This window comes from Benincasa hispida, chromosome 11 (genome assembly GCF_027475165.1).
Source record: "Benincasa hispida cultivar pf3 chromosome 11, pf3_genome.v1.1, whole genome shotgun sequence".
Classification (NCBI taxonomy): Eukaryota; Viridiplantae; Streptophyta; class Magnoliopsida; order Cucurbitales; family Cucurbitaceae; genus Benincasa; species Benincasa hispida.
In genome coordinates this window covers 39,891,863-39,963,951 of record NC_143488.1, presented here as the reverse complement: position 1 = coordinate 39,963,951, position 72,089 = coordinate 39,891,863, and the positions used below count along the sequence as shown (strand labels likewise).

At 33.4% G+C, this 72,089-nt stretch overlaps 2 protein-coding genes, 1 long non-coding RNA gene and 9 other non-coding genes across 30 annotated transcripts; 3 read left to right on the top strand and 9 right to left on the bottom strand.

Moving 5' to 3' along the window:
- Positions 1 to 11,886: 11,886 nt before the first annotated feature.
- Positions 11,887 to 14,819, top strand: LOC120089983 (adenylyl-sulfate kinase 3-like). The gene is made up of 7 exons (XM_039047438.2): positions 11,887 to 12,564; positions 13,029 to 13,169; positions 13,455 to 13,604; positions 13,679 to 13,797; positions 13,893 to 13,977; positions 14,202 to 14,248; positions 14,446 to 14,819. The coding sequence occupies exons 1-7, from the start codon at positions 12,306 to 12,308 to the stop codon at positions 14,533 to 14,535; spliced, it is 891 nt and encodes a 296-aa protein (XP_038903366.1). The 5' UTR covers positions 11,887 to 12,305; the 3' UTR covers positions 14,536 to 14,819.
- A 6,706-nt stretch (positions 14,820 to 21,525) lies between these two features.
- Positions 21,526 to 26,397, top strand: LOC120089911 (endo-1,4-beta-xylanase 5-like). The gene is made up of 7 exons (XM_039047352.2): positions 21,526 to 21,729; positions 21,878 to 21,933; positions 23,176 to 23,407; positions 24,143 to 24,312; positions 24,534 to 24,632; positions 25,126 to 25,917; positions 25,998 to 26,397. The coding sequence occupies exons 1-7, from the start codon at positions 21,672 to 21,674 to the stop codon at positions 26,346 to 26,348; spliced, it is 1,758 nt and encodes a 585-aa protein (XP_038903280.1). The 5' UTR covers positions 21,526 to 21,671; the 3' UTR covers positions 26,349 to 26,397.
- Positions 26,398 to 27,988: 1,591 nt separating this feature from the next.
- LOC120090477 (uncharacterized) lies at positions 27,989 to 37,859 on the top strand. Of its 19 annotated transcripts, none has more exons than XR_016524907.1 (10): positions 27,989 to 28,149; positions 30,845 to 30,927; positions 31,019 to 32,685; positions 33,433 to 33,495; positions 33,758 to 33,868; positions 34,159 to 34,284; positions 34,984 to 35,046; positions 35,720 to 35,845; positions 36,557 to 36,619; positions 37,289 to 37,859. It is a non-coding gene; the product is annotated as an uncharacterized LOC120090477 (long non-coding RNA). The 19 variants fall into 19 exon arrangements; XR_016524894.1 differs by lacking the exon at positions 33,758 to 33,868 and adding exons at positions 34,577 to 34,681; positions 35,309 to 35,419 and having other exon boundaries at positions 31,019 to 33,495; XR_016524901.1 differs by lacking the exon at positions 33,758 to 33,868 and having other exon boundaries at positions 31,019 to 31,089; positions 31,506 to 33,495.
- On the bottom strand, positions 32,907 to 32,978 carry TRNAP-UGG (transfer RNA proline (anticodon UGG)). The gene has a single exon. It is a non-coding gene; the product is annotated as a tRNA-Pro (tRNA).
- On the bottom strand, positions 33,618 to 33,689 carry TRNAP-UGG (transfer RNA proline (anticodon UGG)). Its single transcript has one exon. It is a non-coding gene; the product is annotated as a tRNA-Pro (tRNA).
- Positions 34,437 to 34,508, bottom strand: TRNAP-UGG (transfer RNA proline (anticodon UGG)). Its single transcript has one exon. It is a non-coding gene; the product is annotated as a tRNA-Pro (tRNA).
- On the bottom strand, positions 35,169 to 35,240 carry TRNAP-UGG (transfer RNA proline (anticodon UGG)). Its single transcript has one exon. It is a non-coding gene; the product is annotated as a tRNA-Pro (tRNA).
- On the bottom strand, positions 36,742 to 36,813 carry TRNAP-UGG (transfer RNA proline (anticodon UGG)). Its single transcript has one exon. It is a non-coding gene; the product is annotated as a tRNA-Pro (tRNA).
- A 445-nt stretch (positions 37,860 to 38,304) lies between the features above and the next one.
- TRNAP-UGG (transfer RNA proline (anticodon UGG)) lies at positions 38,305 to 38,376 on the bottom strand. The gene has a single exon. It is a non-coding gene; the product is annotated as a tRNA-Pro (tRNA).
- Positions 38,377 to 44,601: 6,225 nt separating this feature from the next.
- Positions 44,602 to 44,673, bottom strand: TRNAP-CGG (transfer RNA proline (anticodon CGG)). The gene has a single exon. It is a non-coding gene; the product is annotated as a tRNA-Pro (tRNA).
- Positions 44,674 to 45,176: 503 nt separating this feature from the next.
- On the bottom strand, positions 45,177 to 45,248 carry TRNAP-UGG (transfer RNA proline (anticodon UGG)). Its single transcript has one exon. It is a non-coding gene; the product is annotated as a tRNA-Pro (tRNA).
- A 1,571-nt stretch (positions 45,249 to 46,819) lies between these two features.
- TRNAP-AGG (transfer RNA proline (anticodon AGG)) lies at positions 46,820 to 46,891 on the bottom strand. Its single transcript has one exon. It is a non-coding gene; the product is annotated as a tRNA-Pro (tRNA).
- Between the last annotated feature and the right edge of the window lie 25,198 nt (positions 46,892 to 72,089).

Below are 72,089 nucleotides of genomic sequence, written 5' to 3'. Positions count from 1 at the left end.
AAGTCCTTCAGCCATCGGCATAACTTCCACCATGCACCTTGCATATCCACCAAGTCAATGCCCGTGTGCAAATTTGTGGAGTCACTAACATCACATCCTCTATCATGGTAAAGCGGATATACCACAAGGATGAAATCCATCTTCTTCAGAGGAAATCATCGTCTCCCCTAACGAGAAAGACACCGTCAGCACACGATCCAGAGTCCTTTGACGAACCTGCTCTGTTTTTCATGTACCCAGACTGTCTATACGCCCAACAGCCTATCTTCTATTTGAAGACTCTCCTTTTTAAACCTCTGTTGGAATCATTCCGGGAACTGTACTGGAACACCATCACTGCTTAACATGCACTTGTGTAATGAAATGATTGTAATTCCCCGCAACAGAAGCAATTCGACACATCAATCTCTAAATTTTGTTTTATAGAATACACAAAATTCAGAGTGACAGAAACCACGGAAAAATATAAACCTAAGCATGCTTTCTATAATTCAAATAGAGAGGAAGGGATTAAGAAATCACATACCCTTGAAGACCTAGAAATCACGTTCCTCTCCAATTCAAGTCGTCTTCTCCCGATCTCACGAACTCAGCATCCACTAACTCAACGAATAGGAATGGATAACCAAAGGGTCTTCCCCGTTATTCTCAGGGACGAGAACCGTGCAGAGGTGTGGGCTTGCACTCAATATTGGCGTGAGGGAAGGAGAAGATAACTAAGTTTTTTTTCATCTCTGTAAAATTCACAGAGAGAAGGAGAACCAGAGAGACACAGAGAAAGAACTTTCTCTCTCTTCCAATTTGTTATGTGTGTTAGGTAGAAATTAAGGGGTGAAGGAGTTATAACTTTTTCCCCTTTATTTTTAATAAATTCAAATATATATATATATATATATTCTCTCAAATAACCTAAGGTATTAATATGAATTAAATTGATATTAATTTTAACCTATAGTTTTAATATGAATCACATTCATATTAATTTTAACATATAGTTCTTATATGAATCATATTCATATAATTAATATTTGAATCATATTCAAACATTTATTCATCTCATAAAACTATATAAATTTAATATAAATAATATTCACATTAAATTTTAACATATAGTTTTTATATGAATCATATTCATATAATTAATATTTGAATCATATTCAAATATTTATTTCTCTCGTTGACACATCAATATACATTATTTAACTGTATCTTATACAATTAATTCTCTTTAATTAATTTGAACAATTCAAATCATACCAAAATTAATTTGATTCCCATTAATCTTCATTGAGCTAACGAGGGGACCTCATGAACCTATAGATTGAAGCTTCAATGATACGAGATTAATTGATTAAATTCTTTTAATTAAATTAATCAACATTCATTAACTATCAGTTACTCCACTAAAGACAAACAGTTGAACTCTTTGCACTATAGATATATTTATATGTCCATTGGATATAACCAATCAATAGTGCGTTGACCCTTCACAAATTGCTCATAAGTACAACTTGGTCAAATTACCGTTTTACCTCTATAGTTTCATCTAATTCCTTAAGTACCATTGTTCCCTCTAATGAACAACTAGTCATAGTCTAACTATGATTGAACCCTTCTGGGTGAGGTGCCTCAATGTTCAAGCCCCGGAATCAGCCCTTAAAAGAGCAATTTATCTTCTTACTCTAACTATAGGGTAGGAGTGAATTCCTTCTTGTGTAGTTTTGCTTTCAGCTCCCTGATAAAAAAAAATCCCTAAAATGTTAGGCTTATTGAGTCGATGAATCTTGTCACCCTCACCCATACAAATCAAAAGATCACTTTCATAGGCAGAAGTTCACAACTCACTCAGGATCAAGGTCAAGTCACCTATGGTCATCTTGGTGAAATGTAAGTCTCTTCTAGCAACGACGTTATAAAGAGAGACTTAATATTTCGTGGTCTGGTCTTTATATAAACTCTTTTGTATAAGATACCCCTGCTCACATGTCTCTACAAGAATGATCAATATCAGATTAGTTGTAGTACTTTACAACAATGGTAATAATTACAAAGTGGGTCGTATCAGTAGTGTTACCAAGATAAGGCACCAAACCTTATCCATATACTACAAACCACTTAGGTTATCACTTGAACATGATCCACTTATATATTTCCATATACATGTTTAAGTTACATCAAACAACCTTGGATCTTAAGTTAATGGATTATCGCACAAGTAATATAAAATCAATCATCCATTAATTCAACTAACATAAAACTACGAGGCTTTAGAGCATACACCTCAACAATCTCTCACTTGCACTAAATCCAGGGAAATATAAGCCGGTGAAACATGTATACTAGGGCAATCACTATACCCTACATGCTCTCCCACTTACCCTAGCACATTAGATGAAATGATCGAATCCCACAGTGGAAGTGTTCTCTCGTGTGAGATTGTCTTGCATCCCGCGATTCGATTTTTACAATAAATAAAATTGTTATACTAAATAGAATAGAAAAAACACATAAACTAGCATGCTATTGAGAAAAGGGTTAGAACGATTTTTACCTTTGTAGATTCCCCAAGTGCCATGAACAATCCTCTCCAAGGTTCCAACGAACGGATCTCCGAACAGTCTTGATCATGAACAACTCCTTGAGCGATCTCAAATACTACCACGAGAGTTACCTCGTTATTCTCTGGGATTCAAATAGAGGGATAGATGGTATCCAACTCATGAGAGAGGAAGAAGGGAATAAGATTTTGGAGAGTAGTGAGGATTTATGGCTTAGAGAAAATTTTGCACAATAACACTAAGGAATTATGTATTTTCAAAGTTTCTCTGCAATAAGAATTGTGTATTCAGTGTTGTGCATTCCCAAAAGGCAATGGGGAGGTCTTTATATAGAGAATGACCAAGGATCTTTCCTAATATATTTTTCTTTTCTATGATTAATTAAATAACATTTATTGAATTAATTAGCGCATTTAATTAAATAACATTTATTCAATTTTTTAGCCCAATTACATAACGCTTATTTAATTTGAAAAATTAAATAACACTTATTTAATTTTGATTTGCACAGTAATTAATTAAATAACTATTTATACATTAAACCAAATTTAATGTATACATTTAATTATCATATACATCCCATGTATATGGACAAAATCTCTCTATTAATTAATTCTTTGAGAGTCTAATTCACTTGAATTAATTAATTTGAATCTTATTCAAATGTTACTTTCCAATTTGATTATAGACCTATCCATAATTAATTATATATTAATCACATTAATATATAGTTTTCTTAAATTAATTTAAACAATTCAAATTATCCCTCTTAAGTATTCTTTAGTGAGTTAATGAGTGAACTTGGTAGACCTATAAATCAGAAGCTCCAACAATATGAGATTAATTTATTAAACTCATTAACTAAGTTAATCAATATTAATTAATTGTGGATACACTCCACTAAAGACTCACAACTGCACTCTTACTAGATATATTTCTATGTCCACGGATATAAACTAATACCAGCAAGTTAATCTTCACGAGTGTACGTAGCTCTTACTGGGTTAAATTACCGTTTTACCCTTGGGTTATCTCTGGCTTCTTAAGTACCAGTGCTTCTCTAATGAACGACCTGTTTATGGTCTAAGCAATAAACAGAAACCTCTCTCAGGTCAATGAAAGGGTAAGGCCTTTTGTTTAAGTCTCAAAGACACCATTTAAGGTAACACTCATCTACTTATCCTCAAGGAGGGAAAGAGTGAATTCCATCTTGTATTATTATGTTCATAGCTCCCCCCTTGGTCTTGTCCCCAAGATGGTAGGCTTATTGGGTCAGCGATATGGCCACCCTTATCCATGCAAATCAAAGGACAACCCCTCATAAATAAAAGTTCATAATATACTCAGGAGTGAGACTAAGTTGCCTAGATCATCCTATTAAAATAGGAATCAAACTAATCAATGATGTTACAGTGATTACTATTCTATGATCCAATCTTATGCAAACTCATTGCATAAAATACCTCGACTCGCGTGTCACCTACACGAACGCATGGATCATTACATTTATATCAAATAGATGATGATCTCAGATTCGTCCTCACGGAAGAATGTCCTCCTATTCCAGCTCTTATTACTCCTCGAAATATTCGAGAGGCATACGAACGATGGATAAAGGCGAATGAGAAGGCCCGAGTGTACATCTTGGCCAAACTTATTGAAGTTTTGGCCAAGAAGCATGAACCCATGGTCACTGTACGTGAGATCATGGAGTCCCCGAGGGGAATGTTCAGACAACCGTCCGCACAACTCAGGCACGACACTCTCACGTACATCTTCAACTCACGGATGCAAAAGGGGTCATCTGTTCAGGAACATGTTCTCAATATGATGATCCACTTCAACCGCTGAGATGAAGGGGTCTAGCATCGATGAGACCGGCCAAGTTAGCATAATTCTGGAATCCTTACCAGATAGCTTCCTTCACTTTCGTAACAATGCTGTTCTGAATAGAATTGAATGAGTTGCAGACTTTCCAATCCTTATTGAAAAGCAATGAGAAGAAGAGTGAAAAAAATGTTGCTACATCATTTAAAAAATTTCACAAAGGTTTGACCTCTGGAATTAAGTCTACACCTTCTTCTTCCGACACCAAAAAGTGGAAGAAGAAAAAGGGTGATAAGGGGAAAACTCCTGCCAACCCACAAGCTGTTGCTCCAAGGGGTAGACAACCAGTGAGGGTTGACAAGGGAAAATGTTTCCATTACAACCAAGACAGGCACTGAAAAAGGAACTGCCCCAGATATTTGGCAGAGAAGAAAAAGGCCAAACAAGGTAAATGTGATTTGCTTGTTTTGGAGACTTGTTTAATATAGAATGATGATTCTTCCTGGATTACTGACTCTAGGGTCACTATCCATATTTGTTCTTCATTTCAGGGAATCAGTTCCTGGCGGCAACTTGGTGCTAGTGAGATGACGATGCGAGTTAGAACTAGACATATCGTCTCAGTTGTAGTAATGGGAGGTCTCCGATTCACTTTACAAAACAAATTTCTCATTTTGAATGATGTATTTTTTATTCCTGATTTAAAAAGGAACTTAGTGTCTGTAAAGTGTTTTTTATAATGTAAATATAAACTTCATTTTTCTTATAATAAAGTGCTTATTACTAAGAATGGTGTTGATATATGTTCTGCTCAACTGGAAAATAATTTATATGTGCTAAGGCCGTTAGCAAAAAGTACTCTTTACAACATAGAGATGTTTAAAACTGCCGTAACTCAAAATAAGCGACTTAGAATTTCTTCTAAGTTAGTTTGATAACCAATAACGATAACAGTACCGTTGGATTTATCTTTTTATTTTAGTTTGATCGGTAATGGTAGTTGTTGTTTGAATAGTTTTATAACCCCCGTCCATTCCTACGCTTATTGATCTACTATTTACGATGGTTCGCCGATAACTACAACATTGAGAAGAACTTAATGATCTGAATACGGTCAAATTTTACAGTAAACTTGTACGTTGATTGGTACCTATTTTATAATTTTTACATATTCTAACTTTTCATATGCTTACCAATCTATCGTGTCTATCAGTTGATATCGACAACCTTGACAAAAAAACTTTTTGAGTCACTTTGTTCGTTGCATGCATGTGTTATTATCAGTTCTTTATATCTTCAGTCACTCTATTGTAGATTCTAAAGGCAACCCCATGAACCAAGCAAAAAAAGGACAGAAAAACAAAATAAACGAGAGAAGGAATTTAATTTCATAAAAAAGTTACAAAGATATAATATAAGTGGAACATAAAGAAAATGATGTGGGTTGGGGTTTCACATTCACCACACCAAACAAAAAAAAACAAACAAACAAACAAATCCTAGACACCCCGGTCCAACCAAAAAAAGAAGAACCCATCATATTCAAAATTACTAGATATGAGCATCAATGTATGTTTGTGGTTCTTCTTCTAAACCTTTGTGTCGCTTAGTCCTTCTCCAACACATCTCTTCTGTTGGGGTTGATGCTTTAAATCTTGTGGGTCTTGTAGTTTGTAATTGTTTTGTACAAACACTTTATTTATCGAATAAAATAAGAGGTATTTTATTTGACATTTTAGTTGCATTAACCCACAAGAAACCAATAAACTAAGATCCAGAGTTATCTTCTAAGACTTAAACATGTATGTATAGACATACAGGTGGATCATGTTTAAGTTGTTACTTAACCAGTTTGTAATAGATGGATAAGGCTGAGTACTTTTATCTTGGTGACACTATGAATACGATCAACTTTTTAGTTGTTACAATTATTGTAAAGTGCTACAAATAATCTGATCCTGATCATTCATGTGAAGATATTTGAGCAGGGTATTCTATACAAAGAGTTTGTATAAGATTGAACCACAAAATGAATAATCTTTTTATATAACACCGTTGTTAAAAGAGACTTACATTTCACCAAGATGACCATAAGTGACTTAACCTGAATCCTGAGTGAGTTGTGAACTCTTGCTTATGAAGGCAGTCCTTTGATTTGCAAAGGTGAGAGTGGCCAATTTTGTTGACTCAATATGCCTACCATTTTAGGACTTTGTCTGATTAGGTAGTTGGGTCAGTTACATAAGAAAGAATTTACTAATTCTCTATAGTTACAGAAAATAGAGAATTTTCTCCCTTAAGGGCTGGTTTCGAGGTTTGAATAATGTGGGCTACATTCTCTCTTGGCCCGAGAAGGGTTAGGTTATAGTTGGACTATAACTTATTATTTATTAGAGGGGTTAGTGGTACTTAAGGAGTTAGATATAACTATAGGGGAAAACGGTAATTTTGGCCTAGTTGTACTTACGAGCAATTTGTGAAGGGTGGATGCACTGTTGATTGGTTATATCCAATGGACATAAAAATATATCTATAATGCGAATAATGCAACTGTCAGTTTTTAGTGGAGTGACCAATAGTTAATGAAAGTTGATTAATTTAATCAAATAGTTTGATTAATTAATCAAGTACCATTGGAGCTTCAAATTATAGGTCTATAAGGTCCCCTCGTTAGCTCATTTGGGATATGTGAGAATCGAATTAATTTTGATTAATTTGAATTGTTCAAATTAACAAAAGAAAAATTATTATATTAGATATAATTATGAGATATAATATAATGTATATGATACATTATAATATAAAGACTTATTTGAGAGAAAAGTAATTATTTGAATACGATTCAAATATTAATATGAATTTGATCCATATTAAATATTGTTGATTAAATGAGAGAATGCGTTTTGTGTGTGAGTGTGTATATATATTAATAAAAGAAAAATTAGTTCTTTTGTTTAATTTAATGTTTTTTAATTAAAAATTTGGTTTTAAATAACTTTTTCTCTTCATATTCTTTCATTATTTGACATATGGAAAATGAATGAATTTGTTAATTTATGTATATTTATTAATTAAATAAAAATTAATTTTTTTGTTTAATTAAATATTTTTTTAATTAGAGATTTTGTTTTAAATAATATTTTCTCTTTATATTTTCTCAGTAATTGGCATATGGAAGATGAATTGATTTGTTCTTTCATTTTCCTCTTGTCCACTTATAAATACATCTAAAGTGTGTAGATTTTGGTGTGCCTATGATATTGTCTTGCTCTCTCAAATTATTTCCTTCAAATCCTTAAAACTAAAATTGAGTAGTCCTTTCTTTTATGACTTTACAAGAAAAAGACGTCTTCTTTTCAAAAATAGGTTTTAACTCTTTGTTAGAAAAATTTTAAAATTCTAAATGCTTATTTGTCTCATTTACTTCCTTGTTTGTTGAAAAGAGAGATGTGAATCAAATTTTTGTGTAAGCAAAATGAACATATAAACAATTTGAATGAGTTCTTTGAATATACAATGAATGTTCATATTTTGATTGATTGTATGCATATTTCTAGTTTTGACTTGCTCGAGACGACCAAGAGTTGAGTTGGGGGTGTTTTTGATAGGTCTTTAAGAAAGATATATTTTTTTACGTTAATTCCCTCAAAATTGTATTATTTGTTTGCTTTTAATACTCATTTTGTAGGTAAAATAGTCCTGAGAGCGATTAGGAGTCATTTCAAGAATTTGGGCAAAAAAGGATTGAGAATAATTAAGAAGTTAACAAAGTTGAAGAAAGTCAGAGTAAATACCAAAATTCCATCAGACCCAATGTTATGACCCTTCCAGAAGGGTCAAGCAACGTTTGAAGATAGAAAGCATCCATCTATTGTAAAACAGGACAGCGTTGCAACGCTCCGGAGTTTGACGGGATTATCCGTGCATGTGCGCGCCTTGCGCAACCCAACGTAAAGACCCTAGCCCAACGCTTCTTGGCCTTTTTACGATTTAGCATTGCAATGCTAGCCTCAAAGTCGCGACACTAAACCTGCAACTATAAAACGTTTTCTTTCATTTTCAGCAAAAAGTGAGGCAAAATTCTTCATGGAGTCCGAAGTTTCTCTTTTCACCAGTTCCACTCCTTAGTAACTTTGTCTCTAATTCGTTAGATTTTCATTTCTTTCTTTGATTGTAAACATTGTAATGGAATTCTTCATAGATTTATCTATTGATTTGTGAAGTAATTGTCAATCTTGTTTCTAAGGTTTCAAGAATTCTTGCAATCTTCTTGAGTTTTCTACTTTTCTTTATAAACTGCATTATGAAATTATGGATTCTTGAATCGGTTTTAAATTCCAAAAGCATGTTTAGTGATTTTTGTCTTTTAAGCATGTTAAGCCAAGACTCTTAGTTTTGCTATAATCTTGATTGGATGTGTTGCTAGGATGTAGTCTAGCTAAGGTCTACCAAGTGGCAATGGTTAATTTTGTATTTGATGGCTATTCCTAGAATATATAAATTGCTAGATTCAAGAACAAATTTGGTTAATCGAATATGACTATCTTGACAATTGATCGACACAAGTGAATTCTCAACTTAATGCATATGTTTTCTATTCTATATGGATGCTTTCGAACCCAATAGAACTAGAGGCATATAGGTTGATTAAGGTTAGACCTTTCCAACTTTAATCAATAGTTAAAACGCTCTCTTGATTGGATTTCGCTAGCTATCCACCTTTGTAGAGGTTAGACTAGTCAAGTCAAGCGAGTAGTTGTGTGCATAATTCGTTTGCATGACTAATTTGTAAAAAACGATGATTGGGATTACATTGAATGTCTAGCTTGAACTAGAAATAAGATTGAACCACTTTTGTTTACAATTATCTTTTAACCTTTGATTTCCAAGTTTGTTTCTTGTTTTATCAAAACCCCATTTTTATTGCTTTCATAGTTGAACTTAGCTTAAGAAAAGATTAAACAAGCTTTCCCTGTGGATCGACCCCGTGCTTGCCGCTTATGCTACTTGTTAGTATAAGATGTAGGTTTGGTGATTTATAAATATTTTTGTTTCAGTGAGATTCAAACTAACGACATCGATTCGAGCCCGAACACCACTTATAAATACACCTAAAGTGAGAGATTTTGGTGTGCCTGTGATATTGCCTTATTCTCTCAAACTATTTCCTTCAAATTCTTTCTCCAAATTAATCTTGAAGCCCACAACTCTCAATTATTCTCTACCCCGAGAATAACATGATTTTTGCGTGGTGGTGTTCGATCGATTGTTGCATTTTTAAGATCAAAATGTTCGTTTCGTTCGGGTTTCGAAGAGGAATTGAGAAGAGATTAGTCTTCAAGGGTATTTGACTTTTGAATCTCTTTTTCCTATTTAATTTCTATACAAATATATGCTTAATAGATCTTGTATATCTTGTTTTCATCATTTATATTTTCTGTATGTTATGTAAAATTAAAATTAGGACACGATCATTTCCGCAACTGGTACTCGCTTATCCTTTTAACTTCTTCCCATCTCTTTCACCTTTCTCTTCCCTTTTCGGTTTGGAGGGCAGTTGACCGACACCAATGATGCCTCACGAGGGGATGGTTGGTTCACGCTAGGTTTTGAACCAATAGAATTAACTCTCGTTGTTGGAACAGGAGTTGGTGCAGGATTTTGTGGAGATAGTTCTTATGTGGTGCTCGCCTTCCCTTCTACCAATGCTGGTTCGTCTGCTGATTCATCACCTTCATCAACCATTAGGGGCTTCAGTGTTGTCTCTCGGGTGTTAGTGCTCGATTGGTCAAAATTGTATGTCCATGCGTCTGATGGGTGTCAAAGAAGTTGGTCTTAGACGAATCGTCATCCTCTCTGGTTGACTCCTTCAACGTAGCCCTAATTGTAGATATTTGAATAGTTAATTGAAGTCAACTGCAATATAAAACGAAGTAAAAAGTGGACTTTAATGGCAGAAAATGTTCTACTTATGGATGGGTGATGGAATAAATTGCCCCAGGAACCCTAAAAAATGGAAGTCTAAAGTTGAAGATTGACGAAGTGAAGATAAGTGGTCTCAAACAATCAACAAGTTATTTGAAATGGTCCTCAATGGGTGTGTTATCGAACAGAAAACATTTTGTGAGGGTAGTTTAGTTTTTTTAATTTTACCTTTCAATTAATGATGTAAAATAAAGTGCCTCAATCACAATGACACTACTTTTGAAAAAAATTGATAAGTAAATACCAACAAATACAATAAAATCATACTATCTTTCTAGCTCATATTGATGGTCCAATTGGTATCAACCCAGATTACACCATTTTTCATTCACCCGACGTAAACGTGGCCTTAAATCAATTTGATAATTTCAAACTTGATTTTAATTTTTTTACCAAAAATAAATATTTTTGACCCTCTAACTCAAACATAGTCAATTCATCTTTAGCTTCTCGACCTATGTAACTTAATCAGTATACAACATCTCTAGAATGATACAATCAAGACTTGAAGACCCCAACAAGTGGTCCAAAATATAAAAAATGAATAAATTTTAAAGCTAAAACAATTACTTAAAAATTGTATACGTCACAACATAGCAAACTTAAAATCCAACAATCAAAATAGATTTTTTTTAAAAAAATTAAATTGCAAAGATGATCGATCAAATTTCATACTTCAAAAGAGAGAGTATATTCTATTACGGTTGTGTTAATCAACAGTGACATATCTAGAATTTTATGTAGGAGATCATGATTAATTCATATACTAATTGACATATAATTAGTGACATATCCAAAATTTCATGTTAGAGACATAACTTCATATAAGATTAAAATTTTAGCCCATTAAAGTCTATATTTATGTGATATATAGTTCTTGAACTTTAAAATATATAAATTAGATCAGTAACATCTCAATTGTATGTCTAATATGTAGTACTAAACATTTCTTTAAAAAAATAATTCCATAAGGCTCTAACTCCTATCACTAGTTTACAAAGTACCATCACCTTACCACTAAGCAACCTCCTTACTTGTGTCTTGTAGGTGCAGGCATCACAATTTATTCCATATTCAAATACATATTTTTTTTATATTTAATAAAAACGATATAGATGTAAAATGACACGATGTGAGGGAGGCACGTGCCCCTGACACTTTTCATACATCCGTGCCTACTAACCAAAATTGAATTTTGCCATAATATATATTTTCCTCAAACAATACCTAAAATATAAATTATATATATATTTTACAAAGGTATTGAATTAAATATGTAGAGTGGGGGAATTGAACCTCTAACTTCAAGATTGATGATACAAGTACTATGTCAATTGAGTTATGCTCATATTCGTCACATCAGAGATATTCTCCTAAGTCCTAAAATCCAAATTAAATATCAAGTCGGAATATTCCTAAATTATCATAATATATATGTATATATATATATAAATAGTGTTTTTTAGGTCAGTCAATTCAGTCATTATCTATAATATATTAGTTTTTTTTATTTAATAATTTTAAAATTTCACGTCGTGTCGGGACAACTCGCACACATTTATTGCGTTCTTTCGGCGGACTGTAAACGTCGTCGTTCTCTTTTTCGTCTTCTTCTCCGGACGGCTCGCTGTTCCGCAGGCTCCGGCTCCGCATTCTTCTTCTACGGTTCATAAATTTCAGGGAAGAAGAAGAATCTAAATCAAAGGTTCAAAACGAGGGGTCATCGCCAAAAGGGTTCGTGATTCTTGTTTTTTTTTTTTTTTTTTTTCTCCACCGGTCATTAATTATTATGGCGGACAAGAACAGGAGAGCCTCTCCGCCATTCGACCAATTATGGCATCCCATTTTCCCTTGATTTCATCACTCGATTTCTTTTTTAGTTTTTCTATTTATTTTTCTATCAATGGTGTTTCCCTTTTGAGATGTGTGTGAAATATGGTTGCGATTGGGGGAATTTCGTTGCCGGGTTTTCTGCCGCCATCGCTCCATCACCAATCCTTTTCGCCGTCGGCGATTGGGTTCGCGAGGTTTCCAGATAGGATTAGCTTCAGATCGTCGGTGGTTTGGCGGGATGGGGTTGAGAAGAAGGATTCGAGGGTGGTGATTGTTAATGGGAAGGTCGATGGTTTGGGTAAGAGTGAATGCGAGACTGAGTTTGATACTACCTTGGGCAATGGACATGCTGGGAACTCGGGTATTGCTTCAATTTTTATGTCTTTTGATATAATCTTGATTCAGGGACTTTGATTTTGGTTGAATCGGAATATCTGTTATTTTTTGCTTCTTGAGATTCTTAACGTAATGTAAGATGTGGGACCTTCCCTTTGAAACATCTCATTGAAATTGCCGGTGTTTTGGTTGTCTAGTTTGATTCATTAGATAGTGGAAATAAGATAATTGGAAGAGCAAGAACCTTTTTGTTTGTATTTATGCAGATATTAGTTATATTGTCATTGACATTTTCATAATTTGTCTACAAATTTACAATTTGACGTTGAAACTCTTTGATTTATTGGAATGCTGATTTAATTGCAGAATGTTTGAATTGTTTCTATGTTGGCATAGGCTTATATTGTGGTGTCTTATTTTTTTCTTCATGGTGTGAGTTTATCTTCTGTAGTTTAAGCTATATAGATTACTAAGATGCTTTTCAATCAGGAAAAAATCATGGAGTGTTATCCACAGTAGGAAATTCTACCAATATCAAGTGGCATGAATGTTCAGTTGGAAAGAATGAAAAACAGAGCCTTCTCAAACAGAAAGGTTGTGTCATATGGATCACAGGTCTCAGTGGCTCAGGTTTGTCATTTAACCTTTTCCTTTTGCTTTTACAGCTTAATGGTTATTAAATTTTTATGTAATAATCATGGTTTAGAGAATCTATAGTTTAGATTGTCTTCAAATGAACAGGTTTGGATAATAGACCAAACCCAACCATGAAATATTTGAATATGATTTTTCAGGTCATTTTTTAAATGATTTTGTGAAAAGGATAGCAAAAAATTTGGCCTGAAATATTTAAGTTGGGTTTGGGACATTTTGGACCCGGCCCAATTTTTCTAAATATGCTTAGCTAACTTGCAGGGAAGAGCACTGTGGCCTGTGCCTTGAGTCAAAGCTTATACAAAATGGGAAAGTTGGCGTATATTCTTGATGGGGACAATGTCAGGCATGGGTTGAATCGTGACCTCGGTTTTAAAGCAGAAGATCGTGCTGAGAATATAAGGAGGGTCGGTAAGTTCGGTTCATTTACAACACTTTGGATTGGGCTGTTCATGATTGCTAATTATACCTCTTCCATAAATTAGGTGAGGTTGCAAAACTGTTTGCAGATGCTGGAGTTATTTGCATTGCTAGTTTGATATCCCCATATCGAAGGGATCGAGACGCCTGTCGTGCCATTTTGCCTGATGGATACTTTATCGAGGTATCTCTTCATTTTATGCATACTATAGATTTTGAGCAGGGTTCTTACCTTGCATCTGAAATGTATATGACAAAAAATGTGCTAAAAATATATAGGTGTTCATGGATGTTCCTCTTGAAGTTTGTGAAGCTAGAGATGCAAAAGGACTGTATAAGCTTGCACGGGCAGGGAAGATCAAAGGTCACTGCAACTTGTTAACATCTTTCTTAGATTTACTTGGTGATCTTGTTAATTCTCACTTTTTTTTTGGTGTGATTGGAGCATTACTTTAATCTTATTTTAGCCCCTAACTTTGACAACCTAAATTTTGACTTGAAGATATTGTCGAATGGACTTAAGTTAACTGTACATGCTCAGAATCATCGTAATTCGTCTATCAACTGAACAAAGTCATATTCTTGCAGGCTTTACTGGTATCGATGATCCATATGAAGTACCATTGAATTGTGAGGTAATTCCAAATTCTGGAGGAAAATGAAAACATCTCTTTAAACATTCTTGCAAAGATCAATGCTTCTACTACATTGAAAGTAAATGTTTTTGCAGTATATGTTGATGGTTAGTTATGAATATAACTGGTTGTGTTATGAATGAGACATTGTTTTTGAATCTGATTGGGAGACCCTTTTGAACTTTTTGGGTTTTCAGATATTACTGAAACACAATGGAGGTTCCCCAAGTGAGATGGCAGGGAAAGTACTGAGTTACCTAGAGCAGAAGGGCTTCCTGCAGGCTTAACTCAAACTTTATGCGAAAAGGGGCTTTTAACAACTGAAGTTTTGGTTGAAATTTTTATTCTATTTTAGAGCAAATCCACTTAACTTGCTTTTGGCTTTGTTTATTTGTTTTGTGACATCTAATTTGCTTCTTCTTTGTCCACTTCTTTTCTGGATACAGATAGGAATGAAGGTTTGGTGTAGAATGTTGTCTGAAAAAGGTTGATCTGTATAATGTAATATAGAGTTGTTTGAAACAGGGTTCAATGTTTTATACAAAAAGTATATCAGATATTTTTGATGAAACCATAAGTTAATCTCAATCTCTCTCTTTTGTATGCATACAAAAAGAGGGCATCATATCTACTCACTTTCGTACTATTTTTTTTCGATGTCGAAGATTCAAATTTCCACAATTCTATTTGTTGTCTTGTGCATAAGAGTAGACTAGTGAGTGTGTGGAGAGACCAATTAGAGAGTGTAGAGATTAGTGGTAATTACTAAAATGTGCATATAAAAGAGACCTAAAAGGAACTGGTGGAGAGGAGTTAGTGGATGATATCTATGTGTAAAGAAAAAGATTAGTGAGAGAAAAGTGTGTGTAAAGAGTAATTTACAAAAGAAAATGATTTTTACAATTTTCTATTGTATGACCGGTATATATACATTGACAAGTACCGTAGAAAAAGTAATAAAAAAATTATTTAGGTTTTGTTTGATAATTATGAAATTTTTTATTTTGAAGTTTTTTCTTTTAAATTTGAAATTCACAAGCTCAATTTAAGAGTGTAAAGACAACAAATTCTCATAAATAACACCCACAATCTAACACGTGAAGTCAACAATCCAACATCTTCTAAATGGGAAGATTAAGAAAAAACCAAAAAAAATTACAAAGTTAGCAGCAAAACATGCTACATAGTGCAATTAACCCTAGTTGCCTTATCAACACACAAATCTCATCAATTGCATTCTTTAGGTAAAGTTTCGCGAACAATTGTTAATCGAATTGATCACCTCCTATATTAGATTCAATCGCAATAGAAGGGGGAGAGGTGGATCACCAGCAAAGAGAAAGTTTAACCCCTCGATAATAGTTTGAGCTTCTAATAACTTGATAGACCACTCCTGGATAAACTTCTTAGAACCAACACTAATCAGAGATCCAGAAGAATCATGAACCACCCACCCCAACTGCCATACTACTTTTCTCTATTCCAAGAAGCATCGATATTCGTCTTCCATATATTTGGACAAGGCGACACCATGAAACATGGCTTGATGAGCTTGCTATTACGACAGGTTGCGACCTGTAAGGGAGTCACCTTATTGACATACAAATCAATCTTCCTTTGCAATTGCTCCAATGACGTATAGATTCCATTCATCTTTATTGGGTGGTTTAGGTAGTCTAGGTTTAAACTGTGTTTGGAGGCCTGAGAATGATGTGCAGAATTATAAACCATAAGTTTGTAAATATTTTATTGTATTTAATAAGTGGTTAGATTTTAGATTAGTTTAAATTTTTTAGATTAGTTATTTTAATATAATTAAGTTTAAAATAACCTAAAATAACCTTAAATATTTATAAGAATATTTTTCTTTAAAAAATAATTGAAATAGACATGTGATTAAAATTATAATTTTATTTAATTTATTGTTTTAATAATTTGGTATTTTGATTTTACTAAGTATTGAAATAAAATTCTATAGTCTTTTGTCACGCTAACTAATTTGAAAATTATCAATTCTTTTTACAATAATATGCTAACTTCAAATTGAAATGAATTAGTATTTTAATCTTGAATTCAATTATTGAAAAATTATAATTTTTTTAATCAAATTACATGTGAGGAATAAAAAAAATTATAAAGTTTGAGTTTTAATTTTTATTTGGCCGCTAGGTTGTTTCCAATATTTTAATCCGGTTTAAAAAAACATTCCAATTCTTCTAACTAGTTAAATTGACTAAGGGAAAAAATGAAACTATTATAAAATTAAAGTAGGGTTTTCTACACATATAGCCTAATACCAAAATAAGCATGTATGCAAAATTTCTTTTGGTTATGAACTTTCTAAACCAATTTTACTTTAGAATCTATAGTAAGGAAAGTTTCTCTGAAAATCCAAAAATTGTTGTCCTTATAAATAAAACCAAGAATCGACAAAAAGTTTTAAATGAGAAAATGAGGTATATTTGATATATATAATACTATATATTTGAATTTTTTTAGAAATAAATCAGTGCATTAACTAATAAATTTATGAACAACACAATTTGTACAACATATCATGTTATATACCCAACAATATATTCGATGTATATTTATATTTTCTAGTATATTTGTAAACACACTAAAAATAAATCATGGTATATGCAAATTTATTTTTACATTTTCTACTATATTGCCCGTATATTCGACATATATGAGTGATCAATTTTAGCTAGAAAAAATAGAAAAAAAAAACGAAATCTTAAAAAATGAAGGAAATATTAATTTTAAATAAAGAAGGGGAGGGAGAGAATTTAAAAAAAAAAATCTAATAACAATTATTATTAAAAAAAAACCTCCCAAAGAAAAAAAAATAGAAGCAAGAGAAGTATACTTTTTAAAAAAGCATTGTAATTAAACTAAGGCCTCGAATTACTTATAAAAAAAATAGTTTTCAAAGATTCATTTTTATTTAAATTTTTTTTTGATAAAAAGTCTTTAAAATAAAAACATACGTGTTTAGTAATTCTTAAAAGTATTTTTATATATAAGTTTGTTTGGTTTGTTATACATTAAAAGTGTTTTTATTAATGTTTCTTAATGTTGATCAGCAAAAATTGGTGGTTGGAAATTTGTCGGTAGAGTCGTCGTAAATATCGGCTGGAGACAATTGTCGGAGTTGTTGGCCAAAAGTTTGCCGGGGGATCGTCGAGGTGGTATCCGAAAGTTGGCCTATAAATTTCTTAGATCAAATTAAAAAAAAAAAAAATCCATAAGCTTAAATAGTTTTTACTATTCAAACACGTGGAAAAATGGTGTAAAATGCCAAACTTTTTAGATCCTTACCCTAAATAAGGATTGGGCTAAGCATGCCTAAGCCTAATCAATTCAAGTCCAACCGAAGTATTTTGCCCATTTAAAAGCAATTTTGTCATGGTTAAGTCTTTCCAAATAGTTAAGCAATATTTTAAAAAATTAAAAAATTAGTCCTAATCATATCATAATTACAAAACATGTCAATTTGAAGTATTATGCATCATTATATACTCCATGACACGTTCAAAAGTTCAAATTCTCACCTTAAATCGAATATAACTCAATTAATTATTTATATATATATTAACTACATAGTTATGTGTCATTTTTCAAAATAAAGTATGATGTTGGGAACCATATGTCATGCCCATGTAATAAACATTACCCATCAAAATAAAATTTGTCTAGAAAGGAAAAAAAAAAAAATTAGTGAAGAGTTGGAATGATTCCTTCACCACTCACTTTCAATCTTTTGTACAACTTTTGCAACCAAAATAAGTTTGGTTTAAAGGTAAGAGGTTTGAGTTGGAAGTCACCAATTTTCCCCCACACATAAATGATAATGCATGTCATTCTCCCACATTTCCATTACAACCAATACCATCTTTAACTTTCACCATATTTCTTAGTTTTTGTCAAACACATATATTTGCACCTACCCCATCTTTAAATTATGTCACTAATAACATTGGTAATTGGTATGTATCTTCTTAAATTTTAGTGGCAAAAGTTATGTCACGTAAGAGTTATTTCATGGGTATAGATATTAAATATCTGAAATTTGAATGTCTAAATTTTAAATGCGATAATTAATGTTTGGAAGTTAAATATTTGCATTCAATTCAATAATTTATATATAAAAACTAAAAAGTAAATAATTACTTAATTATAAACTAAATAAGAGATCAATTAAATTTAATATTAGGTTAATTAATTATTTAAATAATAAAATAACTAATAATTAATTAATTAATTACTGAAAATAATAAAATTAGTTAATAATTAATTAGAATACTGATAATTGACCATAATAATTTATATTAAATAATTAAGATAACATAAAATATTAATGGTAAAGATATTAGTTGAAATTTATTAAGTATAAATAATATATTTATATTTAATAATTAATTAAATTAATAGTAATAAATATTTGATATTAATTTATTAATTAATTAAGCTATATTTTTACTATTCATCTTGACATAAAAATCCCACACTTTTGTAAAGTATTAAAAAAATTCATATCATATGAGTTTTAAAATTCCCTCGATAATAATATCATAAATTTTAAAAAATGAAATTTTATTAAACAAACAAGAATATTAAATATCGGTCCCAAAATCCCACGGAAAAACATGTTTAACAAACGGGGACTCCTTTTATATATACAATTGCGATAATCTTCAAACATAAAGAATTAAACAAAAACATCAGTAAAAAGTATTGGGAGGAAAATCATACTCATCAGTTATTGCCTTGATTTGTGCTTATTTTCTGTCTTAAATTGTAGATATTATTGCTCTAATTTTAACTATAAATCTGCAGTCCTTTATTGTGAGATAATCTTGAATAATTTCCCAGCTTTTTTTTTTTTTTTTTTTTTTGGCATAAAAGAATCTTGTTATATTCAATTTGCTAAAAGGATTACTTTATATTTTATAAATGATTAAAATAAAATAATATTTTCATCTATGTTTTTGAAAATTTGGAAATAGAAAATTTAGAAACTAATTATAAGTCTCATTTGGTAACTTTTTTTTTTGAAAATTAAACATTTTAAATTTTACTTCCACCTCTAAATTTCTATGTTATGTGTTGTCGATTTTTTTACCAATATTTTCAAAATCGAGTCAAATTCTGAAAAGTAAAACACAATTATTTTTATAAATTATATTTTGTTTTTGAAATTTAGAATAAGAGTTCACATTTCTTCAAGAAAGAAAATTAGAAAAGAACACAAGAAATTAAAATAAAAAATGGTTACCAAATATTGGGGCTTTTTTAATTATTTATTTGTTTTTTTTATAGTTCACATATATTTTGAATACATCTCTTAAAAATAAAAAATATAAATGAGAATTAAGGTACAAATATTTTTCCAGATAACATGAAGCAAAAATATATTCTTAAAATAGAAAAAAAAATGTGTTATCAAAATGAACATAGCCCTAATGTGTTAGTGACCAACTACCCAATTTTACTAATAAAAGATAGAAAAGCAAAATAATAATAATAATAATAATAATAATAATAATAATAATAATAATTAATTAATTAATTAAGTAAGTAAGTAAAAAAATGAGACATGATTAGTTGTAGAGTTATGGTTTTGTGTACAGTTAATTCATGCAATATATTATTCCTAAAAAAAAAAAGAAATAAAATCCATGCATATTAAGACCAAAGCCTTTCTTTTAATAATCGTCATTCTTATACATTGTTAAGTTGGATTATGATATCTTTCTGGATTAATCATTTAAAGAAAAAGCTTGCACGATAATTAAAAGCAACGAACAGATAAGATTTTAAATAAAAAAAAATATAAATATATATTTATCTTAAATATTACTTAAATAGAAATAACATGGGACGTCTTGTGTTTTATCAATTTTTATGTCATATAATTGAAATGTGAATTCTATCTCTTATGTCTGTGTCAAATTTATAGATATGTGAAAAAATATCTATAAGAATATGGATATGTCAAAGAGATAGAGTATAATAAAAGTCCGTTAGACCTAAAATAGAATGTGTTTAAGGGAAGAGTAGAATTCTATAGCATCAAAATTCATCTCAAGATATGCCAATCTTTGTGTCCAAACACGTTTCGAGCGATATTTTAAGATCTTTTATCTATGTCCTTATGTAATTCATCAAAATACTACTGCAACTTGGTTTAGTGGATAAAATACAAATTATCATTAAGTTAATTCTTCAATCTCCTATGACCCACACAATTGTTGAATTAAAAAAGAAATTTTACATTTTTTGCGTTCAACATGTAGTGGAGTTTCGAACCTTTGACATTTTTTTATGCACCCAATTCTCATACTTCCCCTTTTCTTACACACACAAAAAATATTTTTTTAATTATTTTTTTCTAAATGTAAAAGAAAATAAATGTGGCAATTTTTTATTAATTACAATAAAAATTGCATGATAGACAGGTATAGCCCGATTATATCTAAGTATTTTTCCACAATTTATGTTCATTGAGATTTGAGATTCCAAAATTTTAATTTCTTATCAACATTGATAATGAATAACTCCCTTATACGTTGAGAAATAATATTGAGAATTGAGACATATTGCAATAATTAGTAAATAAGTTGCCATATGACAATGGGATAAGGACAATTGTAAATATAACAATTAGACTAAAAGTATTAGTAGATGTAATAAAATATTAAAAAATTACAAATATGAAAAAATTTAGATAGTCTATCCGTGATAAACCATACTGTTGGTAGGAGTTTATCAATGATAGACCATATTACGGTAGGAGTCTATCAGTGATAGCCATACTGCTGGTAAAAGTCTATCAATGATAGAAGTTTAATAGGCTTTGCTATATTTGCAATTTTTAAAAAATGGTGTTATACACTTAGTTATTATTCTTAAAAATGCTATCGATTGCAATTATCCTAAACATATACTCTTTCCTTAAAATCTATTACACCAAAAATCATTTTCATAAAATACAAAACATTTTCACAAACAAGTAATGGAATATATATCAGAAATTACCATGATCAAACAATAATACATTTAACAAATGTAAATGGATAAAAGTACTATTTAAGAAATCCAAGAGGAGAAAAATAAAGATTAATCTTAAAATGGGAACCCTAAAAACAATTTAGAAAAAGCTGACCAAAGAAAAGACAATATAGTTAAAAAAGTCAACTACTTTCCATAAAAATGTTTATAAGATCCAAAAATTAATACAAGTTTTGTTGTATATATATAAACACATGAAGAATTGTTCATTACAGTGACCAAAAACAAACATTTGCTTCTCAAAGCCAACTTTGTTCTTCAGTTATTTTCTTCTCAAGATTTCTTTGGGTTATTTATTTATTTATTTATTTGTTCATCTCTTTGATTTCTGTGATTTCTGAAAGATATGAACATTTTCAAAGCTTTCAGACTCTTTTTGTTTCCTTTAATTTTGCTATTTTCAGGTTTTCCCCCCTCTCTTTCTCTATACTGTTATATAAAATGACATTAATTAATTAATTTTTTTTTATTAATGTAGCAAATTATCTTTATTATTATAGATGTCTGATAAATTTGAGTTAATTAACAAAATTTGTCTTGTAAATAATGCAGGGAAATCCATTATTACCATCCAAGGTTTCTCCTATGATTATTCTGCCACAACTGAGGCAAGTGTAGCTTAAAATTTTCAAAATTAATTAGTTTAGGATGGGTATAACCATTTTATATTTTTGTTATTTTTTTAATTAAGCTTATAAGCATTGTTTCACTGGTAGATTTTTTTAATCTACTTTTTACAAAAAATTTCAAGATAGATTTTTAAAAATTTTAAAAATAATTTTTAAAAGATGTATTTGTTTTTTGAATTTGGTTAAGAGTTCTAAATGAAAAAATGAAATCATTGGTGTGAGAAAATATGTATAATTTAAAAAAAAATAAAAACAAGAAATGATTATTGGATTTGTATTTATTTTACTAGCTTATTTCTCACAACATTAATTATTAAATTTTAAAAACCAAAAAATAAAAAGGAGAGAGAGAGCTTTAAAAGTTTTTTTTCCCTCTAAAAAAAAGAGACTGATGATTTGTAAAAGTTAATTAATCAGGGGGTATGTAAAAGGAAATGGTTAATTAATTAAACAAGCTTAAACTTTTAAAATAGAAAACCCAGAAACAAAGATGAGATTCAAAATGACTTCCGGTTCGTTGGATAACCATTTAGTTTTTTATTTTCTGTTTTTGAAAATTAAGCTTATAAACACTATTTCTACCTTCAAATTTATTCATTTGTTATCTACTTTTTATTTAAAAAACTAAGCCAAAATTTGAAAACTAAAAACTATATCTTTTAAAAACTTGTTTTTGTTTTTGAATTTTGGCTAAGAATTCAACTATTGTACTTAAGAAAAATGTAAATCATTGTAAGAAATTAGGAGAAAATCGGTTTAATTTTAAAAAACCAAAAACAAAATACGATATGGTTATCAAATGGAGCCTTCAAATTTGTGTGTGACATATTAACTAATACAATCTCAGAAAATAGATAAATTTATGTCAAAGAAAATGGGAAAACTCACGTTCCTAAACATGATTAGGTCTAGTTTGATAAATGATAATGATATCATTTCTCTTTTTCCATTTTGGAAAATTACTTTTCACCTCATTTAAATAAACATTTCAATTCTTAACTAAGTTTCAAAAACATAAACATAATTTTTAAAAACTATTTCTTTTAGTTTTCAAAAAATAAAAAGAATCCATGCATATGAGGAATTCTTTTTAGAACCGAATCGTTGTTAAACAGAGTCTTAATAGGTTAAATTTAAGTTGATAATTTTACTAGCTATTATCTTCAACTCATTGAATTAGTACAAGGATAGAAATGACTTGAAAAATATTGTATAAAACAGTGTTTGGCAAAGCCAAGGAGGGTTCATAATGGGGGAGGGATCATAGTGAATCCAAAGTTCAACAATGGAATTGAAGGGTGGAAAGTGTTTGGAGAAGGAGAAATAAAGCAAGGGTGGTTGAAACAAGGGAATTACATCAATACCTTCATTATAGCTCATAAGAGGACTCACCCAAGGGATAGTTTCCATCAATTGGTTCACCTCCAACATGGAAACCTCTATAGTTTCTCCGGTATCATCTCTCATTCTTGAAAATTTATCGATATTTTGTTTATCTTAACTTAACAACTTAAGTTTTTATATCTATGTATGCTTAGAGAATACATTTACATTTACCTTTAACTATACCTAAAAGTGGCTTTATAAACTTTTCTTCGATCAAATGTAACATGTTGGTTACTACTCGATAGAACTTCTCAAAAAGCTAAATTGTTTGGTAGATGATGTGAAAACATAAATTTGAAAACAAGATTTTGGATGAAAAGTTGCATTTTTATTAACATATTTGTATGCCAATTGAACCTCGGTTTGATAATTTCAATAATTGTTTTAAATGTGTTTTATACTATATTTATAGACTAGTTGTAGTTACACATTAAATATTAAATTGTCTATAAACTATTATTAATTAATTTACCACGTTTTAGGTTAAAAGAAAAGTAGTATTTTTATTAACATACTTGATAGGTATTTTTATCCAAGTAGTTCTGCTTCAATATTTCACTAATTGCTCTTTACCCAGGTTTTAACTCTCACTAAATCTCTCTCATTGATCTCTCTTCACATGCAGTTTCTCTTGCACGTCACTTTGCATATACCTTTTATATCATTGATCTCTCTACACACATTTTCTTTACAATTCATACTATTTTCCAATTAGTTCGGCCTTGTACTGACATTTGAATTCACAAGTGAGATTGAACGTACTAAAACCTGGATCTAATCCATCAAGCTTGAAAATCTCCAGCTTGGGTTCGATTAAGCGAGGGAAATGCACATGTGGCTGTTTTATTCAGAAATAGTAAAGGGGGTCAGATTCTTCATGGTGGTGAAACCATGGCCAAGCATGGGTGCTGGAGTTTGCTCAAAGGTGGCATTGTCTCTAATTTTACAGGCCAAGCTGAGCTTATTTTTGAGGTGAATAACTTTTGCTTTTACCAACTTAATTTCATCTAGTACACTGTATGGTTGATTCTAATTTTACTCGTTGATGCTAGTCCGAACATAACTAAGTAGACAAGCCACTGACTACTGTCGCAAATGTTTGTGCTTTGATCTTCTCCCTCACACTTGTTGAACTCGTTTTGAACTTATTTCTCACTGGTATCACTAACTTTGTTTTGCATTTGTTTCTATAGAGTACAAATACAGCAGTGGAAATCTGGGTTGATAATGTCTCACTACAGCCATTTACAAAGGAGCAATGGCGATCCCACCAAGAAAAAAGCATTAACAAGGTAATATAAAGCAATAGCAAACTAATGTGGGTCAGTACAACCTTATGTACGAAAGGAAACCTTAGGAGTAGGATACAATGGCCTTAGTTCCTTTATCTTGTTACAACAATATTTACTTTGGGCCTAAATCACATAGATTTACTTTTAGATTCGGCACAAAAAACTTGTATCAATAGATATTAACCTTATAAACTCATTATCTTAAGATCTTACCATAGTGAGCATACTTCAATTGGCATACAGTGTAGTCCCTCCACCAAAAGATCTAAGGTTGAAATCTCCACTCCATACTAAACGATATTAAAATCTTACTTATTGACCGGTGGTTACTTAATAATCCTCTTGTCAAAGAAAAGACCGTCGAACTTTCCTTTATATATTCACACTTCCATCCACTTAAAAATCCATGATCTTCCTCATCACTAACTAGTGGAGGGACTTTGGTACTACTACCGAATACATGTATATGGAATGATGGAACCAAGTTTTACAGGTGAGGAAAAGCAAGGTGAGGCTGCAAATAACTCAAGCAGACAACAGTAAACTAGCAGGTGCAAAAGTCTTCATTGACCAGAAAAAACCAAACTTCCCATTTGGGGCAGGAATGAACTACCACATTCTCCTCAGCAAAGAATACCAACAGTGGTTTGCATCAAGATTTTCCTATGCCACTTTCACCAATGAACTTAAGTGGTATAGCACTGAGAAAGTAGAAGGCCAAGAGAACTACACCATCCCCGATGCAATGCTTGAGTTTTCCCAACAACACGGTATTTCAGTAAGAGGACACAACATTTTCTGGGACAATCCCAAATTCCAGCCACAATGGGTCAAGTCACTCTCCCCTAAAGATTTGAAGGTAGCAGCCGACAGAAGAATCAACTCCGTGGTTAAGAGATATTCTGGAAAGTTTATCCATTGGGACGTCGTGAATGAAAACGTGCACTTCAGATTCTTTGAGGACAAACTCGGTGAAAATGCCTCTGCAGAGTACTTCAACATAGCACATAAACTTGACAATAACACACTTCTTTTCATGAATGAATACAATACCATGGAACACGATTACGAAAAGACATCAACCCCAGCTAACTTCAGAAAGAAACTCCTCGAAATCCTGTCGTATCCCGGGAACGAAAACATCCTAGCAGGAATCGGCTTGCAGGGCAACTTCGGCCCTGCTGCACCCAACCTGCCATACATGAGATCCGCTTTGGACCTTCTAGGATCAACAGGCTACCCCATATGGATCACAGAGGTGTTTGTTCACAAAACTCCAAATCAGGTACGAAATAATTCCTTACAGGCATTTCATCAAACACCTTACGGGCACAACTAACAAAACTTGAGACTTTCCCTTGTTAGGCACAATACTATGAGGAAGTTCTAAGAGAAGGATACTCACATCCTGCAGTGAAGGGGATAATCACATTTGCAGGCCCAGAATCAGCTGGTTTCACTACTCTGCCGCTTGTGGATATGAATTTCAAGAACACCCCAGCAGGAGATGTTGTCGATAAACTTTTGGCTGAATGGAAATCTCCCATCTTTGAAATTACAGCCGATGATGAAGGTTTTGTTGATGCTTCGTTGTTCCATGGAGATTACAATGTCACAGTGCAACACCCTCGAACCAATTCCTCCATTTCTGTTAGTATTAGAGTGACTGAAGAGGCCGCTCATCGGACCTTGAATGTCCAACTCCGGGATAATTGACCAAATCCCATTTATAATTAAATAATAAATAACACATTGATGTTTCTTTTGTTTTGCTTTATTCAATTTGATGGGAGCGCAAGCGCAGGGATCAAATTATGATATAGTTAAAACAACTTTAGTTGATTTCGCGAATCAGTTTGATAATCCTTTAACTATTTTGAAGATAGTTCTAATTTTATTCAGAGGACCGAATTGTGATGCATATAAAGTAAACTAAACTAAGAAAATAATAAAAGTGGTAAGGTAAGGAGATTTTCAACTAAGAGAGGAAGTAAGGCTCATCAATAGAATTACTAAACTCAATTATTACAACACTTAGATCTAGAAATATTTTATCTAGATTGTCCCTTCTAAAAATATTTTTTTCTTTCACCTAATTACTAATTATTAATAACTTGAAACTAGATAATTAATGCTTGCATTAAGACTATCAACAATCTCTACCGTTTTTCAACTACTATAATAAGTTCAAATTAGAGTCTAGCATGCATGATCTGATTTGAAACTTTCGTGTTAAAGGAGATTTTAAATCATGAAATCATTCGCAAATATTGATCAAACATTCAAAAACATTTTTAAGTTATTATTTATATTTTATGTTAGACAACAAATTTATCATTTTCAACTTTGTATAAAATAAGCTAATGTACGTTCACATTCGTATTTAACAAATTCTTAAACTTTCGAAAGTGTCTTATAAGTTCATAAAATTTTACTTTAGCATCTATCTAAATTTTTATTTTATTTTAGATTCTTGATTTATTATTTTTTAATTCACAAATTTATTGTACACAATATTAAAAGTTTAATGTTTATTAGACAAGGGAAATACATTTAAAAAATATATATATATTGAACATTTCAATATCCTATTGAGCACAAAGTTGAAATTCATGAATCTAATTCATATTTTTAAAGTTTAAAAACTTATTAGACGCAAAATTAAAAATCTATAAGCCTAGTATCATAGGCAAGTTCATGTTTGGGAGTGATGGTTGAAGTAGTGATTTTATAAAAAGAAATTTAGGTACAATTGATTTTGTGAAATTGAATCTCTTACAATCTCATTTGTGTTTGGTTCCAAATTCTTCAAAGTGATTTTCATATAGTTAAAAGTGATTCAATTATTATGTTTGGTTCTAAAGTGATATTAAAAAAATATTTAAATAAATAGTTACCATAAATATCTATGGTCAATACAGTTATTTTTCATTTCTTTATTGTTAAAATTTTATATGCTTCATTGATCTGTAAAGTAATAAATATCAAAAGAAAATTCAAAACATATATCTCAGTATTAAACACATTTTCTGGACAGACATCAATGTCGATCACCATTTGACCAATCACCTACCAGCTAATTCTTCCAAAATTATGTTTACTCAATATTAAACATCATTTTAAAGGAAATAAATTTGGATTAAAATCACATAACCTAAGATAGGTATTTGAGGACTAAATTTAAAAATTAACCCCTAATTTACCGTTTATTATTGGCTACATTTCCCACACCAACTCTAAGTTGGGCCCAATAAATGGGCCGAATGTGACATTTAGCTGGGCCATAAAATTGGGCCTGATATATTAAAAAAGCCCACGAACACTGCACCGGAATCAAGGTAGTGCTTTTTATTTTTTGCAAGCTTTATCCGTACACCACAATTTTCTCCTGGCTGTTTGGTTGTCGAGAAAATGCAGGAAAATGTTTACATTTCCGAATATAAGCTCAAAGAAAGTGAAACGCATTTAGTATCTTTTCAGATAAGGCATGCAAGCTTCAAACAGTGATATCTTTCAGGTGAAGTTGCTCAGCCTCTCTATGTTTGATTGCTTTCGCATGAATTTCCCTTGCCTTATTGATTAAATTCAGTGTCAGTCGTTTATATGGCTTTGCGTTTGTGATTGTAGAATTTTATCTTCTATTCGGGTTGGTTGTTGATCAGGTTATTTTGTTTCTTTAGAAGTTTTAGTTTGTGTTCTAATTGCGGTATCTGGTAGTTTCGTTTTGTGGCTCTAGGATGAATGAATTGTCGAGTAACGAATGTTTAAATGAAGTTCTGTATGTGAGTTTTTGTGGATTTAGAATGATGTTGCACTAGAAAAACAACTGATCGCTTACTGAACTTTAATTAGTACTGTATTTTCACCAAGAAATTTAAGTGAATTGTTTGTTGTTTCTTGAACTTAGTCATGTCTGACTTTCTGATTGTCAATGCTTTCAATATATTCTTTAGTATAGTACAGACCTAAAGTGGAATTTTTGTGGGATAGTTAATGTCTTTTGATAGTCATTAGACCACAAGGTTTGTAGGTTTGCAGCTTGCCTGTTGACCAGTAGTCCACTAGGTCTGTGCTGGTTAGAGTATTTGATTTTCGAATGCAAGTTACTATGGTTTTTGTACCACGGGACTCCTTTCCAAATGTACAAAATCAGAGTCTTGCATAAATATTGTGCACTGTGATTCGAATCTTTTAAAATGTAGAATAGTTACAAAATTGTTATAGAGGTGTACCAAGCATTTTACTCAGATTCTCTAACCCCTTGAGCAAGAGTTATATTATTATAAACCAAATCCTGTTTTTAGTTTGGAAAGTTAAATCATCCTCTCTAATTATAAAAAGTAGAACCAATAGTTGGTTGAAACTGAAGCTAGAAAAAGGGACATTTCAAGAATAGAATTTGGGATCTCTTGCACCCAAAGCAAACTCATACCGCTAGATCAAATGTCCAACCTGACTTCTAGAAATACAATTATTTTATAATCATAATCAGCTTCTTACAAAAGGGATATTCTATCCAGGTGGTGCATCTAATGCTCAGGGTACCAAAACGCATTGTGTTACCATGATAGGCGAATACATCAGCTCAAACTTTGATTTTACTATGTATTACTTGCTTCTTTGCAGCATTTAACTAAAGATTCACGAGAAATAAATTTATGCATGGTGGGTGAGCAATGTAGGATTCTAGCTGGTAGCTCCATCTTTCATGGCTGAACATCTTAGAGAAGTCAATAACACTTCCAACTCAAAGGCTTCTCAATTCAGGATCTCTTGCACCCAAAGCAAGAACTAAACTATTAGACCAAAGGAAAAGTGTGCTCATGAGTTGCTTTTGCATGGTAGATGGAATAAATAGAATTCTAGCTACCTAGTTTGATTTATTATTATTGAGTACTTGCCCTATGTGTGGTAGAGGTAAAATTATAGATGTGAGATGCATCCTAAAAAGGTGGTTTGAGTTCTTGCTACCTAGTTTGATTTATTATTATTGAGTGCCTGCCCTATGTGTGGTAGAGGTAGAATTATAGATGTGAGATACATCCTAAAAAGGCGGTTTGAGCTATAATCCAGAAAGAGTGTATAAATTCAAAACCTGGGATTTTTGCTCAATATAAGTATTTTTGTCTGAATGTTGATACATACCCAATGAAATTTATCAAAGTGAGCATAGTTTACCAGTAATTGACATGTACTCCTTCTTTTAAGGTCAAAGGCTTCAAGTATACCCTAAAAAAGTAATGATCAAGGATGAACAGGAGATGAATAGAATTATTTTCTCATTTCCCCTGGTAGAACACGTGCTAAACCAACCCTTATATAAATCCACACCCAGGAGTGTTTTTGTAATTGGAAATTAGTGTCCCAACGCTTTTAGAGAGCAAGAGGATCTTCCCTTAATGAAAAAGATTGCTGAAAAAGAAAGGAGATAAAGTAAAGTCATAAGCATAATCTGATATAAAGACTGACGGATTCATTGATGCTGCTGTGGTTTTTGGACCAACTGAATCTAATTTGCAACTGTTTTATAGCCTGATAATCTGCTGAATTTTGGGAGGGCAGTAGCAGAGCATAATCTCAGAAGCATCTGTAATTTATTTGCCAATTGAATTGCTGTAATTCATTTAGTCACTTTAAACTACAATTGAATTACCTGACATGAAGACCAAAGCTTAAAGCTATGTGGTTGTTTGTCATTTCTTTATAACTCTTTACCTGAAAAATGTATCTTTTGATACCTTCAGTAACATGTGTCCTTTGATTCACCTCCCAGAAGAAGTATGGAGCACTAACATACTAACAAAGTTAATCATGAATGCTTATGTGCATGATAGATGACCTTGCATGTGGAATGCTGCTTATTTGCACGTTTAACCATTACTATTGGTAGTATTGAGGTTCTACTCACATTTTTTCTTGAACTCTAAACAGAGTGAAATTAATTGAATGTTAAGAAATTGGAGAGGTTATTCAATGAGACTGTTAATAACCCTTGGATGTAGATTCGAAAATTTGCATGCCCCTTATATAATTACGTTATCACGGAATACAAATTCGATATACTTTTGTGGTTTCTGTAGTTTCTCTCTCATACCAAAAGTGAGAATCATATCATTAAACCATTTTTTTTGTAATATAACTTATATCATCTTGATGTTGGATCTTTGATGCATTTGGCTAATGTGTAGTAGATGGATCTGCATTTTCTGCAGTGGTTGGTCGATCTTTGGCTGAACTCACATCAATGACTTAATGTACATAGCAAAGTTTCTTCCGAGTGCTTGATGAAAATGAGGTTGGTTGCATGCTACCTTCCTTGATTCTTGATTTTATTGTGTTCATCATTATGAAACTCACTATCAAATTTTCTTATCCAAAATATGTAGTATACATGATAGATGAGCCTCCACTTGGAATTCTGGCCAGCTACATATTTACACTCGTCCTCCATAATTCGGTATTTATGCATTTACATCCTGGTCCGTCCTCCCCCCCCAAAAAACATTCTTCTCTTGGACTCAGTAGAAAACCCTACCATATTTGGTATCTATGTATATAGATAGAGTCCTGGTCTTTTATTTAGGCTGTCTATTTACATTTTTCTCTTAGACTTAATAAAAAGATCTTATGATTAATCAAAAGATATAAAAATCCTGTGAAAGTCCCTGCAGGGACATCTGATAAAGAACTTAAAAAGCTTGACTGGGATTTGGAAATGGTAACAAAAAGATTTTGGGGAATTCCGAGAATCGAACTCGGGACCTCTTGCACCCGAAGCAAGAATCATAGCACTAGACCAAATGCCCTGTTTAAGCACACAATTTTGTTTAATATTTTTTATTGTAATCCAAATAATGGCTGGATCTATGGCAGGATTGACAAAGTTGTAGTTTTAAAATGAAAATTATAAATAGAAAGTCAATGAGCACGTGCTGCATGAGGCATTCTAAGAATTGAACTCAGACCTCCCATCCCAAATTGAGAGTATGTCACTTGATCAAATGCACTTTTTTTTTTTTCTTTATGAGATACAAGATTTCAATTTCTAATTAAGACATATTAAATTTTAGATCTGATCTTGTGCTATCTACTCACCAATGATTTTTTTTTTTTAGAATTACCTATCCGTGACTTGTTTCATCAATCATTTTGATCTGAAATATTTTGATTTATGGATTATCTTGTGCTTGTCTAAATATTTTGATCTGAAATATGTAAGTATACATGATAGTTGAGCTTCTTTGTTACATTCCAGCTACTTAATTATTCAGGCATTCATCCTCCATCATGATAGATGAGCATCCTAGTGAAATTACAGCTGATTAATTATTCAGTTATTTATCCTCCATCATTTGTTCTCTCTATAAATAGACAATGTTTCAGGTTGCTCACTTCATTTTTATCTTGATCTAAATATAGTGATCTGATGAATAATTAATGAAATTTGGAAGTTTAAAATATGAGAATGTATACATGTGATTGATGAAATAGACAATGATTTTTTGTTCTCTCTATAAATAGACAATGTTTTTATTTTTTTTTTTGAGAATTGCATTTCTGTGACTTTTTGATCTGAAATATTTTGATTTATGGATTATCATGTGCTTGTCTAAATATTTTGATCTGAAATATGTAAGTGTACATGATAGATGAGCTTCTTAGTGACATTCCAGCTGCAATTATTTAGGCATTCATCCTCCATCATGATAGATGAGTATCCTAGTGAAATTACAGCTGATTATTCAGGTATTCATCCTCCATCATTTGTTCTCTCTATAAATAGACAATGTTTCAGGTTGCCCACTTCATTTATATCTTGATCTATAAAATGTAGGGATCTGATGAATAATTAATGAAATTTGGAAGTTTAAAATCAGAAAATGCATCTGTGATTGATGAAATAGACAATGATTTTTTGTTCTCTCTATAAATAGACAATGTTTTTTTTTTTTTTTTTTTTTGAGAATTGCATATCTGTGACTTGTTTCATCACTCATTTTGATCTGAAATATGCAAGTTATTCAGGCATTCATCCTCCATCGTAATTATTCAGGTATTCATCCACCAACATTTATTCTCTCTATAAATAGACAATGTTTCAGGTTGCTCACTTCATTTTTATATTGATCTATAAAATATAGCGATGTGATGAATAATGAATGAAATTTGGAAATTTAAAATCTGAAAATGGTAAAAAAATGGAAGTTTAAAATCTGAAAATGGTAAAAAAAAAAAATGGAAGTTTAAAATCTGAAAATGGTAAAAAAAGAGTGGGGGGCATTCCGAGAATTGAACTCGGGACCTTTTGCACCCAAAGCGAGAATCATACCACTAGACCAAATGCCCTGTTTGATAAAACGAATTTCGTTTAATATTCTTTATTGTAATCCAAATAATGGCTGGATCCATGGCAGGATTGACAAAGTTGTAGTTTTAAAATGAAAATTATAAATAGAAAGTCAATGAGCACGGAGGCATTCTAAGAATTGAACTTAGACCTCCCATCCCAAATTGAGAGTATGTCACTAGATCAAATGCCCCTTTTCTTTTTCTTTATGAGATACAAGATTTCAATTTCCAACTAACACGTATTAAATTTTAGATCTGATCTTGTGCTATCTACTCACCAATGATTGTTTTTTATTTTTATTTTTTGGAGAATTGCATATTTGTGACTTGTTTCATCAATCATTTTGATCTATGGATTATCTTGTGGTTGTCTAAATATTTTGATCTGAAATATGTAAGTGTACATGATAGATGAGCTTCTTAATGACATTCCAACTGCTTAATTATTCAGGCATTCATCCTCCATCATGATAGATGAGCATCCTAGTGAAATTACAGCTGATTAATTATTCAGGTATTCATCCTCCATCATTTGTTCTCACTTCATTTTTATCTTGATCTATAAAATATAGCAATCTGATGAATAATGAATGAAATTTGGAAGTTTAAAACTTGAAAATGGTAAAAAAAGAGTGGGGGGCATTCCGAGAATCGAACTCGAGACCTCTTGCACCCAAAGCAAGAATCATACCACTAGACCAAATGCCCTATTTGATCAAACAAATATTGTTTAATATTCTTTATTGTAATTCAAATAATGGCTGGATCCATGGCAGGATTGACAAAGTTGTAGTTTTAAAATGAAAATTATAAATAGAAAGTCAATGAGCACATGCCGCATGAGGCATTCTAAGAATTGAACTCAGGCCTCCCATCCCAAATTGAGAGTATGTCCGATCAAATGCCCTTTTTCTTTTTCTTTATGAGATACGACATTTCAATTTCTAACTAAGACGTATTAAATTTTAGATCTGATCTTGTGCTATCCACTCACCAATGATTTTTTTTTTTTTTTTTGGAGAATTGCATATTTGTGACTTGTTTCATCGATCATTTTGATCTGAAATATTTTGATTTATGGACTATCTTGTGGTTGTCTAAATATTTTGATCTGAAATATGTAAGTATACATGATAGATGAGCTTCTTGGTGACATTCCAACTGCTTAATTATTCAGGCATTCATCCTCCATCATGATAGATGAGCATCCTAGTGAAATTACAACTGATTAATTATTCAGGCATTCATCCTCCGTCATGATAGATGAGCATCCTAGTGAAATTACAGCTGATTAATTATTCAGGTATTCATCCTCCATAATTTGTTCTCTCTATAAATAGACAATGTTTCAGGTTGCTCACTTCATTTTTATCTTGATCTATAAAATATAGCGATGTGATGAATAATGAATGAAATTTGGAAGTTTAAAATTTGAAAATGGTAAAAAAAGAGTGAGGGGCATTCCGAGAATCAAACTCGGGACCTCTCACACCCAAAGCGAGAATCATACCACTAGACCAAATGCCCTATTTGATCAAACAAATTTCGTTTAATATTCTTTATTGTAATCCAAATAATGGCTGGATCCATGGCAGGATTGACAAAGTTGTAGTTTTAAAATGAAAATTATAAATAGAAAGTCAATGAGCACTATGAGGCATTCTAAGAATTGAACTCAGACCTCCCATCCCAAATTGAGAGTATGTCACTAGATCAAATGCCCCTTTTCTTTTTCTTTATGAGATACAAGATTTCAATTTCCAACTAAGACGTATTAAATTTTAGATCTGATCTTGTGCTATCTACTCACCAATGATTGATTTTTTTTTTTTTTTTTTTTTTGGAGAATTGCATATTTGTGACTTGTTTCATCAATCATTTTGATCTGAAATATTTTGATCTATGGATTATCTTGTGGTTGTCTAAATATTTTGATCTGAAATATGTAAGTGTACATGATAGATGAGCTTCTTAATGACATTCCATCTGCTTAATTATTCAGGCATTCATCCTCCATCATGATAGATGAGCATCCTAGTGAAATTACAGCTGATTAATTATTCAGGTATTCATCCTCCATCATTTGTTCTCACTTCATTTTTATCTTGATCTATAAAATATAGCAATCTGATGAATAATGAACGAAATTTGGAAGTTTAAAATTTGAAAATGGTATAAAAAGAGTGGGGGGCATTCCGAGAATCGAACTCGGGACCTCTTGCACCCAAAGCAAGAATCATACCACTAGACCAAATGCCCTATTTGATCAAACAAATATTGTTTAATATTCTTTATTGTAATTCAAATAATGGCTGGATCCATGGCAGGATTGACAAAGTTGTAGTTTTAAAATGAAAATTATAAATAGAAAGTCAATGAGCACATGCCGCATGAGGCATTCTAAGAATTGAACTCAGGCCTCCCATCCCAAATTGAGAGTATGTCCGATCAAATGCCCTTTTTCTTTTTCTTTATGAGATACAACATTTCAATTTCTAACTAAGACGTATTAAATTTTAGATCTGATCTTGTGCTATCCACTCACCAATGATTTTTTTTTTTTTTTTTTTTTTTTGTTGGAGAATTGCATATTTGTGACTTGTTTCATCGATCATTTTGATCTGAAATATTTTGATTTATGGATTATCTTGTGGTTGACTAAATATTTTGATCTGAAATATGTAAGTATACATGATAGATGAGCTTCTTGGTGACATTCCAACTGCTTAATTATTCAGGCATTCATCCTCCATCATGATAGATGAGCATCCTAGTGAAATTACAACTGATTAATTATTCAGGCATTCATCCTCCGTCATGATAGATGAGCATCCTAGTGAAATTACAGCTGATTAATTATTCAGGTATTCATCCTCCATAATTTGTTCTCTCTATAAATAGAGAATGTTTCAGGTTGCTCACTTCATTTTTATCTTGATCTATAAAATATAGCGATGTGATGAATAATGAATGAAATTTGGAAGTTTAAAATTTGAAAATGGTAAAAAAAGAGTGGGGTAAAAAAAGAGTGGGGGGCATTCCGAGAATCAAACTCGGGACCTCTTGCACCCAAAGCGAGAATCATACCACAAGACCAAATGCCCTATTTGATCAAACAAATTTCGTTTAATATTCTTTATTGTAATCCAAATAATGGCTGGATCCATGGCAGGATTGACAAAGTTGTAGTTTTAAAATGAAAATTATAAATAGAAAGTCAATGAGCACTATGAGGCATTCTAAGAATTGAACTCAGACCTCCCATCCCAAATTGAGAGTATGTCACTAGATCAAATGCCCCTTTTCTTTTTCTTTATGAGATACAAGATTTCAATTTCCAACTAAGACGTATTAAATTTTAGATCTGATCTTGTGCTATCTACTCACCAATGATTGTTTTTTATTTTTATTTTTTGGAGAATTGCATATTTGTGACTTGTTTCATCAATCATTTTGATCTGAAATATTTTGATCTATGGATTATCTTGTGGTTGTCTAAATATTTTGATCTGAAATATGTAAGTGTACATGATAGATGAGCTTCTTAATGACATTCCGACTGCTTAATTATTCAGGCATTCATCCTCCATCATGATAGATGAGCATCCTAGTGAAATTACAGCTGATTAATTATTCAGGTATTCATCCTCCATCATTTGTTTTCACTTCATTTTTATCTTGATCTATAAAATATAGCAATCTGATGAATAATGAATGAAATTTGGAAGTTTAAAATTTGAAAATGGTAAAAAAAGAGTGGGGGGCATTCCGAGAATCGAACTCGGGACCTCTTGCACCCAAAGCAAGAATCATACCACTAGACCAAATGCCCTATTTTATCAAACAAATATTGTTTAATATTTTTTATTGTAATCCAAATAATGGCTGGATCCATGGCAGGATTGACAAAGTTGTAGTTTTAAAATGAAAATTAGAAATAGAAAGTCAATGAGCATATGTGTGAGGCATTCTAAGAATTGTACTCAGACCTCCCATCCCAAATTGAGAGTATGTCACTAGATCAAATGCCCTTTTTCTTTTTCTTTATGAGATACAAAATTTCAATTTCTAACTAAGACGTATTAAATTTTAGATCTGATCTTGTGCTATCTACTCACCAATGATTTTTTTTTTTTTTTTTTTTTTTTGAGAATTGCATATTTGTGACTTGTTTCATCAATCATTTTGATCTCAAATATATTTATTTATGGATTATCTCGTGCTTGTCTAAATATTTTGATCTTAAATATGTAAGTATAAATGATAGATGAGCTTCTTAGTGACATTCCAATTGCTTAATTATTCAGGCACTGATATCACGATAGATGAGCATCCTAGTGAAATTACAGCTGATGGAGCTACTTTCCCAGTGGTGGTTGGAAAGCTTAGTGGTAGATTACCAAAAAAAATTGGTAGAAATGAAACTTATGAATAGAAAGTCAACGATCTCATGCTACAGACGCATATGGCATCCAAGGAAAATGAATGCAGAACTCACGTGCCAAAAGCAACTTGATTCATATTCTTATCCTGAACCATAAAAGTATCGAGATCTTATGAATTATTGAACGAAGTTTGGAAGTTTGAAAACGATTTAAATAAAATGGGACATTGCAAGAATCGAACTCGAGACCTCTTGCACCCAAAGCAAGAATCATACCACTAGACCATAGACCAAATGTCCTGTTTGAATTATATGAGTTCATAATTTATTATTTACTGTAATTACGATTATAGATGTTGGAATCATGGTACAATTGACTAATGTGTAGCTAGTGGAGCTACTTTCTCAATGGTGTTGGTAAGATTATTGGTAAATTACAAGAAGTTTTTGGTTGAAATGAAACTTAAAAATAGAAAGTGTGAGGATCTCCATCAGATCAACTGCCCATACATAGTTTCAGTTTTCATTACTATTATTTTGAGATTACAGGATTTCTATTTTTAATTAAGACATATGATGTAGATCTGATCCTCACATTGTATGCTTGTCAATGATTTGGTGTACTTGGCAAAGTTGCTGTGAATGTTGAATGGTCGATGAAGTTAGGATACTTGATTATCTCCCTTGATTTATGAATTATCTCATGCTTGTCTCTTTGAAACTAGTGACCGAAGTTCCTTATCATAATTCTAAATTATGCATGACTGAATATAGATGGACTTCCAGGTGGGATTCTGGCTGGCTGCAATCAAGCATTCACCCTTCATATCATCTGGTATTCATATTACACTCGTAGCCTTTTAGTTTGCCTGTTTTCCATTCTTCTCTTGGACAATAAAAATTTTAAATATCTTATGAATAATTAAATTTGGGAAAAAGGGGGCATTCCGAGAATCGAACTCGGGACCTCTCGCACCCAAAGCGAGAATCATACCACTAGACCAAATGCCCACTTTGACTATAACATGCATTTGTTAGATTTTAGTGTAATTTGTATTGTTGGATCCGTGGTACAATTGACTAATGTTTGCTTTTTTCATTGAAATGGAAGTTATGAAAAGAAAGTCGATGAGCATATGCCACAAGCATTTCCAATTTTTCCCCCTCTACCAAAAACTGTTTTTCACTTTTTAGTTCTGATCTTGAGCTCTATACACATCAATAACTTGGTGTACTCCGAATTATTTTAAGTGGTTGACAAAATGAGGTAGGATATTAAAAAGAGAAAAAAGTAATGGGAGTATTCCGAGAATAGAATTTGGGACCTCTCGCACCCTAAGCGAGAATCATACCACTAGACCAAATGCCCATTTTGAACATTTAATTAATTAATATTGTATTTATTGTGATTATGATAATGCATTGTTGATGGAGCTGTTTTTTTCCGATGTTGGTTTGTAAGTTTAGAGGTAAAATAATAGTTGGCCATAGCGTTTATTTCATGTCAAGTAGCCAGTCATTCTTGAGGCTTAGGAAATAAACATGAACAAATTTTGTATTTTACTTATCCCTAAAATATTTTGAAAATAGTGTGTAAAAAACAAAACAAAGCCAAAGAAATTTTCGGTTAACTGAAAATTATGAATAGAAAATCGTTAAGCACGTGACAGAGGCATCCAAGAATTGAACTCCGAAGCTCCCAGTCTCATACCAAATTGAGAACCTATCATCAGATCTAATGCCCAATTCGTACATCTACCAAGAACAATATTTCAATTTTAAATTAAGACATGTTAAGATGTATTACTAATCCTTGTGCTTTATACACACATCAATAACTTGATATGCAAAGTTACTTATCCTTTTATGCATTATTAATTTTACCCAAAGCTCTAGTGAGAATCATACCACTAGACCAAATGCCCTCTTTAAATCACATTTATTAATTTTTAAATTTAAATGATATATTCTTAATGTTGGATCTGTGATACAATTGATTAATGTTTGCTGAAAGTTATGAAAAGAAAGTTAATGAGCACATGCCACATAAACATTCCCAAATTTTTGTCCTCTATCAAATACACTTTTTCATCCCTTAATTAAGACTTACCAAAAGATTTAGATCTAATCTTTAGTTGTATACACATCAATAACTTGGTGTATTTTGCCAAGTTACTTTTAAGTGGTTGATGAAATGAGGTAGGATAATAGTTGTTACCTACCTTGATTTATGAATTACTTGTGCTTTTTTTTCAAAGCATAACTTATGCTTTTTTTTTTTTTTTTTTTTTTTTTTTTTTTTTTTTTTTTTTTTTTTAAATTTTAACACAAGAATAACTTGTGCCTGTCACTATAAAATGTTATTGGAATATTTTTATCAGAAATGTGTAAGCATACATGTGCTTCCAAGTGGGATCCTGGCATGGCTTGTCACACCCCGTTCCAGATGATCTTCCTAACCTGGATGGAATGGTGACTGCAGCAGCTACCAACCCTTTTGCTGGCACTTACTGTCTATCTTACTTGTTAAATATTGCTCAAACCCTGAATACATACAAATTAACTCAAAACTTACCACATTTACACTATAGGGTTTCGCAGCACTGTTCATACATGGACATTACAATCTAGTGAACCCCATCAAGAATACTAGTCACTAGACGTGACACATATGTACTAACAAACATAGGTCTTTAATTATGCTTCCTTCAACCTGTTTCTTTGAGTGGCAGAGTAGCAGCAGAATAGTCTTTTGGGAACTGACCGCTACTTGAAAGAAAACATTTGAAAACGTGAGCTAGAAGCCCAGTGAGTGACTTGATAAAACGTAAATCTCATGCTTAAACTGAAAGCTTAAAAACATAATACTGGGACTTAAAATATACCAAACAAACGTGTACATAAAACCACATAATACCGGGACTTAAAATATACCAAACAAACGTGTACATAAAACCTTTTAAACCATTGTATCTGAAACCTGAATCTTAGTTGAGAATGAACATTTACTGCTCCAATTCCCAACGTCAAGTCATGGCCAGATGAGACCTCTACCTCGACCTGTTCACATTAAACTATGGCTAGAAGAGATCCCTACGTCAATCTCTTTAAATATACTGATGGCATCTCAAGCAACATCCTTAAAATATAAACGTTGACAACAACTCTTAAACATCAATAATCATCATTATTCCCTAGTTGAGAACGAGCATACACTGCTCTAGCTCCCAACGTCTATTATCGGTCAAGAGACCCATACCTCGGCCTCTCATTCAGACCAACCTACATGCACATGGAGATTGTTATGTACCGTCAACACCTTAGGTACATTTATTCAGATACCTTCCCTACCTTCAGTATCCCTATTCATTATGTTTAGAAATACCAACGCATGTACTTTGGCAACCTTAGGTATTTAAAACATAGTACGTCAAGCTTCATTCAACCTTAGCTTTAACCTTAACACATGTTTCATACTTTGTGAAATAAGTTGGCTTAAAACATATTGAACTAGCATGTAAAACCACTAGCATGCGTTAGACATGGAAAACATATTTGGAAAACTCATACATTAGTAAACATCATGTGTTGATAAACATTCATAAGCATTAGAAATTTCAAACTATCCTTCTAGCCTAGAAGAATATACGACTGCCTTTATCCTTAGTTGAGAGTGAACTACTAGTTCTAACCCTCAATGTCAACCTTAGTCGGGGATAACCCCTTTTGCTCAGTCCCTCGACGTTGTATTACCTACGTTCATGTGGTTATAATTGAGTACCGTCGTACCTTATGTACCTGACTAGGATACCTTCTCATTGTCCTTCAGTATCCTCAGGTACTTGACTAGGATACCTTCTCATTGTCCTTCAGTATCCTTAGGTACTTCTGCTCAAATACCTTCTTAAACGTCCTTCAGTATCGAGCTGCTAAGATACCTTCTCAAATGTCCTTCGGTATCAAGTTGGTTCGGTACCTTCTCGAATGTCCTTCGGTACCAAGTTGGTCAGATACCTTCTCAAATGTCCTTTGGCATCTGGTTGGACGGATACCTTCTCAAATGTCCTTCGGTATCGCGTTTTAAGTAAAACTAGTCATAAACATTTAGTTAAATACTAAGGCTTAGTGCTCAAATTATCATACTAGTTCATCATAAAATGGATTTACTTAAACATGTTGAAAGAATTTGGACAAAATTACATATTTAAATCATATCAATTCCATGGAAACATGCTTTACTTAGCATGAGAAACAGTTTCACAAACACGTTGCTTGACACTTCATTTAAACACTTAGCATGAGAAATAACTTCAAAGATATCATAGTTTCTAACACTTAGCATGAGAAATAACTTCAAGGAAATCATGGTTTCTAAATCGTTAAAACATCAATTCATCACACAGTCACTCACAGTTCGTTGGCCTCTTAACGGGTTATACGCCTCTCCTAGCTCTTCTTGGCCTGAAAGAACATAATTCCCGGTTAAACTACTTAGAATTCTTAGCAAAATACCTCAAATAGTTCATTTACTAATGAAACTTTTATCAACAAAATCAGCATTACTAGTGAGATAATCATCATGAGTGAGATCACCCACATGAGCGAGACCACCCTTATGAGCGAGATTTACCATTTCCAACGAGATTTGGCACTCGTAATTAATGTTATATTTATTGTGATCTTGATAATGCATTGTTGCTGGAGATATTTTTTTGATGTTGATTTGTAAGCTTAAGAGGTAAAATAATAGTTGGCCTATAGCGTTTAACAAAGTGTTGCTTATCCTTGTGATTTATGAATTATAAGGTGCCTGTCTCTTTGAAACTCGTGTTGATAAATAGGAAAAAAAATGGGGCATTCTAAAAATCAAACTCGAGATCTCTCGCACCCAAAGCGAAAATCATACCACTAGACCAAATGTCCGGATTGATATTTTTTAGTATGTTGAATTTTATTTATTGTAATGTATATAAAATTAATATGTAGTTTTTAGTTGAAATGAAGTTATGAATAGGAAGTCAATAAGCAAGTCTAATGAGGTATTTTAAGAATTGAACTTGGAACCTCTCATAACTAATACCTTGTTGAGAATCTACCATTTCGATCCAATGGAAAAAGAGAGAAAAAAGTATCAATTTTAAACCGGCCTGATCTTTTGTTGTATCAATTCTAACGTGTAGTTTTGTATTTAGAAAATTTTTCTTTTGAAATTTGAATGGTTGATGAGATGAGGGATATGATACTAGGCTTCCTCCCTGGTTTATATATGATAAAGTAAATTTAATATCATTTAACACTCCACTCGTGAGCTTAAAATATGTAGAAGATTCAATAAGTGAGTCAATATTAATTGAGGAGAAAATATCATTGTAGGATTTGAATACAGGATCTCTTAGACCACTTGTTTTGATATCATGTTAAGTCATCGAATGATCTAAAGTGTTTAAGTTGATAGATGAAAGTAAATTTAATATTATATTATCTAAAACTAATTAGAATTTGCTTATTTAATGTATATGTGAGAATATAGATGGTTACTTATATTCTCTCATAAACTATGAAAATTGAAGTTCTTAATTTGAATTCAGAACTTTAAATTCTAAAACGGTTAAAGAGAAATTGACGGAATTTTGAAAATCAAAACCAAGATTTCTCGCACCCAAAGTGAGGATCATATCACTAGATCAAATGCCTTACTTGAATGATTTGATTTATTTATGTACACTTCTAGTCTTTCATTCAAGTTATTTACTTGCATTTCTCTTGAACTATAAAATTTGAAGATCTTACAGTAATTGATTGGATTTCAGAAGTTTAAATTGAAAATGGAAAAAGAAAAAATAAATGTGGGGTATTTCAAGAATCAAACTCAAGATCTTTTGCACCCAAAGTGAGCATCATACTACTAGACCAAATGCTCTGATTGACCATAGAAATGTCATTTAACTTTTTTTTAATCATAAAGTCTGCAAAATTCTTTTATGATGTTGGATACGTAGTACAATTGACTTGCACGTTACTTGTTCTTAAGACATTTAATTTTCATATGTTACTTATCCCTTGAAATTTTTTAATATATTGTGAACAGAATACAAGAAGGAATTTTTGAGTTGAAAATTATGATTAGAAATTCACCAAATTGAGAATCTACTATATCAAATGCCATTTTTGTCCTTATCAAAGATAAGTTGTGTATTTTTTTTTTTTTTTTATTTAACTAAAACATGATGTAGATCCAATCATGTTGTAGTTGTCGAGCGTAGTTTTTATTAGTTATAATGTGAGAATTGAACATCAAATCTTTTGGATGAGTATATATATATTATTTCAGTTGAACTATAGTGGGTCATTTTAGTTAACAGTACGAGACATATTAGTTTATCTCCATTCAAAAACTATATTGTACTTGCTCCATAGAAATCCATTATTAAAAAAAAAAAAAATGCTAACCATTACCCAAAAAAGAAAAAAAGAAAAAAAAAAAGGATAAATGAGCTGCTCCATATTGCTCGCTACTTATTCTATAATTCTCCAATTATTTGGCCTTTTAGGTGGAGGATCAAATTTACAATTTTGAGAAAGTAGATGTCTTATTCACTGACCGAAGCTTGAATTAACTAATTATTTGGTATCTATTTGTAGGCAGTACACACTTTTCTAAGGGTCGTCCCAGATATTATTGTATAGATATTAATATTTTTATTAAATATATTGGATTTGATGCCTTAATTTTAGATGTTTGAGATAATTAATGTCTTTATTTGAATATTTAAGATAATTAATGTTTGAATATTTAATTTACCAATTTTGTGTATAAAAATCAAAATTAAATGAATGTAAGAGATTAATTAAATCTAATATTATTTAATTTAGATTAATTATTTTAGATGACAAATTTATTGAAAATAATTTAAGTATAGCAAAATATCATTGTTTGTCAGTATCACTAGTAGGGCGATGGACACTAATACATGTCTATATTTAAAAACAATCTTTTAATTCAATTTTATATTAATTAATTATTTGATCAATTAAGATTAAAAAATAATACATTTATTGAACATAATTAAATAATTATTAATAGTAATTTATATTAAATAAATAAGATGACATAAAATATTAAATGTAAAAAATTATAAGTTCATTACTTTTTCTCTTAAACTATAAAATATGTTTGTGGTATCAATAATTTCCCTGTCATTTTTCTCTAAAACTATTAATTTGATTAAAATAATTGGGGCATTCCGAGAATTGAACTCGGGACCTCTCACACCCGAAGCGAGAATCATACCACTAGACCAAATGCCCTCTTTATATTAGATGAATGCATTTACAAAATTTAATTTATAAGTTTTAAATATGTGTTTTAATATAATTTTATGGTTAACGAATACTTATATCAGTTGAATTAAACTTGATTTTGTTTTTATTCTCTCTTCAACGAAGGTTAGCAATTCATTTTGGTATATTGTACCCTTATAAGTTATACCTATAGCTTATCCGAATTTCTGAATAAATTAGAGTTCCTCGATATGGATGAATTTATGGTCTAAGTACATACATTATAAATAGGAATTAGGAACAATTAAAAATAATAATAATAAATAAATAAAATTTAGCTTTTGTTTTTCCTTTTTAGTTTGAGGTGTAGTTTTCTTCTCTCTCTTTACTTGTATATATATAGTATTAGATAGGTCATAATCATTTCGTTTTTTTGTATCTTTCTTACGTACAATAGTTGAATTCTTAATCAAATTTTAAAAATAAAAACAACGTTTTAAAAGTTATGCTTTTAGTTTTCAAAAGAATTAGGGGCATTCCGAGAATCGAACTCGGGACCTCTCGCACCCAAAGCGAGAATCATACCACTAGACCAAATGCCCAATTTAGTTTTAAGTATACATCTTAAATTTACATAAATGCACATCTAAATTATAACTAACTAGTAAAGAAATAACAATTCTAAGTTCTTTTTGTGTGCTAAACCAATTAAACTATCGTAGTTTCAATTTCATCCAAACAAGAAAATGTTGGATAATGTAAAGAAAATGAACAAGAAATTAGAAATGTTCACGGGGAGACATGGAAGATTTATAAAAACTTTTTCATAAATTTCTCGTTTATTTTCTTTAATTTATTAAATTTATTTTCAACCACGTAAAGTTTTCAGATTTTTCTATAATTAAATGATTTTTTTCAATACAATTTTTATTTAAATAAAACATTATGGGGTCTCTAACTAAAAACAAAAATATTCAATGGGTAAAAGATATAGCTGTTTGTGACGATTTGGATATCATCGGCTCTACCAATGTGTTATATGAATAATAATCACCAAAAATTAGAAATTATAGAACTTGGTATATCGGAGAAAAATTGAGCCCAACGAATTCACATTGTCCTCTTAAGAAAATTTTACTCATTGTAATGTTTGAGTTTCATGAGTAATTGTCTTTAACATACAATTTTTTTTTTTTTTTTTTTTTTTTAATTTTTTTTTTTAATGAAAGAGCATCTCGTCCACAAGATCCAATAAACTAAATTTAAAAAAAGTGAGAAATGTTTTTTATGGGGGAATTACATTGTTTCATGAATGGATATATCTTTTCGTAATTAACCAATTTAAAAAAGAGACATGATTATCGAATGATCACATACCATTTATTCCAACATAATGTTACTAATATCCTGGTTGAGTCAAAGTGTTTTGAGGTTGCTCAACTCCTTACCGACAAGTGTGCTAACCTCTCTAAGGTGTTTTTTTCCATAGAAAAGATTAAGTCCTTAGTGATTGGCTTGAGGGCTACGTCCTTCTCCCATGTAAAGCATTGTTATAACTTTTTGGCTCATTCCCTTGGAAGCATATGCATCATCTTCTCTTTTTCTCCATACTTGGAGTAATTTGTTTTGTTATTGTTCATTAATATAATTTTATAGGTTATTTGTTTTTGTATGTGTGAATAATGATTAGTGTAACCTAAGCTATATCGTCTCATTAGTATAATATAACTGTAACCTAAGCATTGTTCAAAGCAAGAATCATTGTATTTGATGAAAATTTATCTTTCAAAGTTATATTCTAACTTGTAGTAACAACTAAACGAACAAAATATTGGTGTTGGAAAATGTGAAAAAAATGAATTGGGGACATTCCAAGAATCAAACTCGAGACATCTCACACCTAAAATAAGAATCATACCACTAGACCAAATGCCATAATTATTTTCAGAACGTCTCCTTCTGAACAAGATAGACATATCAATATCATAATTTTAAAGCAACATTCTTATATTGTTTTCAGTTCTCAGGAAGATGGTGAGGAATATTATATGAACAAAAGAGCACAGTTCTTGGACATGGTAATTGATTTTTTATAAAATTAAACAAGAACCTAATTCCAACTTGAACAATGTAGTAAAAATGTAGTTTAAAAAAAAAAAAAAAAATCAATTTTGGGGCATTCCGAGAATTGAACTCGGGACCTCTCGCACCCTAAGCGAGAATCATACCACTAGACCAAATGCCCATCATGATGCTTGCAAATTTGTTTTTATAATAATAACAAAAACAATATCTTTTTGGTTCCTTAAGTTTTAAGTCTAGTTTTCATTTGATCTTCTAAATCTTAAAATGTTACACTCTTGTTTCTTAAATTTCGGGTTTGGTTTCAATTTACCTCTTAAGTTTTAAAATGTTACAATTTTACCATTGAAATTTGTGTTTTCTTTCAATTTGGTCCCTAGTCTTAAGCTTTTATACTTTTAAACTCGATTTTTCATTAAATACTCACTTTTAGTCATTGATGTTAATGCCTATTAATTATTTTAAAATAATTATGAATTGAACTTTTAAATTTATCTTTAATAGTGATGAAAATAGTGAAACTTAATTAGTTATTATTTTAGTTACTTTAAATTAATTAACAAACATTAACATAAAGACGAAAGATGAGAATTCAGTGAAAAATAGAAGTGTAAATCTTGAAACCTAGAGACTAAATTAAAATAAAACTCAAATCTCAATGATAAAATTGTAAAACTTTGAAATCTAAGAACTAAATTGAAATCAAATTCAAAACTTAAGGACTATAATTAATCAATAGTAAAGTAATATTTGGACAAAGTGCTTGTTCTATTTGACTTTGGAACGTTATAGGTAAGGAGCGGAGTTCAGGTTCCTTGACTTGCCAAACGGTTTTTAGTATGCCCATACAGTCAATGTTTACACACATGATAGTGGCAGCCATGTTATGGATAATTCTTTGGAACATGGGGACCAATGGAAATTGGACTCAAGACCTAAGTACAAAAAGATATTTTTCCCTAATAATATAATAAAAACTTATGATTATTTTAGATTTTTTTTTTAGTACAATTGGGGATAGGGGATTTGAACCATAGATCTCATGGTTACTAATAGAGCTTCAAAACTTATCATTACTTTGGATTTTGAAATCTCAAATTACGGGCAGAAGGGAAATTACGGGCATAAGGGAAGAAATTAAATATTTTTTTTCAATATGTGGGGAGGAACAACCGAACCTTTGACTTCGAGATCGAGAGTATAAACTTTTTGTTAGTTAAACTATGCTTATTTTGACAAATGTCTCTCCCAGAGCTTTACATATTTTAAGCTATGAGTTGACAAATGCTACATTAGGTTTGGTTTTTTAAAATAGATGAGAGTAGTGTTGGGGTTCTGGGTTGAAATCCCAAGCGCAACGGAAAAAAAAAGTTCAGACAATTTTCAGATTTTAATAACAAATTAATTGAAGAAATAAAATTTAGAATCCCTTACTTTTGTTGACGACTTTGGAGGACTTCACCAACTTTTGGATTGACAATCTTGATTTGTCTACTATAATTTAAGTGAACATCACCAAAATAGTTTCACTAGTATTCTCCTTAAGAATGTAGAAGGAGATGGGATCCTTATAGGGAATTTTCTACCGAAAAAAAAATCTCAAAAAAGCTAGAAGCCAAAAGAGAAAAATTCTATGTATCACTTTTTCTTGAACTCACTAGAGAGGAGGAAGTTAGGAGAAGATATCTCTCGCTCCCTTATAACTCTACACATTTGGAGTTAGTTATAACAAATTTATTTAAGTTCATTATTTATTTAACTAATAAATTAAATCAAATTTAATTTATTTAATTAAATAACAATAAATTTATTTATTTAAAAAATAAATTAAATTAAGATTTAATTTATTAAAATAAATCAAATAATTATTAATTAATAAAAACTACATATCTCATATTTAATTAAATATGCATTAGAATCATATTCTAATACATCCCTCTCTCATAACTTATAGTTTTAATTCAATTAATTGAATTAAATAAAATATAATTAAATTAGATAATTAATTAATTCTCCAACTAATTAATCATTAAATTAAATATCACATATTTAATTTAACCTTATAATTGAATCATATTCAATTATGTTTTCTCTAATATTACCTATAGTTTTAATGTGCATCTAATGCGGATTAATTTTGGCCTATAGTTTTAATATGAATTCTATTCATATTAAATTTAATATTTGAATTCTTTCAAATATTTAATTCTCTCATAAATTTATTTTTGAATCAAATTCAAAATAAATTTATATTATAAAGTTTGATTAAAATATACACTTTATATTATAGTGAATCACCATACATTATTCTTTCCCTTAGTAAATTTGAACATTTCGAATTACTTTAATTACATCAACACCCTTTATGATCTCCCAGTGAGACCTAATGGTCCTACATATCAGAAGCTCTAATGATATGAGAATAATTGGCTAAACTTATTAGCTAAGTTAATCAATATTCGTTAACTGTGGGTATACTTCACTATAGACCCATAGTTGCACTCTTCTCACTACAGATACATTTTTGTATCCATGGATATTGACCAATGACAGCAAGATTCACGAGTGCTGGTAACACTAGTTGGATCAAATTACTATTTTACCCTTGAGTTACCTATATATCATTAAGTACTAGTGCTTCTCTAATGAACAACTTATTTATGGTCCAACCATTAAACAGAAACCCCTCTTAGGCCAGTGAGAGGGTAGAGCTCTTTGTTTAAGTCTTGAAGACACCACTTAAGGGAATACTCATCTACTTACCCTAAAGTTGGAAAGGAGTGAATTCCATCTTGTGAAATTATGTTCCCAGCTCCTCGCTCGGTCTTGTGTCCAAAATGGTAGGCTTATTGAGTCGGCGAACTGACCGCTCTCACCCATACAAATCAAAAGACAATCTCTCGTGAACAAGAGTCCATAATCCACTCAAGATTGAGACTAAGTTACCTAGGTCATCCTAGTGAAATAGAAACCTAACTAGTCAATGGAGTTACATCTAGAGGTTACTATTTCGTGGTGTGGTCTTATGTAAACTCATTATATAGGATACCCCCACTCGCATGTTCCCTACAGGAACGCGTTGGATCATTGCATTTATATCAAATACAAAATGAGCCATATCCATAGTGTCACTAAGATAAGGTACCCAGCCTTATCCATATACTATAGACCCTTTAGGCTGTAACTTAAACACTGATCCCCGTATATCTCCACATACAGTTTAAGACTCATGCAACACTCTAGGATGTTAGTTTATTGGGTTAGAATTATATAGGCAAGATAAATACAAGATAAACAATAATTATTTATTGTAATAAACATTGATAACACTTTATTAATGATCGGTCAAATGTTACATTTACTATCTACGAGTTTTAGGGTATAAAACCCAACATAAATATCGTGGGTTTCGTAGTTTGTAAATTATTTGTACATGAATTATTTATTTAACAAAATAAAGTGTTATTTTATTTGACATTTAGTCTGCATTAATATAAATCCAATAAACTAAAATCCTAGGCTATTTAATATAACTTAAACATGTATGTGGTGGCATACAAGTGAATCATGTTTAAGTAATAATCCGAATAGTCTGTATGAAGGATCCCAATGAAGGGTTCCTTGAGCAGAGACGATGGATCATCCCAAACCCAATTTTTCAGAATTGATAAATTTATAGAAAAACGTATAGATCATGCAATTAATTAAAAACTATACAACATGATAATAAGTAATTACAGAAGAAATAAATTGAGTTGTACAAAACCCTTACCTTTGAAGACACAAAAAATTTTCACGAATCCTTCTTCTCTGTGAAGAATACAAACATCAAAAGGGTACCACCACTTGGAGACCACAGTATTCTCAAGTAGAGAACCCAGAAGCTGTGGGCTCTAACTATTTTGGATTTTTGTGAGGGAAGGGAAAAGGATTGAGAGAAGAGAGGAAGAGGAGCAGGGGAATTTCTTCTTCTGAGAATACAAAACTTTCACAAAACTTTTATGTTTTTTTTTTTTTTTTTTTTTTTTTTTTTTTTACAGGAAGAAGAAGACTGAAAGAGCAAAAATCTCACTCCCTCTGTCAATCACCCACATAATACGTGGATAGAGAGAAAATTAGGAAGGGAAGTTAATTCCCTCCCAATAATTAAAATATAAAATAATTAATTTTAAAAAATAATTTAAATTAATAATAATATATATATATATATATATATATATATATATATATAACTAATTTATTATACATATATACATAACTATATGTTATATCACATATAACATATAAACTATAGTTTTTATATTGTATGAAATACAATATAGCCTATAGTTTCAATTTTCTCTCGCCAATGGCTTTTAATATAAATTATATTTACATTAAATTTAATTATATGAATCCAATTCATATAATTAATATTTGAATCATATTCAAATATTTATTTTCTCTCACAAATACTTAATATTATAATGTATCAAATACATTATAGTAATTGTATCACAGATAATTAAAATTTAATTAATTAGATCACATATAATTAATTCACTCAATTAATTTGAACAATTCAAATTAATCCAAAAACTGATTCTCATTTAATCCTGTTGAGCTATTGAGAGGACCTCATGGACCTGTTGCTTGAAGCTCCAACGGTATGTGAATAATTAATTAAACTCTTTAATTAAATTATTCACTATCCTTTAACTGTCAGGCACTCCATTAAAGATCGACAGCTGCACTCTTCACACTACATATATATTTCTGTGTCTATTGGATAAGGTGTCTAGCCTTATTTATATGCTACAATGTTGGGGTCGATGCCCTAAATCTTGGAGGGTTCTATAGTTAGTAATTGTAATGTACGAACATTTTATTTATGTAATAAAATATATGATGTTTTATTTCAAAATTAATTGCATTAACCACAAACCAATAAACTAACATCTAAAGTTATCTTTGTAGCTTAAACATGTATGTAGAAACATATAGGTAGAATCATGTTTAAGTGAACCTAAATGGTCTATAGTAGATGGAAAAGGCTGGATACCTTATCCTGATGACACTACGAGTATGACCCACTTTTTAGGTGTTACAATTATTGTAAAGTGCTACAAATGATCTGATCCTAATCATTCATATGGAGACATGTGAGCGGGGATATTCTATATAAAGGAGTTTGTATAAGACCGGACCACGAAATGTTTAGTCTTATTATATAACGCTGTTCATAATAGAGACCTTCATTTCACCAGGATGACCATAGGTAAGATGACTTGAATCTTAAGTGAGTTGTGAACTCCTGCCTATGAAGGCAGTCCTTTGATTTGTACAGGTGAGAGTGGCCAGATCGTCGACTCGACAAGCCTACCATTTTAGGGATTTGTCTGATTGAGGAGCTGAGAATACAGCTACACAAGAAGAAATTCACTCCTTCCCCAATGTCGAGACAAGTAGATAAATTGCTCCCTTAATGACTGATTCTGAGGCTTGAACAATGTGGTGCCACACTCTCTTCTGGTCCGAGAGGGGTTTGATCATAGTTGGACTATGATTTATTGTTCATTAGAGGGATCAGTGATACTTAAGGAGTTAAATGTAACTATAGGGGTAAAACGAAATTTTGGCCCAGCTGTACTTACGAGCAATTTGTGAAGGGTCATTGTACTGTTGATTGGTTATATTCAATGGACACAGAAATATATCTGTAGTGCGAAGAGTGCAGCTGTTGGTCTTTAGTGGAGTGCCCAACAGTTAACTAATGGTGAATAATTTAATTAAAGGAGTTTAATTAATTATTCTCGTATCATTGGAGTTTCAAGCTACAGGTTCATAAGGTCTTCTCTGTAGCTCAACAAAAATTAATGAGAATCAATTTTTGGATTAATTTGAATTGTTCAAATTAATGGAGAGAATTAATTATATGTGATATAATTAATTTAATCTAATTATATATGATATAATTACTATAATGTATTTGATACATTATAATAAAAAGTTTATTTGAGAGGAAATAAATAATTGAATATGATTCAAATATTAATTATATGAATAAATTCATATAACTAAATTTAATATAAATGAGATTTATATTAAATGCCATAGTTGAAAGAATAGAAACTATAGGTTAGGTTATATTGTATTTGATATAATATAAGACTATAGGTTATATGTTATATTTGATATAATATATATATGATAAGGTAGTTACCATATTAATATATATTAAGTTGATTTATTAAAATAAAATAAAATAAAATAATTTATTTTATTTTAAAAATAATTTTAGGAGGAAGTTGTAACTCTCTTCCCCTCTTTTCTCTCAAAAGCGTGGTAGTGGGAAGTAAGAAGAGAGGTAGTTCTTCTTCTTTCCTATGGTGATTTTTCACCAGTAACAAAGAGAGAGATACACAGAAGAGTTATGTGAAAATTGGAACATATCTCTTCCTCTCAATACTCTCAAATCCCTATTTTCCAAAATAGCCAGAGCCCACAAAACTCCTGGATTCTCATCCAAAGAATATAGAGGAATCTTTCATGGTGGTGTCCTCGTAAACGGTTAGAGGGTTCGAGACTATTCGTGACAAGTTTCAGAGAAGGAATCTTGTGAAGAAGAGTTCTTCAAGGATAAGATTTCTTAAACCCTTTTACTTTTCCATAATCTTTGATTTATTGCATGCTGTAATTAACTTTTAAATGCATAATTTAAATATTTTTATGTAAAATTTATATTATGTAAATTTTGGGTATTTGATCCAATCCCATACTTCCACTCAAGGAACTTTAATAGTTCCTTCTATTGGTATCAAATCGCGGTTTATGGCCCAAATTTTTCCAAAATTTCAGACTGATTTTACAGTCTTCTGGTGGGATTTTGCATTCTATAATTCATGTGATGAATATTCTGTGGAATGTATGGTTTTACAATTTGGATGTTTTTGGGATTTGATTGTATAGATTTATCGCTTTCAATTTACAAATTGGTTTGTAAGGGCCCATTAATTGCGATCGAGTTTGTACTTAAAGTTTTGAGTCGTTCGTGCTGTTCCTAGTGAGTTTTCTAGAGAAAACGAAGTCCACTTGAGAAGAGAAAGCTCGTTCAATCGTTGCTGGGCTAAGGCGCTTGGCGTGAGGTGCTATATGATAGCATTGAGAGATCATGGCTATGTGATAGCGTTGTGCGATCGTGGCTATGTGATAGTGTTGTGCGATTGTGGCTAAGCGATAGCACTGTGCAATCATGACTATGCGATAGCATTGTGCAATCGTGGCTATGCGGTGGCCCTATGCGATCATGACTATGTGATGGCTTTGTGCTATCGTGGCTATGTGATAGTGTTGTGCTATCGTTGCTATATGATAACACTGGATGATTGTGGCTGCGATAGCTTTGTGCTATCATTCCTATGCGATAACACTGTACGATCATGGCTTGGCGTGTCGTTGGATGGTCGATGCTATGTGATGGATGTGGGCGATCATAGCTGGGCGGTTCGGGTAGAAGAGTTCAAGGCCCAGTTCACTTGTTTCAAACCGACCGATTCTTTTTTTTTTTTTTTTTTTTTTTTTTTGTAATAGTTAGTTTTAAATTTCCTTTTAGGTGTCCAATTTCGGTCCATTAATTTCTTTTAAATTATAAATGTGATATATAATTTTTTTTATTATATATCATATTGTATGCCATATAGTATAAAATCCCATCATAGGTTATGCATTTAATTTTCATGCATCATTTATATTATAATTATTATAATATATGTTTAGATGCATGTTTTAATTTTATAGCATGCTCATGCATCATATAATATAAATGTTATAATATATGCATGCATGCATGAATAACATATACATGCATCATTTATATTATAAGAGTTATAATATATAGTATGAATTTATTTTTGAAGTATGTAATTATAATTTCATTACTTCAGTATATAATTATTATGTATGTTTGTAATGAAATGAAATTGCATTAAGCATGTCACCACTTTAGGGTAATTTATAATTGTTATAAAATTACCTAAGTATGCTTTACTTGTAATGTACAGTTTTAATTTATTTCATTTGCTTATAATTGTTATAAAAAATGAAATTAAAAATTAAAATAAATAATGCAGAGTTGCATGCAAACTTTATGTATCATCTCTTAAAATTGTTTTAAAACATGATTCAGATAGACATAAGATCACATTTCTAATGAGATTAGAAAAATAAGTTTAATCATTTAATCAGTTTAATAGGATTAAATTGATTCTTAATAAAAGATTAAATATGTAACAAATGTATCTATATGGGGTCTTTTGTTTAAGGCGAATTCTGTCTAGGTTGGGGTATTTAAGATGACAGAAACGTAGCACCCCTACTTGGAAACTTACCTGAAAAGGTGAATTAGATAGATTTGTCATATGCATGCAAGTTTGATTAAAGTTTGTTAAAGAGTTTAATAGACCTTAATCAAAATTGTTTAACTATCCAAAGACAAGTGTTGTTTTCGGACAAATTAAACAATCTCTTAGATAAAATCAGTAGTCGGATTTTTCTAAGTTAATTAACCCTAGGTAAAATGTTCAGTGGGAGTAAAATGGGATATATGATACTTCATTTTATCCTCTTCACGTTTCTCCCTTAAAGTTCACACTGTGAGGTCTATACTCGGCCTCGAGGCACCATGGGTGTCCCCCTACGGGTGGCATTTGTATAGATCAATATCAAGGTGAATAGAGAGAGTGCTTATAGTAAGTGGGAGCAGGACGTGTGACAACACATCCCTCGGTCTCTCTCATTAGTTTGAAGTAAAGTTTCATGCATGGCCTCGTGGCATCGTGGGTGTCCCCCTAAAGGATGGCATTTTTGCACGACACTTTATTCAAACTTCAGAAATGAATAGGGTTGCTTTAATTTCATGTCCCAATCGGTTTTTTTCCTACGGTTGGCTCATTGGGACAGAACTTTAGGACCTAAAATGAGGGGGTTACACTTACAAGAATTGTTAAATGAGTTTAAAAAATTCTAACAAATTCTGGACCGAACAATGGTGATTGGTAGTTATAAGAATAATGAGTTGTTTTATCTATTGGTTAAGAATGTCTCATTTTAGTGAAGGGGCACTTGATCATCCTACAGTGATTTTTTTCCTGCCTCACTAAAGCATCACTGCAAAATAGATGTCACTTAGGATACATTAGACTATTTTGCTAAAATTGATTGGTTGTCTTGTTGGTTTTATGCAAATAAACTAATAATAAATAATTTATATGGTTTTAGAAAACTTTTTTTTTATAATGACTTCCGCGAACTTAAATCTACCCGCCGTCCATAAATTAATGGGCTAAAACTACACTTCTTGGAAAAACATGATCAACATAATACTTATAATCGATGACCTTTATTTTTTTTTTCCTAATGGAGGACTTTTCTCCCATTCTAGCTCCAAATACTGCTCGAAATGTTTGAGAAGCATACGAGCATTGGACACGGACAAATAAAAAGGCCCGAGCGTATATCTTGGTGAGTCTTTTCGAAGTCTTGGCCAAGAAGCATGAACCCATGCTCACAACCTGTGAGATCATGGAGTCTCTGAAGGGAATATTCAAACAACCGTCCGTACAGCTCAGGCATGACGCTCTCAAACACATCTTCAATGCCCATATGCAAGAAGGGGCATTTGTTTGAGAACATGTTCTCAATATGATGGTCCACTTCAACGTGGCAGAGATAAATGAGTCCGTCATCGATGAAGCCAACCAGGTTAGCTTCATTTTAGAATCTTTACCTAAAAGTTTACTACACTTCCATAGCAATGCTGTTTTGAACAAAATTGATTACAACTTAACCACCTTGCTCAATAAGCTACGGACCTTCCAGTCCTTGATGAAAAGTAAGGGACAAAAGAGTGAAACAAATGTTACTTCATTCTCTAAGAAGTTGCACAGAGGTTTGACCTCTAGGACAAAATTTGTACCTGTTGGGATTGGTGTCCTAATTCTCTCAGAGTCTTGTTGTTTGTAATTATACACATTGGTTATGAATAAAATAATTGTTATTTCATTATGACATTTACTCATATCCAATAAACAAAGTTCCATGGTTATCTTATGTAAGCTTAAGCATGTATATGAGATATACAAGGGGATCATGCCTTACGTGATAACCTAAATAGGTCTGTAGTATAAGGATTAAGGAGGGATTCCTAATCCTGGTGATACTATAGATATGACCCATTTTATAGGGGTTTACAAGTATTGTAAACTACTACGGTGGTAGATCCTGACCATTCATGTAGAGACATGTGGGCAGATGTGTCCTATACAAAGAGTTTGTATAAGACTGGACCACGAGATGACTAGACTCTGTATATAACACCGTTGATACTGGAGACTTACATCTCACCTAAACGACCATAGGTGACATTACCTCAATCCTGAGTGTTCTGGGAACTCCTGCCTTTGAAGGCGGTCCTTTGATTAGTATGGGTGAGAGTGGCCAGATTGCCAACTCAACATGCCTACCTTTTTGGGGACTTGTCTGATCTTGGAGTTGGGAACTCAATTATACAAGATGGAATTTACTCCTCCCCAGAAGCAGGGGTAAGTAGATAGATTGCTCCCTTAAGGGTTGATTTCGAGGCTTGAACATAGTGGCCATAACTTCTCTTTGGAAGAGAGGACTCAGTCATAGTAGGACTATGACTTATGTTCATTAGAGGGATCAGTGGTACTTAAGGAGTTAGATGTAACTACAGGGGCATAACGGTTATTGGCCGAGTTGTACTTACGAGCATCTGTGAAGGGTTGTCACACTATTGATTGATTAAGATGGACATATAATATATCTGAGGTAAGAAGTGTTCAGCTGTCGGTCTTAGTAGAGTGTTTGGCAGTTACCAAATGGTGGATCCCGTGACTAAAGAGTTTAGTTAGTTATTCACGTATTGTAGGAGCTTCAAGCTACAGGTTCATAAGGTCCCCTTGGTAGCTCAATGGATTCAAGTTGAGAATCAGTTCTTGGTGTTGATTTGAAATGTTCAAATTGACAAGAGGTAATTCGATTATATATGATATGAGATACATAAAATGGAGAGTTAATGTAAATGAGATTTATATTAAGTGCCATGGAATAGAAAAAGCGCTGTGGTTTGTATGTTTCATGAGATGAAATATTAAAACTATAGGTTATAAATATAGTATGATAAGTTGGTTATCATTTATATTTATAATAATATTAATTATTGGATAATTATCTCCTTTTCTCTAATAACCAATTGAGTAGGAGGTTATTAATGGTTTCATGGTAACCGTGAGATAAAAGAAAAAATGTTTTCCTAAATTTAATAAGATGTTAATTTGAGATTTCAATCCCAGAAAGTTCTCACGGAAAAGGTTGTCAAGTAAATCAGATTTACTAAACGACAACTTGGAGAGACTAGACGATCGTAGAGTGTTCCTACACGATAGACACTTAGCTGAACGATGAGCTAGATGATCACATAGCTTTTTCTAGACGATCGCATGGCTTTCGATAAATAATTGGGCATCGACCTATGCGATAGGCTTTATCTTCTCCCATTTGCTCAATCATTTTCACGATTATTCTTCTCCGATCTCATCCTCTAACCAAGTCCACACAAAGTCCACACTCTGGATTTTCACATCGAGAATAATAAGGTAACCCTTCTGGTGGTGTCATACTTAACTCGACACAGTCGGTTCTATGGAGGCCGTTCGTGGTGTTTAGGGTATTTGTAACCTTAGTGATGGCTTTGTTTGAGTTCGTTGTGATCGTGCAGTGTAGCGGTCGTGTTGTACGAACATTCGTGTGTTGCTGTGTTGCTGTGATCGAGCGTTCATGATTAAGGGATCTTGAAGATGAGTCTTCAAAGGTTTGTTAATTCTTTCCCTTGATCTGTAGAAAAACATGCTGTAATTTTTGTTTTGCACATAACCGTTTGTTTCCGTTTGTGACTGTAATTGTGTATGTTCATATATGATTGAAATTTGGTAAGATCCTTCCGCTACTCATGGAAATCCTCATGTCTGATTTTCGCTGCTCATATATGTTCATATATTAGATTCATGCTTGGCCTTGTGGAGCCCTAGGAGCATCCTTGTCATGTAGTTTGTATGAACACTTGTGTTATATAATATATGATATTTTACTTCACATCTTGATTTTGCTCAGTCGTTTGTTTTATTTTCTTTACCATAAACTAATAAACATAAAATTCCTGGTTATCTGTATGTAACCTAAGCATGTATATGGTGACATACAAGTGGATCATGTCTTAAGTGATAGCTAAAATGGTCTGTAGTATATGGATATGGGAGGGAAACCTTATCCTGGTAACGTTATGGATGCGACCCGTTTTATGGAATGGTCACAAGTGTTGTGACTTGTCACAGATGGTTTGATCCTGATCATTCGTGTAGGGGATATGCGAGTGGGGCCATCCTATACAAAGAGTTTGTATAAGACCTGACCACGAAGTGTTAACGTCTCGTTATATAACACTGTTCATAATAGAGACTTCACTTCACTAGGATGACCATAGGTAACATGACCTCAATTCTGAGTGAGTTGGGAACTCCTGCCATTGAAGGTGGTCCGTTGATTTGTATGGGTGCAAGTGGCTAGGTCGTCGATTCAAACCTACCATTTTGAGGATTTGTCTGATTTGGGAGCTGGGAACTCAACTACACAAGATGTAATTCACTCATTCCTTGAAGTAGGGCAAGTAGATAGATAGCTCCCTTAAGAACTGATTCCAGGACTTGAACGATGTGGCACCACACACCTTCTCTTGGCTCGAGAGGTGTTCACATAGTTGGACTATGTTGTATTATTCATTAGAGGAATCAGTGGTACTTAAGAAGTGAGATGTAACTACAGGGGCAAAACGGTAAATTGGCCAGCTATACTTAGGAGCATCTGTGAAGGGTCATCGTACTTATGATTGGATATATCCGATGGACACAGAAATATATCTGTGGTAAGAAGAGTTCAGCTGTTGGTCTTTAGTGGAATGCCTGACAGTTAACGGATGGTCGATCTCGTGAAAGAGTTTAGTCAGCTATTCACAGACTGTTGGAGCTTCGAGCCACAGGTTCATAAGGTGCCCTAGGTAGCTTGGATAAAGTCAAGAATAATTTTTTGGGTCAGTTTGAAATGTTCAAATTGACTAGAGGGAGTTTGATTGTATATGATATAATTGAACTGGTTAATTATATATGATATAATTGACTAAATGTATGAGATATATTATTTTGAAGCAAATTAGATATAAATATGATTGATATTAAGTGGAGGAGAAATTACTATAGTAGATATATGATATCAAACTATAAGTTAAGAATATAATATGATTATATTCATTTATTAATTAATTGGTTAATTATGTGATAATTGGCCGGAAACTTCTCCTCAATTGTGCGTTAGTGGGAAAATCAGTATTCAGTTATTGTAACTGAAGAATAAAATGAAAGGTTTCATTTTGCAAAGAGTTCGAAAAAATCGCTCAAAGTTTGAAAACGTATCGATCACTTAGTTGAAAGCTTATATGATAGTGCCTGCATGCCACGTATATTAAACGATCGCACGCATTCTCTAAACGATCGCTCAACTTTTCTACATGATCGCTTAGCGTGCCGAGTTTTCTAAATGATCGCTTACTAAATAGTAGATGATCGCTTAGTAAAACCTACACGATCGCGTAGCTTTCTCTAAATGATAAGCATCCGCTATACGATAGCCTTCTCCCACTTGCTTGTCGTTCTACACGATCATCCCTTTCCTCTTTCTTCTACCAATTCCATCAAAGACCGCTCTTTGGATTCTCACTCCGAGAATACCAAGAGCTCTAAGTGGTGGTGTCGTCCTCGCTCCTGCTTGTTCGTGTGCTACCATTCGTGTAGATGATCGTGATGCTGGTAGCCGACTATTTGCTGGGCGATAAAGAACGTAGAAGGTTGCTTCCGCTGGGTTGAGTTCGAAGTGAAGACAGTCTTCAACTGGTACGTGAACTCAATTTCTTGTATTTTATTTGTGAAAACATGTCGTAATTAGTGTTTATTGCATACCCATGTGTTACAATGTGTGTGTGGTAATTCAGTCACAATTAAATAGGAAAGATCCGAACGCGCTCATGGATACTCTTGTTCAAGAGTTCCTTCACATCCCCCTTCGGATGGTGCTTGCATGAGTCAATATCAAGGTGGACGGAGAGAGTGTCTATAGTAAGTGGGTGAAGGGTGTATGTCAACACGTCCTACGGTCTCTGTCATTGGTTCACACCGTAAGATCATTTTGTACTCCCTCGTGGTGCCCTAGGAGCGTCCCTCTTTGGATAGGTTTTGTGCAGTTGGTAAAGATCAAAGTGAACTCTAGAAATGGATAGGGTCGCTTTAGGTTTTGCCCCAATCAGATTTTTTTTCTTCGGATTGGCTGCTTGGGGCGAATCTCTAGGGCCTAAAATGGCGGGTCACACTTACATGAGGTTGTTAAGTTAGTTAATGATCTCTTGACCAAATCAATGATGGTTTGTCATTATAGAAGCAAGAGTTGTTCTGGTATTAATGACTAGTTGAGAACTTCTCAATTCAGAGGAGGGACAATTGACCTCTCTTCGGCAGCTTTTATCCTAAACCTTTGAAGCGTCATTGCACACGGGGTTCATGTTAGTTTTGCTAAAATCTTATTGGATGTTGTATATTTTTTCAACAGGTATTTGCTTAAAACCTAACCTAGGTCAATGCATTTTTCTTTTCAGCAACTCGTTAGTATTTCTGTTAAGTGCCTTTAATATGACCGATTACATCTTGTAAAATGTATTTCGTGGTAAACGACCTCGAATTTGTCATGGTTGAGGAATGTTCTCAAGTACCAACCCTTGATGCACCGTCAAATGTTCGCAATGCATATGAGTTGTGGATGAAGGCTAATTTATTGGCTTGACTTCACATTTTGGCTAGCATTCTGATGTTTTGGCCAAAAGGGTAGAGAACATGGTCATTGTATGCGTTATCATGGACTCGTTGCAAGATTTGTTTGAACGTCAGTTCTTACTTTTCGAGCACAAAAGGGTGGATGACAAAACCAGTAGTGTCAGTTGTTCTGACACTAATCCCATTACTCTCCAAAAGAGGAGGAAAGACAGTAAATCTGATTTATTGGTTTTGAAGATATGTTTGATAGAGAATGATGATTCTGCCTTGATCCTAGATTCGGGTGCTACCAACCATGTCAGTTCCTCTTACCAAGGATTTAGTTCCTGGAAAACGTTGCCACAGGGAGAGATGACTTTTAGAGTCGGTACTGATGAGGTTGTTTCAGCTGTTACTATAGGCAGGCTGAAGTTATTTGTTGACAAGAAACGTTATCTGTTACTAAATAATGTTTTCGTAGTTCCTCATATCAAGAGGAACTTAATCTCGGTTTCTTGTCTCATTGAACAAGGGTATACCGTCTCCTTTTCTGAGAATAAAGTATTTATTTTCAAGAATTGAATGGAGATTGGTTTTGGTTCTATGGAGATTAACTTATATATACTAAGGCTGTTAGTCATAAAAGCCTTGTTTAACACTGAAATGTTCAGTACGACAACAACATCTAAAAGACCAAAGGTTTCTCCTAAGGAAAATGTCCATCTTTGGCATCTAAGGTTAGGTCACATCAACCTCAATAGGATTGAGCAGTTGGTGAAAAGTGGACTTCTAAAGAGTTTAGAAGAAAAATCCTTGTCGGTATGTGAATCATGCCTCGAAGGCAAGATGACCAAACGACTTGATGCTAACATACCTGATGCTTTGGCCAAAAGAGTTGAGAACATGGTCATTGCATGTGAGATCATGTACTTGTTGCAAGATTTGTTTGAACGTCAGTTCTTACTTTTCGAGCATAGAGAGATGGATGAAAAAACTAGTAATGTCAGTTCCTAAGTTAAACTCTAGGAAGAGGAAACAAATGTTGCTAACTCTATTGAGGTTCATAGAAGAGAAATGTTCTTTGACATGGAACTTGGAGCTTATTTAGGTTCTGATACAGATCCCACTACTCTTCAAAAGAGGAGGATGTCTAAAGACAGTAAATCTGATTTATTGGTCTTGGAGACGTGTTTGGTAGAGAATGATGATTCTACCTAGATCTTTGGGTGCTATTAATCACGTCAGTTCCTCTTATCAAGGATCCAGTTCCTGGCAAACGTTGCCACAGGGAAAGATGACTCTTCAAGTTGGTACTAGTGAGATTGTTTCGGCTGTTGCTGTAGGTAGGTTGAAGTTACTTTTGGACAAGAAACGTTATCTGTTACTGGATAATGTTTTCGTAGTTCCTCATATCAAGAGGAACTTAATCTTGGTTTCTTATCTCATTGAGAAAGGTTATATCGTCTTTTTTCTGAGAATAAATTGTTTCTTTTCAAGAATGGAATGGAGATTGGTTTTGGTTCAATGGAAAGTAACTTATATCTATTAAGGCCGCTAGTCATAAAAGCCTTATTTAACACTGAAATGTTCAATACGGCAACAACAGCTAAAAGACCAAAGGTTTCTCCTAAGGAAAACGTCCATCTTTGGCATCTAAGGTTAGGTCACATCAACCTCAATAGGATTGAGCAGTTCGTGAAAAGTGGACTTCTAAAGAGTTTAGAAAAAAACTCCTTGCCAGTATGTGAATCATGCCTCAAAGACAAGATGACCAAACAACCTTTTACTGGAAAAGGTTATAGAGCCAAGGAAGCCTTGGAGCTTGCACATTCAGACCTTTGTGGTCCGATGAGTGTTAGGGTTCGAGGTAGGCATGAATATTTCATCTCTTTCATAGATGATTATTCAAGGTACAGGTATCTTTACTTAATGCAACGTAAGTCTAAAGCCATTGACAAGTTCAAGGAGTATAAGGCTGAAGTTGAAACTTGTTAGGTAAGAATATAAAAACACTACGATCTGATCGTGATGGAGAGTATATGGACCTCCAATTCCAGAACTATATGGTAGACATGGGATTGCGTCCCAACTCTCGGACCTAAGTACACCTCAGCAGAATGGTTTATCAAAAAAGAGAAATAGAACCTTGTTGGACATGGTTTGGTCTATGATGAGTTATGCTCATCTTTTAGACTCGTTTTGGGGTTTTGGTGGAGACTGCATGCTATATTATGAACAACCTTCCCTCGAAAAGTGTTTCTAAAACACCTTTTAAGCTGTGGAGAGGCCATAAAGGTAGTTTTTGCCACATCAACATTTGGGGGTGTCCGACATATGTGCTTTTGACTAACCAGAAGAAGTTGGAACCACGTTCGAAAGTCTGCCTCTTTGTCGGCTACTTCAGGGAAACGAGGGGTGGATACTTCTATGATCTGAGTGAGAACAAAGTGTTTGTTTCAGCAAATGTTATCTTCTTGGAAGAATACCACATAAGGAATCATAAGCCACGAAGTAAGCTTGTTTTATGTGAGATTTCTAGTGAGATTGAGACTACTGAGGGTTCGACAAGAGTTGTTGAACAGGCCGACAGATAAATAAGGGTTGTGAGATCGGTACATCTAGTCAACTAGCTCAAGTGTTGAGACTGCCTCGACGTAGTGAGAGGGTTATGAACCCATCGGATCGCTACATGGGATTGACTGAAGCCCATAATGTCATTTCTAATGATGGAGTCGAGGACCCATTATCTTTTAAGAAAGTAATGGAGGATGTTGACAAGGATGAATGAATTAAGACCATGAACCAAGAAATGAAGTCTATGTACTTCAATAACGTCTAGGAGCTTGTGGATTTACCCGACGGGGTAAGACCTATAGGGTATAAGTGGATCTATAAGTGAAAGAGAGGTGTAGATGGAAAGATGCAAACCTTTGAGGCTCGACTCGTGGCAAGGGTTATACCTAGTTTGAGGGAGTTGACTATGATGAAACTTTCTCACATGTTGTCATGCTCAAGTCTATCAGGATACTCCTTTCCATAGTCACATTTTATGATTATGAGATATGTCAAACAAACGTCAAGGCTTCCTTTCTTAGTGGTATTCTTGAGGAGACCATCTACATGACTTAACCAGAGGGGTTCGTCGTTCCAGATCAAGAGTAAAGAGTTTACAATCTTAATAGGTCCATTTATGGGCTGAAACAATTGCCTCGATTGTGGAACATTAGATTTGACACTGTAGTCAAGTCGTTTGGCTTTGATGAGAACGTTGATGAGCCTTGTGTTTACAGAAAGATCATCAACAGCTCAGTAGCTTTTTTGGTATTGTATGTGGATGATATCCTACTCATTGAGAATGATATAGGGTATCTGACTGGCATTAAGAAATGGCTAGCTGCCCAGTTCCAAATGAAAGATTTGGGTGAGGCACAATATGTTCCAGGGATCCAGATCATTTGGGATCATAAGAACAAGAGGTTAGTCTTGTCTCAGGGATCGTACATCGATCAAATATTGATCAGGTACAGGATGCAGGATTCCATGAGGGGTTTGTTACCCTTCAGACATGGAATCGTTTTGTCTAAGGATCAATGTCCTAAGACACCTCAAGAAGTTGATGAGATGGGACAGATTCCCTATGCTTCAGTTGTTAGCTGCTTAATGTATGCAATGTTGTATACCAGACCCGACATTTACTACGCAGTAGGGATTGTCAGTCGGCATCAGTCTAATCTAGGCTTAGATCACTAGACGACGGTCAAGACGATCCTCAAGTATCCTCGAAGAACGAGGGACTACATGCTCGTGTATGGAAATAAGGATCTGATCCTTACAGGATACATAGACTCTAACTTTCAGATTGATGGAGATTTTTGCAAATCGACATTAGCGTCAGTGTTCATGGGGCTATAGTGTGGTGAAACATTAAGCAAGGATGCATCGCAGACTCCACTATGGAAGTTGAATACATGGCCGCTTATGAAGTAGCTAAAGAGGCTGTTTGGCAGAGGAAATTTCTTACGGCCAAACAGCCTCCTTAGCTGCTTCACAAACGGCCACGTATTCGACTTCCATAGTGGAGTCTACGTCGGGGCAAGCATATAGAGCAAAAATACCACTTGATCAGGGAGATTGTGCATCGCGGTGATGTGATTGTCATGAAGATCGCAATGGAGCACAACGTTGTTGATCCATTTACAAAGACTCTCACGGCTAAAGTATTCGAGAGTCACCTGGAGAGTCTGGGTCTGCGGGACATGCGGCATCTTGTCTAGGACAAGTGGGAGATGATACTGGGGAATGCCTAGTTTATTGTATATTGTACATGTCTTTATCTTGTATTGTACATTAGTCTCCCGAGACATTAAGACAAGTGGGAGATTATTTGGATTGGTGTCCTAATTCTCTCGGAGTCTCGTAGTTTATAATATATACACATTGTTAAGAATCAAATAATAGTTATTTTATCTGGCATTTACTCATATCCAATAAACAAAGCTCCATGGTTATCGTATATAAATTTAAGCACGTATATGAGATATACAAGTGGATCATGCCTTAAGTGATAAACTAAATAGGTCTGTAGTATAAGGATTAAGAAGGGATAGCTGATCATGGTGACACTACGAATATGGCCTACTTTGTAGAGGTTTGCAAGTGTTGTGACTACTACAGATGGTAGATCCTGACCATTCATGTGGAGACATGTGAGGGGGGTATCCTATACAAAGAATTTTTATAAGACCGGACCACGAGATGATTCTTCTTTGTATATAACGCCGTTGATACTGGAGACTTACATCTCACCTAAACGACCATAGATGACATGACCTCAATCCTGAGTGTTTTAGGAACTCCTGCCTTTGAGGGCAGTCCTTTGATTAGTATGGGTGAGCGTGGCCAGATTGCCAACTCAACATGCCTACCTTTTTGGGGACTTTTCTGATTTGGGAACTGGGAACTCAATTACACAAGATGGAATTCACTGTTTCCTCGAAGCAGGAATAAGTAGATAGATTGCTCCCTTAAGGGTTGATTCTGGGGCTTGCACATAGTGGCCACAACTTCTATTTGGAAGAGAGGACTCAGTCATAGTAGGACTATGACTTATGTTTATTAGAGGGATCAATGGTACTTAAGGAGTTAGATGTAACTACAGGGGCATAACGATTATTGGCCTAGCTGTACTTACGGGCGATCTGTGAAGGGTTATCGCACTTTGATTAGTTGATATGGACACATATTATATCTGTGGTAAGGAGAGTTCAACTGTCGGTCTTTAAGGGAGTTCCGGGCAGTTAACGGATAGTGGATCCCATGAATAAAGAGTTTAGTCAGTTATTCACGTATCGTAGGAGCTTCAAGCTATAGGTTCATAAGGTCCCCTTGGTAGCTCAATGGATTCAAGTTAAGAATCAGTTTTTGGTGTTGATTTGAAATGTTCAAATTGACAAGAGGTAATTCGATTATATATGATATGATCAGTATGGTGTATGAGATACATCAAGTGGAGGGTTAATGTAAATGAGATTTACATTAAGTGCCATGGAATAGAAAAAGCGCTATGGTTTGTATGTTTCATGAGATAAAATATTAAAACTATAGGTTATAAATATAGTATGATAAGTTGGTTATCAGCTTTAAGTTGGTTATCAGCTTTCAGCTGTTGTTGCTCGACAATTCTCCCCCTAAATTGGATATTTATATTTATAATAATATTAATTATTGGATAATTATCTGCTTTTCTCTAATAACCAATTGAGTGAGAGGTTATTGGTGGTTTCATGGTAACCGTGAGATAAAAGAAAAAATGTTTTCCTAAATTTAGTATGTGAATTGAGAGATTCTATTCTTAGAAAGTTCTCACGGTGGCTGCTAAGTAAATGAGATTTACTAAATGACAGTTGAAAGAGAGACTAGACGATCCTGGAGTGTTTCTATACGATAGTCACTCAGTTGGCCGATTAGCTAAACGATCGCATAGCTTCGGTTAAACGATTGGGCATCGTCTCTACGATAGACATTTTCCATCTCCCATTTGCTCAATCGTTTACACGATTGTTCTTCCTCCGGTCTTGTCCTCTAACCAAGTCCACATAGAGCCCACACTTCTAGATTCTCACACCGAGAATATCAAGGTAGCCATTGTGGTGGTGTCGTACTCAACTCAACATAGTCGAGGTTTTTGGAGGCCATTCTTTGAGATCTCTGTGTTTGTGATCTTGGTGTTCGTTGTGTTCGTGGCTACTGCGATCGTGCTGCAGTTGAAGTGTTTGAGCGTTCATGTTTTGCAGTCTTGGAGTCTGTTCGAGCGTTTGGGATCAAGGGTGTTGAAGATGAGTCTTCAAAGATATGTGTAATTCTTCCCTTGATCATAGAAAAATATCCTGTAATTTCAGTTTGTGCATAGCCTGTATGTTTCCGTTTCTTGATTGTAATTGTTAATGTTCATATACGAGTGGGATTTAGAACGATCATTCGACTGCTCATGGAAATCCTTATGTACGATTTCCTTCATTGTACTAAAGAAGTTGATCCTTAAATTGGCTCGTGAGAGAAAAATAGAGCTGAATCTAGATGAGCTGGTCCAAACAAATCATGCCACGGTGATGGTAACTCCAAGCGTGTTGGCACCAATCATATGTTATAAAGAAAGTGAGAGTTTGGTCTAGGTTAGGACGTTCGAACCGGTGGTTGTGTGATTTTAGCGAGAGGTCCAAGCCACAAATCCTCAATGCGGAGGAGAGCACGTTGATAACGATGATAGTGAAGATTGGATCCTTGTGATACGTCGTAAGAAGAGAGGATCAAATTCTACCCAAAAAGAGTCGCGCTCTTATCGAGGTTACAGGAGAAGGAGCAAGACACAAAAAAGGAAGGGTAGAAAGAAGGCTTGAAGGCCTAAGGCTATTGACGAGGGTGATGAGGACGTTCCTCACCCCAGGCGACAAGTAACATTGGTAGATTTCCTCCTGAAGAACTTTTGCAATTGAGGTTTGGAAGAGACGCCAGAGGCTGCTACTTGTCATGCTGTCAGTTCTGCGAAAGAAGAGGATGCCCTCCCAAGCCCATTAAAATCGATAGAAGAGCCAAAGGGCTTATCTCTATTTAGTATAGACGACCTGCTCTCACTCCCACAAGAAGCCAAGACGACCCTCATTGAGGCATTGTTGGAATCCAACGTATCTGGTGCACCGACCTCTGCAGCACGTACGTATGGCTCGTGTTGTACATCCATGGGCTTCTCAGACGAAGATCTGCTGCTGGGATCCAAATTGCATAATAGGCCTTTGTACGTCTTTGGATACATTCGAGAACAGAGAGTGGGTCAAATCCTCATCGACAACGGATCCCTTGTCAATATAATGCCTAAGACAACTATGAAACAACTGGGCATACTCATGGAGGAGCTATCAAACAACAAATTAGTGATTCAGGGTTTCAATCAAGGTAGCCAAAGGGCGATAGGCATGGTTAGCTTAGAGCTTCTCATTGGCGATCTGAAGGCTGATGCGCTGTTTTATGTGATAGACTCAAAGACCACCTACAGGTTGTTATTGGGGAACCCTTGGATTCATGGGATTAGTGTGATTACATCGACACTACATCAGTGTTTCAAGTTCTACCACGATGGGATTAAGAAGGTTGAAGCCGACTCTAATCTGTTTTCTGAGGCCAAATCTCACTTCGCAGATGCAAAGTTTTACCTAAAGAGCGAGAATTATGGTGAAACAATACCAACAAAGACCTCATTGACAAAGAAAGCAGGTGGATCTCGGTCGAGGTCGCCAATAAACACAGAGAAAGGGATGGGTAGCAAGGTACAAGCCTCTAGCCCAAAAGAGAGTAGGACATCCTCCAGTGTTAGAGAGACACCCGTGGTAAGGGACGAAAAAGCCTCAAAACCTTCGATCCTGCACTATGTCCATTTGTTCAGACGGAAAAAGAGTGAGTCACCTTTTACGGAATGCTCAAAAGGTTTTCAGGTTAGTGACATAGAAATTCTAAAGGAGAGTTTCGTCACACCCCTCACGTCGATAACGAAGCAGGAAGTTCACAAGCCAGAGGCAGAAGTGATGGAGTTAAAGCTGCCTAAAAAACGAACTAATGACAAATTCGATCCTAAGGCTTACAAGCTATTGGCAAAGGCGGGTTATGACTTAACAACTCATACTGAGTTCAAGAGTTTGAAGATTTATGTCCAACCTCGACTCTCGTCGACCTAAAAGAAGCTTTTGCAAGAGAGACACGCTATACCTATGTTGAGGGCGAGACTCAGATATGAGCCATTAGAGCCAGTCCGCATAATCAGAAAGACGAAAGGGAAAGTAGCCAACAACAATCATATCATTGTAGAAGACGTCGATGATACAAGGGGAAGGAGGGCAAAGATAGAAGAGCCTCAGCGTTCGACTGTATTACACCGTCTGTCGCACGCGCCTTGGTCTTCGAGAGATTAAGCATGACAGAAGCAAAAAAGAGAAGCCTACATACGATTTCGAGAGTTACTCGACGCTAAGTCTTTCGAAGATTGACTCTACCAAATGAAGGAAAGGAGAAAATCATCTGTCAACCGCAGGTGGTGATGCGACCGTTAGCCTTCGAGAGACTAGGTGCAATTTCAAAGGAAAGCAAAGGAAAACCCTGCACTCCCGTTTTTGGTCGCCTGAAGCACGAGAGGGTTGAAGATCCCCTCGATGAATATATCCCTAGTTAGATAAAGGGAAAATCCTGTGGTGACGCCTCCGAAACGACTATAAGAAAGAGGGGACCGATACCCCAAGCGTCAATTTAGCAACGCCTCGACCTTAAAGACGTTGAAAGGCCATTGAGCAAGAAGCCATCAAGAGAGGCAAGAAGTGATGGAGAAATCCATAGTACCGTCCCCTCACGCATGAAACGAAAGACCTTTTTTACTTTAAACACAAATGAAGGCTCGCTCAAAGTAAAGAGGCGTGACATTGTTTTCACCAATCCTCAGAATGGAAATTTAGAATCGGAGGAAGGAAAAATTTCGTGCCACTACATCACCATCACCAAAGAATCTAAAGAAGGTATGACTGAGGAGGAAGTGGAGGATGCTCCACAAAGTCTAGATAACGATGGTCAATCCACGGTGGACGAGATGTCGAGACTAGATCCGAAGGTAGTAGTCCACCATCTCGCGATCAAACAGGGGTGTTGACCCGTTAAGCAGGCTCAACGATGCTTTCGGCTGGAACTATCCCCCAAATTGAGGTTGAAGTCAATAAGTTGATTGAAGCTGGGTTCATCCGTGAAGTCCAACGTGGATAGCCAACATTGTCCCAGTTAGAAAAAAGAATGGACAGCTTCATGTCTGCGTGGACTTTTGCGACCTAAACAGCGCATGACCGAAAGATGATTTTCCATTGCCCATAATAGAGATCATGGTCGATGCGACAATGGGACATGAGGCCTTACCCTTCATGGATGGATCATCCGGGTATAACTAGATCTGAATGACACTTGCGAACGAGGAATTGACGGCATTTCGAACCCCAAAAGGGATATATTGCTATGGTGATGTCCTTCGGGTTGAAGAAAGCTGACGCTACTTATCAACATGCCATGCAGAACGTGTTTGATGATATGTTGCAAAAACACGTGGAATGTTGTGTGGATGATCTTGTGGTCAAGATCAAGCAACGACAGGACCACTTGAAAGATTTAAGAACCATGTTTGATCCCTTGCGAAAGTACCAGTTAGAGATGAACCCCCTCAAATACGCGTTTGCCATAACTTAACTTCAGGAAAGTTTCTGGGCTTCGTTGTGAGACATCGAGGGATAGAGATAGATCAATCCAAGAACAATGTCATCTAGAAGATGCCAAGACCAAGGAATCTACATGAGTTGAGAAGTTTGCAAGGATGTCTGGCCTACATCCGGAGGTTTATTTCTAACCTGGTAGGGCGGTCTCAACCCTTTCAAAGACTGATGAGAAAGGGAGACAAATTCGAATGGGATGAGGCCTGCTAGAATGTTTTCGATAGCATAAAGAGGTACCTGATCAACCCTTCTGTCTTTGGAGCCCCAGTAGTGGGCAAGCCATGGATACTGTACATCGCACCACACGATGGATCACTGGGGTCACTGTTGGTATAAGAAGGATAGAAGGGAAAAGAACATGCTCTCTACTATTTAAGTAGGACCCTAAACAAAGCTGAGATCAACTATTCTTCTATCGAGCAGACGTGCCTTGCGCTTTTCTTCGCCATAGATAAGTTGAGGCACATAATTGCAAAATCCGATCCCATCAAGTCTGTTCTGTCCAAGCCAATCATCTCGGGGCGTTTAGCCAAGTGGGCAATCATGCTTCAACAGTATGACATCGTTTATGTACCGCAAAGGGCAGTTAAAGGGCAGGCATTGGCTGACTTCTTGGCAGATCATCCAATTCCATCAGATTGGAAGTTAAATGAAGACTTGCTCGACA

Coding starts and splice junctions, on each gene's coding strand:
- LOC120089983 (XM_039047438.2), top strand. CDS start 12,306: ATGGTTGCGATTGGGGGAATTTCGTTGCCGGGTTTTCTGCCGCCATCG. Junction 13,798..13,892: donor CTGATGGATACTTTATCGAG/GTATCTCTTCAT, acceptor AAAAATATATAG/GTGTTCATGGATGTTCCTCT. Junction 14,249..14,445: donor AAGTACCATTGAATTGTGAG/GTAATTCCAAAT, acceptor TTGGGTTTTCAG/ATATTACTGAAACACAATGG.
- LOC120089911 (XM_039047352.2), top strand. CDS start 21,672: ATGAACATTTTCAAAGCTTTCAGACTCTTTTTGTTTCCTTTAATTTTG. Junction 21,730..21,877: donor TTTAATTTTGCTATTTTCAG/GTTTTCCCCCCT, acceptor TAAATAATGCAG/GGAAATCCATTATTACCATC. Junction 24,633..25,125: donor AAGAAAAAAGCATTAACAAG/GTAATATAAAGC, acceptor CAAGTTTTACAG/GTGAGGAAAAGCAAGGTGAG.